At 49.0% G+C, this 72,089-nt stretch overlaps 1 protein-coding gene across 2 annotated transcripts; it reads right to left on the reverse strand.

The window, feature by feature from the left end:
- Nucleotides 1-3,073: 3,073 nt before the first annotated feature.
- Nucleotides 3,074-46,811, reverse strand: LOC135054833 (zinc finger protein OZF-like). 2 transcript variants are annotated; one of them, XM_063958218.1, is made up of 7 exons: nt 46,718-46,811; nt 45,148-45,271; nt 44,581-44,766; nt 44,130-44,193; nt 25,251-25,348; nt 25,043-25,151; nt 3,074-6,634 (listed from the first exon to the last, which is right to left on the reverse strand). In XM_063958218.1, the coding sequence occupies exons 2-7, from the start codon at nt 45,217-45,219 to the stop codon at nt 5,673-5,675; spliced, it is 1,491 nt and encodes a 496-aa protein (XP_063814288.1). In that variant the 5' UTR covers nt 45,220-45,271; nt 46,718-46,811; the 3' UTR covers nt 3,074-5,672. The 2 variants fall into 2 exon arrangements, with proteins under 2 accessions (XP_063814288.1, XP_063814289.1); XM_063958219.1 differs by lacking the exon at nt 46,718-46,811 and adding an exon at nt 46,616-46,696.
- Nucleotides 46,812-72,089: the final 25,278 nt, after the last annotated feature.

Here is a 72,089-nt window from a genome sequence, read left to right on the forward strand (position 1 = left end):
AGCAATGAGGATTGCCAGAACCTTTGTTCTTCTTACCAGCTGAAGAACCTTTGGAATCAGAGGAAGTGGAGGGAACACATACACTGACGGGAACACCCACGGAGTTACCAGTGCATCCACCGCCACTGCCTGAGGGTCTCTTGACCGGGAACAGTACCTCCCCAGCTTCTTGCTGAGGCCATCATGTCTACGTGAGGAACCCCCCCACCAACTGGTTACCTCCTCGAACACCTCCGGATGGAGGCCCCACTCCCCTGGATGGAGATCGTGTCTGCTGAGGGAGTCTGCTTCCCAGTTGTCTACTCCCGGAATGAAGATTGCTGACACCGCTACAGCGTGCCTTTCCGCCCAGAGGAGGATTCTTGACACCTCTGACATTGCAGCTCTGCCTTGTCGGTTTATGTAGGCTACAGTGGTCACGTTGTCCGACTGCACCTGAACAGCCCGATCCTGTAGAAGGTGTGCGTGCTGCTTGCAGAAGGGCGTTGTACACGACCCTTAGCTCCAGGATGTTTATTGGGAGAAGGGATTCTTGATTTGATCACCTTCCTTGAAAGGTTTCCCCCAGAGCGACTGCTCCCCAACCTCTTAGACTTGCATCTGTGGTTAAAAGGATCCAGTCCCGAATTCCGAACCTTCGGCCTTGCAGAAGGTGCAGAAGTTGTAGCCATCAGAGGAGTGAAATCCTGGCTTTCGGGAGACAGGCGTATCCTCTTGTGCATGTGTAGGTAAGAGCCCGACCACTGGTCCAATAGGTCCAGCTGAATAGGTCGAGCCTGAAACCTGCCGTACTGCAGAGCCTCGTAGGTGGCAACCATCTTCCCCAGAAGGCGGATGCATTGATGAACCGATACCCGGGTAGGCTTTAAGACATCCCGGGCCACTGTTTGAATCACCAATGCTTTCTCCACCGGGAGAAATACCCTCTGTACTTCCGTGTTGAGGATCATTCCCAGGAAAGACAGCCTCCTTGTCGACTCCAGATGAGACTTTGGAAAGTTCAGGATCCAACCGTGCTTCCTGAGCAGCTGTGTCGGGAGTGCGATGGATCGCAACAACCTCTCCCTGGACGACGCCTTGATCAGGAGATCGTCCAGATATGGAATTATGTTCACCCCATCATCTCCGCCGTCACCTTGGTGAAGATTCTTGGTGCTGTGGAGAGGCCAAACGGCAGCGCCTGGAACTGATAGTGATCGTCCAACAGTGCAAACCTGAGATATGCCTGAACTGGCGACCAAATGGGAATGTGGAGGTAAGCATCCTTGATGTCCAGCGACACCAGGAACTCCCCCTCTGTCAGTCTGAGATGACAGCTCTCAGAGATTCCATCTTGAATTTGAACTCCCTGAGATAAGGGTTCAACGACTTTAAGTTTAGAATAGGCCGTACCGAACCATCCGGTTTTGGTACCACAAAAAGGTTTGAATAATAACCCTTGTTCCACTGCTGAGGTGGAACTGGAACAATAACCTCTGACACCACCAATTTTCTGATGGCCTCCAGAAGAATTGTTCTGTCTGCCAGCAGAGCTGGCAAGCCTACCTTGAAGAAACGGTGAGGTGGGGGATCTTGAAACTCCAATCTGTACCCTCTGGACCCAGCGGTCCAGGCCAGATGACACCCAGACGTGGCTGAACTGCTGGAGTCTTGCCCCCACCTGACCTTCCTCCAGGCCTAGCTGTCCACCGTCATGCAGAGGACTTAGCGGTATCAGAAGCGGGCTTCTGGGTTTGGGAACCTGCGGGAGCAGGTTTCTTTCCTTTGGCACGACAACCTCTGAAGAAGGTGTTCGAAGGCTTGTTCTTTCTAGACCTCGCGGGCCGAAAGGACTGTGACGTGGCTGGTGTAAAAGCCTTCTTCGTAGCCGGTGCAGCTGAGGTGAGAAAAGGAGACTTGCCTGTGGTAGCTGTGGCAATCCACGCATCCAGCGCCTCCCAAAGAGAGCCTGACCTGTATAGGGTAGGCCGTCCATGCTCTTCCTGGATTCCGCATCTGCAGACCATTGGCGCAGCCAGAGACCCCTGCGAGCCAAGACGAAAATGGAGGAGATGCCCGCAGCCATGAAACCCAGGTCCTTCATGGAATCTACCAGGAACCCTGCAGAATACTGAATATGGCGTAAAACTAAATCAACGTCACCTCTATCCAGCGAAGCCGACTCCTCCTGCAGAGTGATTGACCACCTGGCAATAGCTTTCGCAATCCAAGCACAGGCTATAGAAGGCCGTAGTATAGCCACGGAAGCCGTGTAAATGGATTTTAGCGTAGTATCCACCTTGCGATTGGCCGGGTCCTTCAACGTGTTAGATCCCGGGACTGGCAACACCACCTGTTTGGACAGCCTGGAGACAGAGGCGTCGACTATCGGTGGTAACTCCCATTTCTTTCTATCTTCCTCTGGGAAAGGTAAAGCAACCAAGCAGCTCAGGAGCCGTGTCAGAAATATGTAAAACATCCCTTACAGCTTCAATCATTAACTGCACCCCCTTAGCAAGTGATGCCGTCCCCCTCGACACATCCCCGTCACCGTCTGCAGTGTCAGAGTCGGTGTCCGTGTCATCCTGCATAAGCATTGCAAGTGCACGTTTCTGAGAATGTACCGCAGGGGACCCCGAGGAAGTAGCATCAGACCATACAACCATAGAAGATTGTAGTGGCATGCTCAGTCCTAGCAACCCTATCAGAAATCTGAGAAATAGTCCCCCTCAGAGAGACTAACCATTCTGGCTCTCTAGCCGGGATCTGCGCTACAACAGTGCAATCCTGATTACATGGTATGGAGTCTTCCTGGGAAGACAAATCCTCTGCAGCATATGAAACAGTGTCCCTAGACATGTTGTCACACACAACAAAGACCCCACAAACACACAGGGTATTTACTAGACAGAGTTTCCCCCCAAGAATGGCAGAGAGACACAGAGATTGGAGCCAACACCCACACAGCGCTATTAGAGGTATAGGGAGACCCTAACCAGCGCTGTGTCCCTTAAGAGGTGACACATCCTAGATACAGCCTCGCCTAACCCCCCCCCCCCCCCCCCCCCCCCACCTCCCTTCTACAACCCCCTGGTACCGTACAGATAGCTGGAGTTGCTCTGGAGGGACCTGGACATCCACTGGCAGTGATTGCAGGCAGGAAATATGGTGCTGAACGCTGCTGGGTCCGCTCTGAGGAGAAGCTCCGCCCGTTCAATGGCGCTGTCTTCCCGCTCTTGAAGACTATACTGCCCTGAGGAAATTTGTGCTGGCTGAGATCAGCGGACCCCAACAGGCTGGAAATGGGCAGTGCAGGGTTCTGTGCTGGCTCAGGGCGCCCCTCACAGCGCCGCACCGCAGAGCCGTCCAGGAGCGCGGTTAATACCGCGCTCCCACCTTTAAGCCGCCCTTTTCACACTGACCCCCCCCGCTCGTAAGGGGGAACAGTGTCTTACTCTGTGAGGGGGTGGCGGCTGGCTGCCGGGGTGAGCGTTCCCCTGTGGCGGGGCGCGATCTGTCTTCTTTGGAGCTCAATGTCCAGTCAGCGGAGGCAGTGGCTCAAGACCCTGCAGGGCGAACACTGCTCTCCCCCGCAGTCCCTCGAAGCAGGGAGGCTGTTGCCAGCAGCCTCCCTGTAAAATAAAGTAACAAACTCTAAAAAAAAAACTTTTACTAGAGAAGCTCTGTAGAGCTCCCCTAGCTGTGACCAGCTCCTCCGGGCACATTTTCTAAACTGAGTCTGGTAGGAGGGGCCTAGAGGGAGGAGCCAGCCCACACTATTAAACTCTTAAGTGCCAATGGCTCCTGGTGGACCAGTCTATACCCCATGGTAATAATATGGACCCCAGCATCTTCTAGGACGTAAGAGGAAGTACTGATGCAACAATGTGGAAAGGCCGGTATGACGCCTCATCTCACCCCGCAGATTTTTGTACGCAGCCCTAAAATCAGTGAGTCTGGGGCTCCTGTAAGTGCTGCATATGTGCCCATTTATTCATGGAGCAAGCCTAGTGGAATCAACCCCTACAGTATGTGTTGATGGATATACTGTAAGCGATCTCAAGGGAATACACTTGGCATTTATTACACTTATCACTTAACCCAACAGTTCTACTGCTTGGTCCACACCCGCCTTCAGAGCTCCAGCGTATCCAATCACAACTAAGGAAAAATGTAACTGGCAGTTATTAAATAAGCTCCAAACTAATACTGATATGGAGGCACGTTTCATCAAGCAGAATACATGATTTCATCAGATTCCAATGGTGAATATAGGAGGATATTTTTCACTTCTCAACTTGCTCATCCAGCACATACCAAAATCTTCCCCATTAGATGCTTCAAACTAACATCGTTACTCTCTGGATGTACAGCAATGCATTGCGTTCAGCTCATTATAAACAATTATGGGAACACTGTCAGTCGGATGCAAAGAGTGGTGCTCTATATTTTGTTTTGCTACCAGATTCAACTTTTCTATGCAAGGAAATGAAGGAGGTGGGCCGATGGCTGGGGGTGATGCACAAATACTGATAATGACTGGAATTTTCTTCTGTGCCAGGTCTAAATGCAACACAGACGTCACATGTAACATCACTGCATGGTTTTGCTTCGTGGCAATAGATTATATGGGGTCGACTGACTAAAACGTACAAAAAAGTGTTGGTGTTGGCCCATAGGAACCAATCAGATTCTGTCTATAATTTTCTAGATAGACTGCAAAAGAGAAATGAGAGCTAGAATCGGATTGGTTGCTATAGGCAACATCTCCACTTTTAATTTTTAGAAGTTTTATTAAATCTACCCCCTATGGCTATGCCTTACATCTGGAGACGCCTGACAAGCGGGGCAGAGGGCAATTACTTTATTATACAGGCAGGCGAGCACTGAAAGGATCCTTCTCTGTTTATTGGTGGTCATTCAGAGTTGATCGCTAGCTGCTTTCGTTCGCAGCGCAGCATTTAGAAAAAAAAAGGCAGTTCTGCGCATGCGTATGCGGCGCAATGCGCATGTGCGTCGTACTCTAACAACGAACGATGTAGTTTCACACAAGGTCTAGCGAAGCTTTTCAGTCGCACTGCTGGCCGCAGAGCGATTGACATAAAGTGGGTGTTTCTGGGTGTCAACTGACCGTTTTCAGGGAGTGAGCGGAAAAACGCAGGCGTGCCAGATAAAAACGCAGGCGTGACTGGTGAAACGTAGGCATGGCTGGCCGAATGCAGGACGTGTTCGTGACGTCGAAACAGGAACTAAATAGTCTGCAGTGATCGCAAGCTAGAAGTAGGTCTGGAGCTACTCTGAAGCTACACAACATTATTTTGTAGCCGCTGTGCGATCCTTTCTTTCGCACTTCTGCCAAGCTAAGATACACTCCCAGAGGGCGGCGGCATAGCGTTTGCACTGCTGCTAAAAGCAGCTAGCGAGCGAACAACTCGGAATGAGGGCCAAAGAATGTAAGTTGATTGGCTCATTTAAAAAGTCACAGACCCATTGATTGGCTCATTTGACCGGTTATGCAGCAGAACACGCTTATACCGGAGGTCACAGCTGCTGAAGCATTATGACTTGTCATCTCGCCTTCAGATAAGAGCCCACAATGGTCCACATGTAGGAAGACCCTTGCATGGGGCAACAGCAATGCACCCATACCCTGGATAAGGAACCTGCTAAGGACACGTCCCATGTTTGGCCAGTTAGAGTGCAGTAGCTCCTGCGTGTGCCTTTAGATGTGCAGCAAGAACGGATTTACTGATGAAGCCCTTGCCACACTCCAAGCAGATGAACGGCTTGTCTCCGGTGTGAGTCTTTTGGTGCCGAAACAGGTCAGAGCTGGTGATAAACCCTTTTTTGCAGTAGGAACAGGAAAAGGGTTTCTCCCCCGTATGGATTCTCTCGTGTGAAGCGAGGTTGGACCGGCTGGCAAAGCACCTCCCACATTCGAGGCACGCAAAGGGCTTCTCCCCCGTGTGTATCCGCTGATGCTTGACCAGATTCGACTTCATGCCGAAACACTTCCCGCAGTCGGCGCAGGAGAACGGTTTTTCCCCTGTGTGTATCTTTTGATGTTTGACCAGGTTTGACTTCATCCCGAAACTTTTGCCGCACTGGAGGCAGGAGAACGGCTTCTCGCCTTTGTGGATTTTCATGTGCTTAACGAGGTTTGCCTTCATGGCGAAGCACTTTCCGCACTCGGAGCAGGGAAAAGGTCTGTCCCCCGTGTGGATGCTCTGGTGCGTTTCAAGGATGGACTTATTGGAGAAAGACATCCCACACTGGGAGCAGGGGAAGGACTTCTTCCCCGTGTGGATGCGCTGGTGCGCCATGAAGACAGTTCTGCTGGCGAAGCACTTGGCACATTTGGAGCAGGAGAACGGCTTGTCGCTGTGCGCTCCCTGCTGTGCGGCGAGCTGGGGCTTAGGCACAAAGTATCTCTCACAGTGGGAGCACAAATGTATGTTCTCATCTCTGTACGTCTGCCGAGTGATGTCAAGGTTGGCGCTGTAACCGAAGCATTTCCCGCACATGGAGCACACGTGCGTCTTCCCCTCTGCCGCACCCTGAGCATCGGCGGCCTGGTCGCAGAAGGCTGTTTGATCAGAGGGACCAGACATTGGCTCTGGACTCTCATTTACATTTGGACCATTTTCTTCATAATCTGGAGAGAAAAATAAGAATTTACTCACCGGTAATTCTATTTGTCGTAGTCCGTAGTGGATGCTGGGGACTCCGTAAGGACCATGGGGAATAGACGGGCTCCGCAGGAGACTGGGCACACTAAAAGAAAGATTTGGTACTACCTGGTGTGCACTGGCTCCTCCCTCTATGCCCCTCCTCCAGACCTCAGTTAGGATACTGTGCCCGGAAGAGCTGACACAATAAGGAAGGATTTTGAATCCCGGGTAAGACTCATACCAGCCACACCAATCACACCGTATAACTCGTGATATTAAACCCAGTTAACAGTATGAAATACAACTGAGCCTCTCAACAGATGGCTCAACAATAACCCTTTAGTTAGGCAATAACTATATACAAGTATTGCAGACAATCCGCACTTGGGATGGGCGCCCAGCATCCACTACGGACTACGAGAAATAGAATTACCGGTGAGTAAATTCTTATTTTCTCTGACGTCCTAGTGGATGCTGGGGACTCCGTAAGGACCATGGGGATTATACCAAAGCTCCCAAACGGGCGGGAGAGTGCGGATGACTCTGCAGCACCGAATGAGAGAACTCAAGGTCCTCCTCAGCCAGGGTATCAAATTTGTAGAATTTAGCAAACGTGTTTGCCCCTGACCAAGTAGCAGCTCGGCAAAGTTGTAAAGCCGAGACCCCTCGGGCAGCCGCCCAAGATGAGCCCACCTTCCTCGTGGAATGGGCTTTCACTGATTTAGGATGCGGCAATCCAGCCGCAGAATGCGCCAGCTGAATTGTGCTACAAATCCAGCGAGCAATAGTCTGCTTAGAAGCAGGAGCACCTATTTTGTTGGGTGCATACAGGATAAAAAGCGAGTCAGTTTTCCTGACTCCAGCCGTTCTGGAAACATAAATTTTCAAGGCCCTGACTACGTCCAGTAACTTGGAATCCTCCAAGTCCTTAGTAGCCGCAGGCACCACAATAGGTTGGTTCAAGTGAAAAGCTGATACCACCTTAGGGAGAAACTGGGGACGAGTCCTCAATTCTGCCCTATCCATATGGAAAATCAGATAAGGGCTTTTACATGACAAAGCCGCCAATTCTGACACACGCCTGGCCGAAGCCAAGGCCAATAACATGACCACTTTCCACGTGAGATATTTGAGATCCACGGTTTTAAGTGGTTCAAACCAATGTGATTTTAGGAAACTCAACACCACATTGAGATCCCAAGGTGCCACAGGAGGCACAAAAGGGGGCTGAATATGAAGCACTCCCTTTACAAAAGTCTGAACTTCAGGCAGTGAAGCCAGTTCTTTCTGGAAGAAAATCGACAGAGCCGAAATCTGGACCTTAATGGAACCCAATTTTAGGCCCATAGTCACTCCTGACTGTAGGAAGTGCAGAAAACGACCCAGCTGAAATTCCTCTGTAGGGGCCTTCCTGGCCTCACACCACGCAACATATTTTCGCCAAATGCGGTGATAATGGTTTGCAGTTACTTCTTTCCTGGCTTTTATCAGCGTAGGAATGACTTCCTCCGGAATGCCCTTTTCCTTTAGGATCCGGAATTCAACCGCCATGCCGTCAAACGCAGCCGCGGTAAGTCTTGGAACAGACAAGGCCCCTGCTGTAGCAGATCCTGTCTGAGCGGTAGAGGCCATGGGTCCTCTGATAACATTTCTTGAAGTTCCGGGTACCAAGCTCTTCTTGGCCATCCTGGAACCACGAGTATCGTTCTTACTCCTCGCCTTCTTATTATTCTCAGCACCTTTGGTATGAGGGGCAGAGGAGGGAACACATAGACCGACTGGTACACCCACGGTGTCACTAGAGCGTCCACAGCTATCGCCTGAGGGTCCCTTGACCTGGCGCAATATCTCTTTAGCTTCTTGTTGAGGCGGGACGCCATCATGTCCACCTGTGGCCTTTCCCAGCGGTTTACCAACAGTAGGAAGACTTCTGGATGAAGTCCCCACTCTCCCGGGTGTAGGTCGTGTCTGCTGAGGAAGTCTGCTTCCCAGTTGTCCACTCCCGGAATGAACACTGCTGACAGTGCTAGTACGTGATTTTCCGCCCATCGGAGAATCCTTGTGGCTTCTGCCATGGCCACCCTGCTTCTTGTGCCGCCCTGTCGGTTTACATGGGCGACTGCCGTGATGTTGTCTGATTGGATCAGAACCGGCTGGTTTTGAAGCAGGGGCCTTGCCTGACTTAGGGCATTGTAAATGGCCCTCAGTTCCAGAATGTTTATGTGTAGGGACGACTCCTGACTTGACCAAAGTCCCTGGAAATTTCTTCCCTGTGTGACTGCGCCCCAGCCCCGAAGGCTGGCATCCGTGGTCACCAGGACCCAGTCCTGTATGCCGAATCTGCGGCCCACTAGAAGATGAGCACTCTGCAGCCACCACAGTAGAGACACCCTGGTCCTTGGAGACAGGGTTATCAGTTGATGCATCTGAAGATGCGATCCCGACCACTTGTCCAAGAGGTCCCATTGGAAGGTCCTTGCATGGAACCTGCCGAATGGAATTGCTTCGTACGAAGCCACCATTTTTCCCAGGACTCGTGTGCAGTGATGCACCGATACCCATTTTGGTTTTAGGAGGTCTCTGACTAGAGATGACAGCTCCTTGGCTTTCTCCTGCGGGAGAAACACTTTTTTCTGTTCTGTGTCCAGAATCATCCCCAGGAACAGTAAGCGTGTGGAAGGAACTAGTTGTGACTTTGGAATGTTTAGAATCCAGCCATGCTGTTGTAGCACTTCCCGAGATAGTGCTACTCCGACCAGTAACTGCTCCCTGGACCTCGCCTTTATTAGGAGATCGTCCAAGTACGGGATAATTAAAACTCCCTTTTTTCGAAGGAGTATCATCATTTCTGCCATTACCTTGGTAAACACCCTCGGTGCCGTGGACAGTCCAAACGGTAGTGTCTGGAATTGGTAATGGCAATCCTGTACCACAAATCTGAGGTACTCCTGGTGAGGAAGGTAAATTGGGACATGCAGGTAAGCATCCTTGATGTCCAGGGATACCATGTAATCCCCCTCGTCCAGGCTTGCAATAACCGCCCTGAGCGATTCCATCTTGAACTTGAATCTTTTTATGTATATGTTCAAGGATTTCAAATTTAAAATGGGTCTCACCGAACCGTCCGGTTTCGGTACCACAAACAGTGTGGAATAGTAACCCCGTCCTTGTTGAAGTAGGGGTACTTTGACTATCACCTGCTGGGAATACAGCTTGTGAATTGCCTCTAGTACAGCCTCCCTGCCCGAGGGAGTTGTCGGTAAGGCCGATTTGAGGAAACGGCGGGGGGGAGGCGCCTCGAATTCCAGCTTGTACCCTTGAGATACTACTTGAAGGATCCAGGGATCCACCCGTGAGCGAACCCACTGATCGGTGAAATTTTTGAGGCGGCCCCCCACCGTACCTGGCTCCGCCTGTGGAGCCCCACCGTCATGCGGCGGACTTGGAAGAAGCGGGGGAGGACTTTTGTTCCTGGGAACCTGCTGCGTGGTGCAGCTTTTTTCCCCTTCCTCTGCCTCTAGACAGAAAGGACCCGCCTTTTCCCCGCCTGTTTTTCTGGGGTCGAAAGGACTGTACCTGATAATACGGCGCTTTCTTAGGCTGTGAGGGGACATGGGGTAAAAATGCTGACTTCCCAGCTGTTGCTGTGGAAACAAGGTCTGAGAGACCATCCCCGAATAACTCCTCACCCTTATAAGGCAAAACTTCCATGTGCCTTTTAGAATCTGCATCCCCTGTCCACTGCCGAGTCCATAAGCCTCTCCTAGCAGAAATGGACAATGCACTTATTCTAGATGCCAGCCGGCAGATCTCCCTCTGTGCATCTCTCATGTACAAGACTGAGTCTTTTATATGCTCTACGGTTAGCAATATAGTGTCCCTGTCCAGGGTGTCAATATTTTCTGACAGGGAATCTGACCAAGCAGCAGCAGCACTCCACGCTGAAGCAATAGCTGGTCTCAGTATAATACCAGTGTGTGTATATATAGACTTTAGAATAGCCTCCTGCTTTCTATCAGCAGGTTCCTTTAGGGCGGCCGTATCCGGAGACGGTAGTGCCACCTTTTTAGACAAACGTGTAAGCGCTTTATCCACCCTAGGGGGAGTTTCCCAACGTGACCTATCCTCTGGCGAGAAAGGGAACGCCATTAGTAATTTTTTTGAAATCACCAATTTCTTATCAGGGAAAGCCCACGCTTCTTCACACACTTCATTTAATTCTTCAGATGGGGGAAAAACTATTGGTAGTTTTTTCTCCCCAAACATAATACCCTTTTTTGAGGTACCTGGGTTTATATCAGAAAGGTGTAAAACCTCTTTCATTGCCTCAATCATGCCACGAATGGCCCTAGTGGACATTAAATTTGACTCATCGTCGTCGACACTGGTATCAGTATCCGTGTCGACATCTGTGTCTGCCATCTGAGGTAGTGGGCGTTTTAGAGCCCCTGATGGTCTTTGAATTGCCTGGGCAGGCACGAGCTGAGAAGCCGGCTGTCCTGCATTTGGCATGTCGTAAAAATGTTTATGTAAGGAGTCGACACTTGCACGTAATTCCTTCCATAAGTCCATCCACTCAGGTGTCTGCCCCGCAGGGGGTGACATCACATTTATAGGCATCTGCTCCGCCTCCACATAAGTCTCCTCATCAAACATGTCGACACAGCCGTACCGACACACCGCACACACACACACACACACACACACACACACACACACACAGGGAATGCTCTTAAAGGAGACAGGACCCCACAAAAGCCCTTTGGGGAGACAGAGAGAGAGTATGCCAGCACACACCAGAGCGCTATATAATGCAGGGACTAACTGAATTATGTCCCCTATAGCTGCTATAATATTTACTGCGCCTCAAATCTGTGCCCCCCCTCTCTTTTTTACCCTTTTCTGTAGTGTAGACTGCAGGGGAGAGTCAGGGAGCTTCCTTCCAGCGGAACTGTGAGGGAGAAATGGCGCCAGTGTGCTGAGGGAGTTGGCTCCGCCCCTTTTTCGGCGGACTTTTCTCCCGCTTTTTTCTGTATTCTGGCAGGGGTAATTACCACATATATAGCCTCTGGGGCTATATATTGTGGTTATTTTGCCAGCCAAGGTGATATTATTGCTGCTCAGGGCGCCCCCCCCCAGCGCCCTGCACCCTCAGTGACCGGAGTGTGAAGTGTGTGAGAGGAGCAATGGCGCACAGCTGCAGTGCTGTGCGCTACCTTGGTGAAGACTGATGTCTTCTGCCGCCGATTTTCCGGACCATCTTCTTGATTCTGGCTCTGTAGGGGGGACGGCGGCGCGGCTCCGGGAACGAACACCAAGGACGGGTCCTGCGGTCGATCCCTCTGGAGCTAATGGTGTCCAGTAGCCTAAGAAGCCCAAGCTAGCTGCAAGCAGGTAGGTTCGCTTCTTCTCCCCTTAGTCCCTCGGTGCAGTGAGCCTGTTGCCAGCAGGTCTCACTGTAAAATAAAAAACCTAATATATACTTTCTTTCTAGGAGCTCAGGAGAGCCCCTAGTGTGCATCCAGCTCGGCCGGGCACAGAAATCTAACTGAGGTCTGGAGGAGGGTCATAGTGGGAGGAGCCAGTGCACACCAGGTAGTACCAAATCTTTCTTTTAGTGTGCCCAGTCTCCTGCGGAGCCCGTCTATTCCCCATGGTCCTTACGGAGTCCCCAGCATCCACTAGGACGTCAGAGAAAGAGAGAATATGGAGATCAGTTAGAGTTACCACATTTGCCCCTGGACTAAATTACTATGAAAGTAGCCTCATTACAGTGCAATGATGTATTATATATAACCACAAAGTTCACGTTACACATACTAGGCCAGATTCAGCTGCAACCGCTACCATCTCTTGGCGCAACCGGTACTGCGTCTTTATGCTACTGTCAAAGCTAAATATGTTCCCACTGAGACGCCCCCCCCCCCCCTTCCCCACCGCTGTGGTGCTAATTCATGTGGGGTCACCTATTCTGCCTGAACATGGCCGCGGCGGCGTCCATACAACTGAGTCTTTACAAGCAGTTGCTGACCGCAAACATGCCCGTGTCTGGCTAGCCACCCCCATTACCACCCAGAAACGCCCAACGAAACTGCATTTCTATGCGTGCAATTTCCATTCGCGTCTTATGCGTTAACTATCTGGACACCTGCATAGTGTGACTTGGACCTATGCAGAGACTGAAAACACAGGACGATTGTGTCCAACATGGTGTCGACCTCTGTATCAGTCCCACTGACTCAATGGAAAGTAAAGTTGGGGTTCCCTGCAGGTATTGGAAAGTGTATGCAGAGGACAGGTACTGGAGCTTCTATTTGGTTATTCTAGCCGCCTGATCAAAACCAGGTTCTACACAAAAAAAGAATCGAAGGAGATAACAAATACAATAGTGATGGGTGATAATCAATAGCGCTATAACCCTAATATAATACCAAAACATAGCGAGAAATCTATCACTGTATATGCAAAGATATTAAAATAACACAAAGGAAAGAAAAAATAAGATTTTACTCACCGGTAAATCTATTTCTCGTAGTCTGTAGTGGATGCTGGGAACTCCGTAAGGACCATGGGGAATAGCGGCTCCGCAGGAGACTGGGCACAATTAAAGAAAGCTTTAAGTCACCTGGTGTGCACTGGCTCCTCCCACTATGACCCTCCTCCAAGCCTCAGTTAGGACACTGTGCCCGGACGAGCTAACACAATAAGGAAGGATTTTGAATCCCGGGTAAGACTCTTACCAGCCACACCAATCACACTGTATAACTCGTGATACAATACCCAGTTTAACAGTATGAAAACAACTGAGCCTCTCAACAGATGGCTCAACAATAACCCTTTAGTTAACAGTGACTATGTACAAGTATTGCAGACAATCCGCACTTGGGACGGGCGCCCAGCATCCACTACGGACTACGAGAAATAGATTTACCGGTGAGTAAAATCTTATTTTCTCTGACGTCCTAGTGGATGCTGGGAACTCCGTAAGGACCATGGGGATTATACCAAAGCTCCCAAACGGGCGGGAGAGTGCGGATGACTCTGCAGCACCGAATGAGAGAACTCCAGGTCCTCCTCAGCCAGGGTATCAAATCTGTAGAATTTTGCAAACGTGTTTGCCCCTGACCAAGTAGCAGCTCGGCAAAGTTGTAAAGCCGAGACCCCTCGGGCAGCCGCCCAAGATGAGCCCACCTTCCTTGTGGAATGGGCTTTTACTGATTTAGGATGCGGCAGTCCAGCCGCAGAATGCGCCTGCTGAATTGTGCTACAAATCCAGCGAGCAATAGTCTGCTTAGAAGCAGGAGCACCCAGCTTGTTGGGTGCATACAGGATAAATAGCGAGTCAGTTTTCCTGACTCCAGCTGTCCTGGAAACATAAATTTTCAAGGCCCTGACTACGTCCAGCAACTTGGAATCCTCCAAGTCCCTAGTAGCCGCAGGCACCACAATAGGTTGGTTCAAGTGAAAAGCTGATACCACCTTAGGGAGAAACTGAGGACGAGTCCTCAATTCTGCCCTATCCATATGGAAAATCAGATAAGGGCTTTTACATGACAAAGCCGCCAATTCTGACACACGCCTGGCCGAAGCCAAGGCCAATAACATGACCACTTTCCACGTGAGATATTTTAGATCCACGGTTTTAAGTGGCTCAAACCAATGTGATTTTAAGAAACTCAACACCACGTTGAGATCCCAAGGTGCCACTGGAGGCACAAACGGGGGCTGAATATGCAGCACTCCCTTCACAAACGTCTGAACTTCAGGCAATGAAGCCAGTTCTTTCTGGAAGAAAATCGACAGAGCCGAGATCTGTACCTTAATGGAGCCTAATTTCAGGCCCATAGTCACTCCTGTTTGTAGGAAATGCAGAAATCGACCTAGTTGAAATTCCTCTGTTGGGGCCTTTTCGGCCTCACACCAAGCAACATATTTCCGCCATATGCGGTGATAATGCTTTGCAGTTACATCTTTCCTGGCTTTAATCAGCGTAGGAATGACTTCCTCCGGAATGCCCTTTTCCTTCAGGATCCGGCGTTCAACCGCCATGCCGTCAAACGCAGCCGCGGTAAGTCTTGGAACAGACAGGGCCCCTGCTGCAGCAGGTCCTGTCTGAGCGGCAGAGGCCATGGGTCCTCTGAGATCATCTCTTGAAGTTCCGGGTACCACGCTCGTCTTGGCCAATCCGGAACCACGAGTATTGTTCTTACTCCTCGTTTTCTTATTATTCTCAGTACCCTTGGTATGAGAGGCAGAGGAGGGAACACATAAACTGACTGGTACACCCACGGTGTCACCAGAGCGTCCACAGCTATCGCCTGAGGGTCCCTTGACCTGGCGCAATATCTCTCTAGTTTTTTGTTTAGGCGGGACGCCATCATGTCCACTTGTGGACGTTCCCATCGATTTACAATCAGCGTGAAGACTTCTGGATGAAGTCCCCACTCTCCCGGGTGGAGGTCGTGCCTGCTGAGAAAGTCTGCTTCGAGAAAGTCTGCTTCCCAGTTGTCCACTCCCGGAATGAACACTGCTGACAGTGCTAGTACGTGATTTTCCGCCCATCGGAGAATCCTTGTGGCTTCTGCCATTGCCATCCTGCTTCTTGTGCCGCCCTGTCGATTTACATGGGCGACTGCCGTGATGTTGTCTGACTGGATCAGTACCGGCTGGTTTTGAAGCAGAGGCCTTGCCTGACTTAGGGCGTTGTAAATGGCCCTTAGTTCCAGAATATTTATGTGTAGGGAAGTCTCCTGACTCGACCATAGTCCTTGGAAGTTTCTTCCCTGTGTGACTGCCCCCCAGCCCCGAAGGCTGGCATCCGTGGTCACCAGGACCCAGTCCTGTATGCCGAATCTGCGGCCCTCTAGAAGATGGGCACTCTGCAGCCACCACAGCAGAGACACCCTGGTTCTTGGAGACAGGGTTATCAGGCGATGCATCTGAAGATGCGATCCGGACCACTGGTCCAACAGGTCCCACTGAAAGATTCTGGCATGGAACCTGCCGAAAGGAATTGCTTCGTAAGAAGCCACCATCTTTCCCAGGATACCTGTTTTGGTTTCAGGAGGTCTCTGACTAGAGATGACAGCTCCTTGGCTTTCTCCTCCGGGAGAAACACTTTTTTCTGGACTGTGTCCAGGATCATACCCAGGAACAGTAGACGTGTCGTCGGAACCAGCTGTGATTTTGGAATATTCAGAATCCAACCGTGCTGGTGTAGCACCTCCTGAGATAGTGCTACTCCCACCAACAACTGCTCCTTGGACCTCACCTTTATTAGGAGATCGTCCAAGTACGGGATAAATAAAACTCCCTTTCTTTGAAGGAGTATCATCATTTCCGCCATTACTTTGGTAAACACCCTCGGTGCCGTGGAGAGTCCAAACGGCAGCGTCTGGAATTGGTAATGGCAATCCTGTACCACAAATCTGAGGTACTCCTGGTGAGGATAGTAAATGGGGACATGCAGGTAAGCATCCTTGATGTCCAGGGATACCATGTAATCCCCCTCGTCCAGGCTTGCAATAACCGCCCTGAGCGATTCCATCTTGAACTTGAATCTTTTTATGTATGTGTTCAAGGATTTCAAATTTAAAATGGGTCTCACCGAACCGTCCGGTTTCGGTACCACAAACAGTGTGGAATAGTAACCCCGTCCTTGTTGAAGTAGGGGCACCTTGACTATCACCTGCTGGGAATACAGCTTGTGAATTGCCTCTAGCACAGCCTCCCTGCCTGAGGGAGTTGTCGGTAAGGCAGATTTTAGGAACCGGTGGGGTGGAGACGCCTCGAATTCCAGTTTGTACCCTTGAGATACTATTTGCAGGATCCAGGGATCCACCTGTGAGCGAGCCCACTGATCGCTGAAATTTTTGAGGCGGCCCCCCACCGTACCTGGCTCCGTCTGTGGAGCCCCACCGTCATGCGGCGGACTTGGAAGAAGCGGGGGAGGACTTTTGCTCCTGGGAACCTGCTGTTTGTTGCAGCCTTTTTCCCCTACCTCTGCCTCTGGACAGAAAGGACCCGCCTTTTCCACGCCTGTTTTTCTGAGTCCGAAAGGACTGTACCTGATAAAACGGCGCCTTTTTAGGCTGTGAGGGAACATGGGGTAAAAATGCTGACTTCCCAGCAGTTGCTGTGGAAACTAGGTCCGAGAGACCATCCCCGAATAACGCCTCACCCTTATAAGGCAAAACTTCCATGTGCCTTTTTGAATCTGCATCCCCTGTCCACTGGCGAGTCCATAAGCCTCTCCTAGCAGAAATGGACAGTGCACTTATTTTAGATGCCAGCCGGCAGATCTCCCTCTGTGCATCTCTCATGTATAAGACTGAGTCTTTTATATGCTCTATGGTTAGCAGAATAGTGTCCCTGTCTAGGGTGTCAATATTTTCTGACAGGGAATCTGACCACGCAGCGGCAGCACTGCACATCCATGCTGACACAATAGCAGGTCTTAGTATAATGCCTGAGTGTGTATATACAGACTTCAGGATAGCCTCCTGCTTTCTATCAGCAGGTTCCTTGAGGGCGGCCGTCTCCGGAGACGGTAGTGCCACCTTTTTAGACAAACGTGTGAGCGCTTTATCCACCCTAGGTGGTGTCTCCCAACGTGACCTATCCTCTGGCGGGAAAGAGAACGCCATTAGTAACTTCTTAGAGATTACCAATCTTTTATCAGGGAAAGCCCACGCTTCTTCACACACTTCATTTAATTCTTCTGATGGGGGAAAGACTACGGGTAGTTTTTTCTCCCCAAACATAATACCCTTTTTAGTGGTACCTGGGTTTATATCAGAAATGTGTAACACCTCTTTCATTGCTTCAATCATGCAACAAATGGCCTTAGTGGACATTAGACTAGACTCATCGTCGTCAACACTGGTGTCAGTATCCGTGTCGACATCCGCGTCTGCCATCTGAGGTAGCGGGCGTTTTAGAGCCCCCGAAGGCCTTTGAGACACCTGGACAGGCACGAGCTGAGAAGCCGGCTGTCCCGCATTCGGCATGTCGTCAAATTTTTTGTTTAAGGAGTCGACGCGTGCACGCAATTCCTTCCATAAGTCCATCCACTCAGGTGTCTGCCCCGCAGGGGGTGACATCCCTTCTATATGCAACTGCTCCGCCTCCACCTCCACCTCATTATCCTCATCAAACATGTCGACACAGCCGTACCGACACACCGCACACACACAGGGAATGCTCTAACAGAGGACAGGACCCACAAAAGCCCTTTGGGGAGACAGAGTGAGAGTATGCCAGCACACACCAGAGCGCTATATAATGCAGGGACTAACTGAATTATTTCCCCTATAGCTGCTGTTATATATACTGCGCCTAAATTTAGTGCCCCCCCTCTCTTTTTTACCCTTTTCTGTAGTGTAGACTACAGGGGAGAGCCAGGGAGCTTCCTTCCAGCGGAGCTGTGAGGGAGAAATGGCGCCAGTGTGCTGAAGGAGATAGCTCCGCCCCTTTTTCGCGGACTATTCTCCCGCTTTTTTCTGGATTCTGGCAGGGGTAATTATCACATATATAGCCTCTGGGGCTATATATTGTGGTATTTTTGCCAGCCAAGGTGTTTTTATTGCTGCTCAGGGCGCCCCTCCCTAGCGCCCTGCACCCTCAGTGACCGGAGTGTGAAGTGTGTATGAGGAGCAATGGCGCACAGCTGCAGTGCTGTGCGCTACCTTGGTGAAGACAGATGTCTTCTGCCGCCGATTTTCCGGACCTCTTCTTACTTCTGGCTCTGTAAGGGGGACGGCGGCGCGGCTCCGGGACCGAACACCAAGGCCAGTTCCATGCGGTCGGTCCCTCTGGAGCTAATGGTGTCCAGTAGCCTAAGAAGCCCAAGCTAGCTGCAAGCAGGTAGGTTCGCTTCTTCTCCCCTTAGTCCCTCGCTGCAGTGAGCCTGTTGCCAGCAGGTCTCACTGTAAAATAAAAAACCTAAATATATACTTTCTTTCTAGAAGCTCAGGAGAGCCCCTAGTGTGCATCCAACCTCGGCCGGGCACAAAATCTAACTGAGGCTTAGAGGAGGGTCATAGTGGGAGGAGCCAGTGCACACCAGGTGACCTAAAGCTTTCTTTAATTGTGCCCAGTCTCCTGCGGAGCCGCTATTCGCCATGGTCCTTACGGAGTTCCCAGCATCCACTAGGACGTCAGAGAAATGAGTAAAATACCATCCTTGCTTGGGTCATTCTTGTCAATAAAACATGCAGGTATCCAATACATAAAAAAATAAGAATTTACTCACCGGTAATTCTATTTCTCGTAGTCCGTAGTGGATGCTGGGAACTCCGTAAGGACCATGGGGAATAGCGGGCTCCGAAGGAGGCTGGGCACTCTAGAAAGATCTTAGACTACCTGGTGTGCACTGGCTCCTCCCACTATGACCCTCCTCCAAGCCTCAGTTAGGTACTGTGCCCGGACGAGCGTACACAATAAGGAAGGATTTTGAATCCCGGGTAAGACTCATACCAGCCACACCAATCACACCGTACAACTCGTGATATGAAACACAGTTAACAGTATGAAACAATAGAGCCTCTCAACAGATGGCTCAACAATAACCCGATTTAGTTAACAATAACTATGTACAAGTATTGCAGATAAACCGCACTTGGGATGGGCGCCCAGCATCCACTACGGACTACGAGAAATAGAATTACCGGTGAGTAAATTCTTATTTTCTCTAACGTCCTAGTGGATGCTGGGAACTCCGTAAGGACCATGGGGATTATACCAAAGCTCCCAAACGGGCGGGAGAGTGCGGATGACTTTGCAGCACTGAATGAGAGAACTCCAGGTCCTCCTCAGCCAGGGTATCAAATTTGTAGAATTTTGCAAACGTGTTTGCCCCTGACCAAGTAGCTGCTCGGCAAAGTTGTAAAGCCGAGACCTCTCGGGCAGCCGCCCAAGATGAGCCCACCTTCCTTGTGGAATGGGCATTGACAGATTTTGGCTGTGGCAGGCCTGCCACAGTATGTGCAAGCTGAATTGTACTACAAATCCAACGAGCAATAGTCTGCTTAGAAGCAGGAGCACCCAGCTTGTGAGGTGCATATAGGATAAACAGCGAGTCAGATTTTCTGACTCTAGCCGTTCTGGAAACATATATTTTCAGTGCCCTGACAACGTCTAGCAACTTGGAGTCCTCCAAGTCCCTAGTAGCCTAGGCACCACAATAGGCTGGTTCAGGTGAAACGCTGACACCACCTTTGGGAGAAACTGGGGACGAGTCCTCAATTCTGCCCTATCCATATGGAAAATCAAATAAGGGCTTTTACAAGACAAAGCCGCCAACTTTGATACTCGCCTGGCAGAAGCCAAGGCCAATAACATAACCACCTTCCACGTGAGATATTTCAGATCCACGGTTTTTAGTGGTTCAAACCAATGTGATTTTAAGAAACTCAACACCACGTTGAGATCCCAAGGTGCCACAGGAGGCACAAACGGGGGCTGACTCTGCAGCACTCCTTTTATAAATGTCTGAACTTCAGGTACTGAAGCTAGTTCTTTTTGAAAGAAAATCGACAGAGCCGAGATCTGTACCTTAATGGAACCCAATTTAAGGCCCATAGTCACTCCTGCTTGCAGGAAATGCAGAAATCGACCTAGTTGAAATTCCTCTGTTGGGGCCCTTTCGGCCTCACACCATGCAACATATTTTCGCCATATGCGGTGATAATGAGTTGCTGTAACCTCTTTCCTGGCTTTAGTAAGCGTAGGAATGACTTCCTCCGGAATGCCCTTTTCCTTCAGGATCCGGCGTTCAACCACCATGCCGACAAACGCAGCCGCGGTAAGTCTTGGAACAGACAGGGCCCCTGCTGCCGCAGGTCCTGTCTGAGTGGCAGAGGCCATGGGTCCTCTGATATAAATTCTTGAAGTTCTGGGTACCAAGCTCTTCTTGGCCATCCACGAGTATCGTTCTTACTCCTCGCCTTCTTATTATTCTCATTACCTTTGGTATGAGAGGCAGAGGGGAGAACACATAAACCGACTGGTACACCCACGGTGTTACCAGAGCGTCCATAGCTATCGCCTGAGGGTCCCTTGACCCGGTGCAATATCTTTTATAGCTTTTTGTTGAGGCGGGACGCCATCATGTCCACCTGTGGTCTTTCCCAATGGTGTACAATCCTATTGGAAGACTTCTGGAGGAAGTCCCCATTCTCCCGGGTGGAGGTCGTGTCTGTTGAGAAGATCTGCTTCCCAGTTGTCCACTCCGGGAATGAACACTGCTGACAGTGCTAACACATGATTTTCCGCCTATCGGAGAATCCTTGTGGCTTCTGCCATCGCCATCCTGCTTCTTGTGCCGCCCTGTTGGTTTACATGGGCGACTGCCGTGATGTTGTCTGATTGGATCAGTACCGGCTGGTTTTGAAGCAGAGGCCTTGCCGGCCTCAGGGCACTGTAAATGGCCCTCAGGTCCAGAATATTTATGTGTAGGGAAATAACCTGACTTGACCAAAGTCCCTGGAAATTTCTTCCCTGTGTGACTGCCTCCCAGCCTCAAAGGCTGGAATCCATGGTCACTAGGACCTAGTCCTGTATGCCGAACCTGCGGCCCTCTTGAAGATGGGCACTCTGCAGCCACCACAGTAGAGATACCCTGGTCCTTGGAGACAGGGTTATCAGCCTATGCATCGGAAGATGCGATCCGGACCACTTGTCCAACAGGTCCCTCTGAAAAGTTCTTGTATGGAACCTGCCTAATGGGATTGCTTCGTAGGAAGCTACCATTTTTCCCAGGACTCGCGTGCAATGATGCACCGCTACCTATTTTGGCTTCAGGAGGTCTCTGGCTAGAGATGACAACTCCTTGGCTTTCTCCTCCGGGAGAAACACTATTTCTGGTTTATGTCCAGAACCATCCCCAGGAACAGTAGACGTGTCATAGGAACCAGCTGTGACTTTGGACTGTTTAGAATCCAACCATGCTGTTGTAGCACTTTCCAAAATAGTGCTACCCCGACTACCAACTGCTCCTTGGACCTCGCCCTTATAACGAGATTGTCCAAGTACGGGATAATTACAACTCCCTTTTTTTGAAGGAGTATCAACATTTCGGCCATTACCTTGATAAAACACCCTCGGTGCCATGTACAGTCCAAACGGCAGTGTCTGGACTTGGTAATGGTAATCCTGTACCACAAATCTGAGGTACTCCTGGCGAGGATGGTAAATGGGGACATGCAGGTAAGCATCCTTGATGTCCCAGGATACCATGTAATTCCCCTCGTCCAGGCTTGGAATAACCGCCCTGAGCGATTCCATCTTGAACTTGAATTTTTGTGTTCAAGGATTTTAAATATAAAATGGGTCACACCGAACCATGCGGTTTCGGTACCCCAACCCGTGTGGAATAGTAACCCCGTCCTTGTTGAAGTAGGGGCACCTTGAGTATTACCTGCTGGGAATACCGCTTATTAATTGCCTCTAGCACAGCCTCCCTGCCTGAGGGAGTTGTCAGCAAGGCATATTTTAGGAAACGGCTGGGGGGAGACATCTCGAATTCCAGCTTGTACCCCTGAAATACTACTTGAAAGAAACAGGGATCCACCTGTGAGCGAGCCCACTAATTGCTGAAATTTTTGAGACGGCCCCCCACCGTACCTGGCTACACCTGTGGAGCACCCGCGTCATGGTGTGGCCTCACAGGAGGCGGGGGAAGAATCTTGATTCTGGGAACAGGCTGACTGGTGCAGCTTTTTTCCCTCTACCCTTGTCTCTGTACAGAAAGGAAGCGCCATTTGACCCGCTTGCTTTTCTGAAGCCGAAAGGACTGTACCTTTGTCTGTGAGGAAACCTGAGGTAAAATTATTTCTTCCCAGCAGTTGCTGTGGATACGAGGTCCCAGAGACCATCCCCAAATAATTCCTCACCCTTATAAGGCTCTCTATGCGCTTTTTAAGTCAGCATCACCTGTCCAGTGACAGGTCTCTAATACCCTCCTGACAGAATGGACATTACATTTATTTTGGATGCCAGCCGGCAAAATATCCCTCTGTGCATCCCCCATATATAAGACGACGTCTTTAATATGTTTTTATGTTTGCCAACTAGTATCCCTGTTTGACAGGGTCACCGACCACGCTGCAGCAGCACTATCTGCAGGTCTCAGTCTAGTACCTGAGTGTGTAAATACAGACTTCAGGATAGCCTCCTGTTTTTTATCAACAGGTACCTATTAAAGTGGCCGTATCCTAAGACGGCAGTGCCACCTTTTTTGACAAACGTGTGAGCGCCTTATCCACCCTAGGGGATATCTCCCAGCGTAACTTATCCACCTGGCAGGAAAGGGTACGCCATCAGTAACTTTTTATAAATTACCAGTTTCTTATCGGGGGAACCCACGCTTTCACACACTTCATTTATTCATCTGATGGGGGAACAAAACACTGCCTGTTTTTTCTCCCCAAACCTAAAACCCATTTTTAGAGGTGCTTGGGTTAAAGTCAGAAATGTATAACACATTTTTTATTGCCGGGATCACGTCACGGATGTTCCTAGTGGATTGTGTATATGTCTCCACCTTGTCGACACTGGAGTCAGACTCCGTGTCGACATCTGTGTCCGCCATCTGAGAGAGCGGGCGTTTTTGAGCCCCTGATGGCCTTTGAGACGCCTGGGCAGGCGCGGGCTGCGAAGCCGGCTGTCCCACAGCTGTTACGTCATCCACCCTTTTATGTAAGGAGTTGACACTGTCGGTTAATACCTTTCACCTATCCATCCACTCTGGTGTCGGCCCCACAGGGGGCGACATCACATATATCGGCCTCTGTTCTGTCACCATATAAGCCTCCTCATTCAACATGTCGACACAGCCGTACCGACACACCGCAGACACACAGGGAATGCTCTAAACGAGGACAGGACCCACAAAAGCCCTTTGGGGGGACAGAGTAAGAGTATGCCAGCACACACCAGAGCGCTATATATATACAGGGACTAACTGAGTTATGTCCCTAATAGCTTTTATATAATATACTGTATACAGTGCCAATTTTAATGCCCCCCCTCTCTTTTCCCTCTTATTGTACTGTAGAATTGCAGGGAAGAGCCAGGGAGCTTCCCTCCAGCCGAGCTGTGAGGGAAAAATGGCGCCAGTGTGCTGAGGAGATAGGCTCCGCCCCTTTTTCGCGGCCTATTCTCCCGTTTTTTATGGAATTCTGGCAGGGGTATTCACCTCATATATAGCCCCTGGGGCCATATATTGAGGTATTTTAGCCAGCCAAGGTGTTTTTATTGCTGCCTCAGGGCGCCCCCCCCAACGCCCTGCACCCTCAGTGACCGGAGTATGAAGTGTGTGAGAGGAGCAATGGCGCACAGCTGCAGTGCTGTGCGCTACCTTGGTGAAGACAGAGTCTTCATGCCGCCGATTTTCCGGACCATCTTCTTGCTTCTGGCTCTGTAAGGGGGACGGCGGCGCGGCTCCGGGACCGAACATCAAGGCTGGGCCTGCGGTCGATCCCTCTGGAACTAATGGTGTCCAGTAGCCTAAGAAGCCCAATCCGGCTGCAAGCAGGCGAGTTCGCTTCTTCTCCCCTTAGTCCCTCGCTGCAGTGAGCCTGTTGCCAGCAGGTCTCACTGAAAATAACAAATTCTAAGACTATAACTTTCTAAGAGCTCAGGAGAGCCCCTAGTGTGCATCCAACCTCGGCCGGGCACGAAATCTAACTGAGGCTTGGAGGAGGGTCATAGTGGGAGGAGCCAGTGCACACCAGGTAGTCTAAGATCTTTCTAGAGTGCCCAGCCTCCTTCGGAGCCCGCTATTCCCCATGGTCCTTACGGAGTTCCCAGCATCCACTAGGACGTTAGAGAAATAAGTGATATTGTAACAACAGACTCAATATAACTCAAATGGGGATATGGAGAATAAAAGTCTCTAATTTTCAGGGTACGCTCCAAACCCAAGAGTCTGTGGCTCGAAATGCGTCAATCACTGGACTACTCTGCTCACAGACCTCAAGCAGGAATAATCCCTACCGGCATTACTGCACTTTGAAGAACCTAAGCAAGGTGGATCTGGAACCTCCCAACTTTTACACGTCTACATTCGGAATGTCAACTTTTTATACCACCTCTGGCCACAGCATGTGCACTGCTGAGACCCAGGATGTAGCAAGCTAACTTAGCATCTGGTCTTAGCCCAGGAAGGTGGAAGACTGTGCAGGGCAGCAATGACCGGACATGCCTCCCAACTGCCCAGCAATCAGGACATTTCAGTCCCAGTCATGACAGAGAACAGGAGTGTAATAGGCTCCCGACTCCACCACTGGGACCATACAGTTACTTGTAATAACAGAGGAGGGTGCAGACTGTTGTAGTGACTAAAAAAAGTAGAATGTGTGACTCTTCTATATCTAGTGGTTATTGCTCACCTGTGCTGATATCTACAGGTATTTCCTCCTCCTTAATGTTGACATATAAGTCGGCTTCATCCTTCCGCGTTGGTACAACAATCACTTTTACATCCCCCAAAGTTTCAGCCTAAACGATAAATGGGAAAAGAACATAAATACTTCCCTGTTTGCCCTGTATAATACTACAGTATGATACGCAGGGATGGATAATCCTATCTACATGTACCTGGCAATTCTCTAAGGTACTCTGATCTTCCTCTGCAGAATCCAGGGAATAACGAGGACTGGGACCGCTCTCCGGTGTATTCCTGTTAGAGGATCCAACTGCAGGAAACACATAGTGACTGGATGAATAAAGGACCAGAGAAATGTGTAGATTATTATACACTAAGGGCCCGATTCAGTAAGGATTGCAAAAATAGGATTTTAATTACCTACCGGTAAATCCTTTTCTCGTAGTTCGTAGAGGATGCTGGGGTCCATATTAGTACCATGGGGTACAGATGGGTCCACCAGGAGCCATTAGCACTTTAAGAGTTAAACAGTGTGGTCTGGCTCCTCCCTCTATGCCCCTCCTACCAGACTCAGTCTAGAAACTGTGCCTGAGGAGACGACATACTTCGAGAGAAGGAAATAATAAGAATTTACTTACCGATAATTCTATTTCTCGGAGTCCGTAGTGGATGCTGGGGTTCCTGAAAGGACCATGGGGAATAGCGGCTCCGCAGGAGACAGGGCACAAAAAAGTAAAGCTTTACTAGGTCAGGTGGTGTGCACTGGCTCCTCCCCCTATGACCCTCCTCCAGACTCCAGTTAGGTACTGTGCCCGGACGAGCATACACAATAAGGGAGGCATTTTGAATCCCGGGTAAGACTCATACCAGCCACACCAATCACACCGTACAACTTGTGATCTAAACCCAGTTAACAGTATGACAACAGAAAGGGCCTCTTAAAGATGGCTCCTTAACAATAACCCGAATTAGTTAACAATAACTATGTACAAGTATTGCAGATAATCCGCACTTGGGATGGGCGCCCAGCATCCACTACGGACTCCGAGAAATAGAATTATCGGTAAGTAAATTCTTATTTTCTCTATCGTCCTAAGTGGATGCTGGGGTTCCTGAAAGGACCATGGGGATTATACCAAAGCTCCCAAACGGGCGGGAGAGTGCGGATGACTCTGCAGCACCGAATGAGAGAACTCCAGGTCCTCCTTTTCCAGGGTATCAAATTTGTAAAATTTTACAAACGTGTTCTCCCCCGACCACGTAGCTGCTCGGCAGAGTTGTAATGCCGAGACCCCTCGGGCAGCCGCCCAAGATGAGCCCACCTTCCTTGTGGAGTGGGCTTTTACAGTTTTAGGCTGTGGCAGGCCTGCCACAGAATGTGCAAGTTGAATTGTGTTACAAATCCAACGAGCAATCGACTGCTTAGAAGCAGGTGCGCCCAACTTGTTGGGTGCATACAATATAAACAGCGAGTCAGATTTTCTGACTCCAGCCGTCCTTGCAATGTATATTTTTAAGGCTCTGACAACGTCCAACAACTTGGAGTCCTCCAAGTCGCTAGTGGCCGCAGGCACCACAATAGGTTGGTTCAGATGAAATGCTGATACCACTTTAGGGAGAAAATGCGGACGAGTCCGCAGTTCTGCCCTATCCGAATGGAAGATTAGATAAGGACTTTTATAAGATAAAGCCGCCAATTCAGATACTCTCCTGGCAGAGGCCAGGGCTAGTAACATAGTCACTTTCAATGTGAGATATTTCAAATCCACCTTTTTCAATGGTTCAAACCAATGGGATTTGAGGAAATCTAAAACTACATTTAGATCCCACGGTGCCACCGGAGGCACCACAGGAGGCTGTATATGCAGTACTCCCTTGACAAAAGTCTGGACCTCAGGGACAGAGGCCAATTCTTTTTGGAAGAATATTGACAGGGCCGAAATTTGAACCTTAATGGATCCCAATTTGAGACCCATAGATAATCCTGATTGCAGGAAATGTAGGAAACGACCCAGTTGGAATTCCTCCGTCGGAACCCTCCGATCCTCGCACCACGCTACATATTTTCGCCAAATGCGGTGATAATGTTTCACGGTGACTTCCTTCCGTGCCTTAATCAAGGTAGGAATGACTTCTTCTGGAATGCCTTTCCCTTTTAGGATCTGGCGTTCAACCGCCATGCCGTCAAACGCAGCCGCGGTAAGTCTTGAAAAAGACAGGGACCCTGCTGTAGCAGGTCCCTTCTCAGAGGTAGAGGCCACGGTTCGTCCGTGAGCATCTCTTGAAGTTCCGGATACCAAGTCCTTCTCGGCCAATCCGGAACCACTAGTATTGTTCTTACTCTTCTTTGCCGTATGATCTTCAATACCTTTGGTATGAGCGGCAGAGGAGGAAACACATACACTGACTGGTACACCCAAGGAGTTACCAGTGCGTCCACAGCTATTGCCTGTGGATCTCTTGACCTGGCGCAATATTTGTCCAGTTTCTTGTTGAGGCGAGACGCCATCATGTCTACAATTGGTCTTTCCCAACGGTCTATTAACATGTTGAAGACTTCTGGATGTAGACCCCACTCTCCCGGATGAAGATCGTGTCTGCTGAGGAAGTCTGCTTCCCAGTTGTCCACGCCCGGGATGAACACTGCTGACAGTGCTATCACGTGATTCTCCGCCCAGCGAAGAATCTTGGCAGCTTCTGCCATTGCACTCCTGCTTCTTGTGCCGCCCTGCCTGTTTACATGGGCGACCGCCGTGATGTTGTCCGACTGAATCAACACCGGCTTTCCTTGCAGGAGAAGTTCCGCCTGGCTTAGAGCATTGTAGATTGCTCTTAGTTCCAGAATGTTTATGTGAAGAGACTTTTCCAGACTCGTCCATACTCCCTGGAAGTTTCTTCCTTGTGTGACTGCTCCCCAGCCTCTCAGGCTGGCGTCCGTGGTCACCAGGATCCAATCCTGAATGCCGAATCTGCGGCCTTCTAATAGGTGAGCCTTCTGCAACCACCACAGAAGTGACACCCTTGTCTTTGGTGACAGGGTTATTCGCAGGTGCATCTGCAGATGCGACCCTGACCATTTGTCCAACAGATCCCTTTGGAATATTCTTGCATGGAATCTGCCGAATGGAATTGCTTCGTAAGAAGCCACCATTTTTCCCAGGACTCTTGTGCATTGATGTACTGACACTTTTCCTGGTTTTAGGAGGTTCCTGACCAGATCGGATAACTCCTTGGCTTTTTCCTCTGGAAGGAAAACCTTTTTCTGAACCGTGTCCAGAATCATTCCTAGGAACAGCAGACGAGTTGTCGGGATTAAATGGGATTTTGGAATATTCAGAATCCACCCGTGTTGTCTTAGCACCTCTTGAGATAGTGCTAAAGCTGTCTCCAGCTGTTCTCTGGACCTTGCCCTTATTAGGAGATCGTCCAAGTATGGGATAACTAATACGCCTTTTCTTCGAAGAAGAATCATCATCTCGGCCATTACCTTGGTAAAGACCCGAGGCGCCGTGGACAATCCGAACGGCAGCGTCTGAAACTGATAGTGACAGTTTTGAACAATGAACCTGAGGTACCCCTGGTGTGCGGGGTAAATCGGAACGTGTAGATACGCATCCTTGATGTCCAAGGATACCATAAAGTCCCCTTCTTCCAGGTTCGCTATCACTGCTCTGAGTGACTCCATCTTGAACTTGAACTTTTTTATGTAGAGGTTCAAGGACTTCAGATTTAGAATAGGCCTTACCGAGCCATCCGGCTTCGGTACCACAAATAGAGTGGAATAATACCCCTTTCCTTGTTGTAATAGGGGTACTTTGACTATCACCTGCTGAGCGTACAGCTTGTGAATGGCTTCCAACACCCTCTCCCTTTCGGAAGAGACGGTTGGTAAGGCAGACTTCAGGAAACGATGAGGAGGATCCGTCTCTAATTCCAACCTGTACCCCTGAGATATTATCTGCAGGATCCAGGGGTCTACCTGCGAGTGAGCCCACTGCGCGCTGTAATTTTTGAGACGGCCCCCCACTGTCCCCGAGTCCGCTTGAGAGGCCCCAGCGTCATGCTGAGGTTTTTGCAGGAGCCGGGGAGGGCTTCTGTTCCTGGGAAGGAGCTGCCTGTTGGTGTCTCTTCCCTCTTCCTCTGCCTCGTGGCAGGTACGACAAGCCCTTTGCTCTCTTATTTTTGTAGGAGCGAAAAGGCTGCGGTTGAAAGGTCGGTGCCTTTCTCTGTTGGGGAGTGACTTGAGGTAAAAAAGTGGATTTCCCGGCAGTAGCCGTGGCCACCAAGTCTGATAGACCAACTCCAAATAACTCCTCCCCTTTATACGGCAAAACCTCCATGTGACGTTTTGAATCCGCATCGCCTGTCCACTGTCGTGTCCATAAGGCTCTTCTGGCTGAAATGGACATAGCACTCACCCGAGATGCCAGTGTGCAAATATCCCTCTGTGCATCACGCATATAGATAAATGCATCCTTTATTTGTTCTAACGACAGTAAAACATTGTCCCTATCTAGGGTATCAATATTTTCAATCAGGGATTCTGACCAAACTACTCCAGCACTGCACATCCAGGCAGTTGCTATAGCTGGTCGTAGTATAACACCTGCATGTGTGTATATATTCTTTTGAATAACTTCCATCTTTCTATCTGATGGATCCTTAAGTGCGGCCGTCTCAGGAGAGGGTAACGCCACTTGTTTGGATAAGCGTGTGAGCGCCTTGTCCACCTTAGGGGGTGTTTCCCAGCGCGCCCTAACCTCTGGCGGGAAAGGGTATAATGCCAATAACTTTTTTGAAATTATCAACTTTTTATCAGGAGCAACCCACGCTTCATCACACACGTCATTTAATTCTTCTGATTCAGGAAAAACTGTTTGTAGTTTTTTCACACCATACATAATACCCTGTTTTACGGTATCTGTAGTATCAGCTAAATGTAACGTCTCCTTCATTGCCAAAATCATATAACGTGTGGCCCTACTGGAAAATACGTTTGAATTTCTACCGTCGTCACTGGAATCAGTGCCCGTGTCTGGGTCTGTGTCGACCGACTGAGGCAAAGGGCGTTTTACAGCCCCTGACGGTGTTTGAGGCGCCTGGACAGGCATTAATTGATTGTCCGGCCGCCTCATGTCCTCAACTGACTGTTTAAGGGAAGATAAACCATCACGTAATTCCACAAATAAAGGCATCCATTCTGGTGTCGACCCCCTGGGGGGTGACATCTGCATATTTGGCAATTGCTCCGCCTCCACACCAATATCGTCCTCATACATGTCGACACCACGTACCGACACACACCGCAAACTCACAGGGAATGCTCTAATGAAGACAGGACCCACTAGCCCTTTTGGGGAGACAGAGGGAGAGTCTGCCAGCACACACCACAAAGCGCTATATATACAAGGGATATCCTTATATTAAGTGCTCCCTTATAGCTGCTTTAATATATATATATATAGCCATTAATGTGCCCCCCCTCTCTGTTTTACCCTGTTTCTGTAGTGCAGTGCAGGGGAGAGACCTGGGAGCCGTTCTGACCAGCGGAGCTGTGACAGAAAATGGCGCCGTGTGCTGAGGAGATAGGCCCCGCCCCTTTTTCGGCGGGTTCTTCTCCCGCTATTTTTCCAGTCAGGCAGGGGTTAAATATCTCCATATAGCCCCTATGGGCTATATGTGAGGTATTTTTAGCCTTGTATAAGGTTTATATTTGCCTCTCAGAGCGCCCCCCCCCAGCGCTCTGCACCCTCAGTGACTGCCCAGTGAAGTGTGCTGAGAGGAAAATGGCGCACAGCTGCAGTGCTGTGCGCTACCTTATGAAGACTGAGGAGTCTTCAGCCGCCGGTTTCCGGACCTCTTCACGCTTCAGCATCTGCAAGGGGGTCGGCGGCGCGGCTCCGGGACCGGACTCCACGGCTGGGCCTGTGTTCGATCCCTCTGGAGCTAATGGTGTCCAGTAGCCAAGCAGCAAATCCACTCTGCATGCAGGTGAGTTTACTACTTTCCCCCTAAGTCCCACGTTGCAGTGATCCTGTTGCCAGCAGGACTCACTGTAAAGAAAAAAACCTAAACTAAACTTTCTCTAAGCAGCTCTTTAGGAGAGCCACCTAGATTGCACCCTTCTCGTTCGGGCACAAAATCTAACTGGAGTCTGGAGGAGGGTCATAGGGGGAGGAGCCAGTGCACACCACCTGACCTAGTAAAGCTTTACTTTTTTGTGCCCTGTCTCCTGCGGAGCCGCTATTCCCCATGGTCCTTTCAGGAACCCCAGCATCCACTTAGGACGATAGAGAAACACAGATAGTGGGGAGATTCATACCAGCTCACACAACAGGCAAATCCGGCCAACATGACGGAAAACTCAGCAACAGCTGAAACAGTAAAGAACGCAGAACTTACCTAGGAAACAGGCCCTACTGAACTAATTAATCACTGCAGGAAAACGAAGCGCTGGGCGGGCGCCCAGCATCTTCTACGGACTACGAGAAAAGGATTTACCGGTAAGTAATTAAAATCCTATTTTCTCTTACGTCCTAGAGGATGCTGGGGTCCATATTAGTGTCATGGGGATGTACCAAAGCTCCCAGAACGGGAGGGAGAGCGCAGAGGCTCCTGCAAAACTGCTTGACCAAACTTGAGGTCATCAGAGGCCAAAGTATCGAACTTTTAAAACTTAGCAAACGTGTTCGACCCAGACCAAGTAGCTGCTCGGCAAAGCTGTATAGCCGAGACACCCCGGGCAGCCACCCAGGAAGAGCCCACCTTACGAATAAAGTGGCCCTTAACAGATTTTGGACACGGCAATCCTACTATAGAATATGCATGCTGGATGGTGAACCTGATCCAGCGTGAAATCGACTGATTAGAAGCATGACACCCAATTTTCTTTGGATCATAGAGGACAAAGAGTCAGATTTTCTATAACGAGCCGTCCTCTTCATATAAATCTTCATAGCCCTCACAACATCGAAGGCCTTTGAAGCAATTGAGGAGTCAGTAGCCACTGGCACCACAATAGGTTGGTTGATATGAAAAGCTGACACAACCTTAGGAAGGAACTTCGGGCGAATCCTGAGTTCCGCCCTATCTTCATGGAAGACCAGATAGGGACTTTTACAGGACAAAGCCCCCAATTCCGACACGCGTCGAGCAGAAGCTAAGGCCTCCTGTAGAGGCTCAAACCAATCCGATTGCAGGAACTGTAATACCACATCAAGATCCCAGGGTGCCGTTGGCACCACAAAGGGAGACTGGATGTGCAGAACCCCTTGGCCAGTCCGGAGCAATGAGGATTGCCAGAACCTTTGTTCTTTCTATAAGTTGTAGAACTTTTGGAATTAGAGGAAGTGGAGGGAACACATACACTGAAGTGAACACCCACGGTGCTACTAGTGCATCCACCGCCACTGCCTGTGGGTCTCTCGACCTCGAACAGTACCCACGCAGCTTCTTGTTGAGGCGGGAGGCCATCATGTCTATGTGAGGAACTCCCCACCAACCGCTTACCTCCTTGAACACCTCCGGGTGGAGGCCCCACTCTCCTGGATGGAGATCGTGTCTGCTGAGGAAGTCCGCTTCACAGTTGTCTACTCCCGGAATGAAGATTGCCGACATCGCCACCGCGTGCCTTTCTGCCCAGAGGAGGATTCTTGTCACCTCTAACATTGCAGCCCTGCTCTTCGTTCCGCCTTATTGGTTTATGTAGGCCACTGTGGTCACGTTGTCCGACTGCACCTGAACAGCCCGATCCTGCAGAAGGTGTGCTGCTTGAAGAAGGCCGTTGTATACGGCTCTTAGCTCCAGGATGTTTATCAGGAGAAGGGATTCTTGACTTGCTCACCTGAGCGACTGCTCCCCAACCTCTTAGACTTGCATCCGTGGTTAGAAGGATCCAGTCCTGAACTCCGAATCTTCGGACCTCCAGAAGGTGTGGTAGTTGTAGCCACCAGAGGAGTGAAATCCTGGCTTTTGGCGACAGACATATCCTCTGGTGCATATGTAGGTGTGATCCCGACCAATGGTCCAAGCGATCCAGCTGAAAGGATCGAGCATGAAACCTTCCGTACTGCAGAGCCTCGTAGGAGGCAACCAACTTCCCCAGAAGGCGGATGCACTGATGAACAGATACCCGGGCAGGATTCAAGACATCCCGGACCACTGTTTGAATCACCAACGCTTTCTCCACCGGTAGAAACACCCTCTGCACCTCCGTGTCGAGGATCATCCCCAGGAAAGACAGCCTCCTTGTCGGCTCCAGATGAGACTTTGGAAGGTTCAGGATCCAACCGTGCTCCTTGAGCAGATGTGTCGTGAGAGCAATGGATCTTAACAACTTCTCTCTGGTCGATGCCTTGATCAGCAGATCATCCAGATACGGAATTATGTTCACCCCCTGCTTGCGGAGGAGAACCATCATGTCTGCCATCACCCTGGTGAAGACCCTCGGTGCCATAGAGAGACACTGTTTCAGGCAGTGCCTGAAACTGATAGTGATCGTCTAACAGTGCAAACCTGTTAGACTGATGCGGTGACCAAATGGGAATGTGGAGGTAAGCATCCTTGATGTCCAGGGACACCTGGAACTCCGCCTCCGTCAGTCCTGAGATAACTGCTCTCAGAGACTCCATCTTGAATTTGAAGTCCCTGAGATAAGGGTTCAAAGATTTCAAATTCAGAATTGGTATTACCAAACCATCCGGCTTCGGTACCACAAAAAGGTTAGAATAGTAACCTTTGCTCAACTTATGAGGCGGAACTGGAACAATGACCTCGGACACTACCAATTTTCGGATAGCGTCCAGAAGAATCGCTCTGTCTGCCAGCAAAGCTGGCAAGCCTGATTTGAAGAAATGGTGAGGTGGGAGAGTTTGAAACTCCAGCCTGTACCCCCTGGACACTAAATCTTGTATCCAAGGCTCCAGGCCAGACGATACCCAGACGTGGCTGAAATGCCAGAGTCTTGCTCCAATCTGACCTACCTACGGGCTGTGCAGTCCACCGTCATGCTGAGGACTTCAAGGCACCAGAAGCAGGCTTCTGGTCCTGGGAACCTGCGGGAGCCGGCTTTTTGGCTTTGGCACGACCACCTCTAAAGAAGGTGTGATAAGGCTTGTTCTTTCTAGGCCTCGTGGGCCGAAAGGACTGTGACGTGGTGGGAGTAAAAGGCTTCTTCATAGCCGGTGTTGCTGAGGGGAGAAAAGGAGACTTACCCGCGGTAGCCTTGGCAATCCACGCATCCAGTGCTTTCCCAAACAGAGCCTGACCTGTATAGGGTAGGCTCTCCACTGTCACGTCTGAGGATTCTTGTGGATTTGGATTTGGGGAAGACGATTCTGGTGCACTTGGATCTCTGAATAACAAACGAGTGGGACGGATGAAGGTCTTGCGCATTTATTACTTGGAGTAGTTTAACAGAGTTCGCCAAAGACAGTTGAATAGAGATACTACTGTAGGTTAGCGGATAACTGAGGATACCGGAACCGTGACCCAGTACTTTAAGGAGGAATTCTGAAGGTTGGTTACTGAGGCATCCAGAACAGGTAGCTGGGTAGGACACGGGAACAGAGTCGGCAGTCTGCGTAAGGCTATATCAGGAGGCTTGGGTAGTTTGCTGTAACAAGAACCTGACACTGGAGATGCTGCGGGAGCACAGAGAACTAGCTTCACAGATACTGTGAAAGACATTGCACTGGCAAATTCCCTCCTCCAGGCCTTCCTGACTTCTAGCAGCTGCTCAGAGCTAATTGGCCATAGGGAAGTGATAAATTGGTGAAGTGTGGGCAAGACAGGCTTTTTGCCCACATCCAAGATGGCCACCGGGAACACAGCCCAGCCTGTTCACAGAAGCCCTGGCTCCACAGCAGCACTGCTAACCCCTGCCGGAGGAACATGCTGCCAGTCTGCTGAGCTGCCAACCAGTGCCCCTGCCTGTCCTCCCAGCACACCCTGCACGGCGCCAGCAGCCCGCACCTCCGAAAGCTGGACCTCTCCAAAGGGACCGGACAGGTAAGAGCCGGCTCCCCTGCACAGTCTCCCGCCAGACCGTGACATTACCCCCCCCCCCCCCCCCCTCTTTAGAGTGGCCCCTGGACACAATTTAGGCTTCTCTGGATGTTCAGAATGAAATTTGCGAACTAATGCTGGGGCATGAACATCTGTTGCGTACTCCCAGGACCGTTCCTCCGGACCATATCCTTTCCAGTCCAATAGGTGCTGTAACCGACCATAACAAATTCGGGAGTCAAGTACCTTTTTAACCTCAACCTCTATTCCACTCTGGGCGAGTACTTTGGGTGGTCGTGGTAACAGTCTCCGAAATCGTTTCAAAACTAAAGGTTTTAGCAAGGAAACATGGAAAGAAGAAGGAATTTTGAGGTAAGGGGGTAGTTTGAGTTTATAAGCCACTGGATTAATTATTCCCACAATTGGAAAAGGACCTATAAAGCGAGGGCAAACTTCATTGAAGGTACTCGTAAGCGCAAGTTCCTTGTAGAAACTAGGAATTGTTCTTCGTTTTCTATCAGCCCATTTCTTGTAACGAAGAGAAGCCTTTTGAAGATTGGTATGAACCTGATTCCAAATGTTCAAAAAACGCTTTAGGGAAGTTTCCACTGCTGGTAAGTCGAGTGCCGGTAGACTTTGAAATGCTGGAACTTTAGGATGGGCTCCGTAAACAATGAGGAAGGGCGTAAGCCCAGTAGAAGAATGGTAAGTATTGTTGTGGGCGAACTCAGCTCAAGGTAAATGTTCTACCCAATCATCCTTAGAAGAGGAAAGGTGAATGCGTAGAAAGGTCTCCAAATCTTGATTAACTCGTTCCATGGAACCGTTGGACTGTGGATGATAGGCTGTAGAATACTGCAATTTGATTTGTAAGGCTGTGCAAAGGGATTTCCAGAAGTTTGCTACAAATTGCAACCCTCGATCAGACACTATTTCTGTGTGAAGACCGTGAAGCCTGAAAATCTCAGAATTGAAATGATGGGCCAATTCAGACGCTGTTAATAATTTCTTCAATGGTACAAAGTGGGCCATTTTGGAGAATCGGTCTATCACCACCCAGATTGTAGTGTAGCCTCTAGAAGATGGTAAATCTGTTATGAAGTCCATTGATAAATGGGACCACGGTTGAAAGGGTACTGAAAGAGGCAGTAACTTCCCAGCTGGAGGTTGCCGAGAGACCTTGTGTTGGGCGCACTTAATGCAGGAGGAAATGAAGACTGTCACATCTGCTTTCAACGTGGGCCAACAATAGGACCTTTGCAGAAATTCCATTGTCTTGTGAACACCTGGATGACCTGAAAATCGGGAAGTGTGAGCCCAAGATAGGAGTTTCTTCCGTAGTTGGGGAGTGACAAAAGTTTTCCCTGCAGGAGGTTGTAGACGAGTGGAGGCAAAAACTTTTGCATCTAGGACGGGGTGTGTTTGAGGAGGTTCTTCAGATTCAATGGAGGTAGTGGACCGTGACAGAGCATCTGCTTTTAGATTCTGTGAACCGGGCCGATAAGTCAGGATGAACGAAAAGCAGGAGAAGAACATGGTCCAACGAGCAAGACATGGACTCAGACATTGTAGATCTTTCAGGAAGGTTAAGTTCCGATGATCTGTATAAATGGTAATAGGGAAGTTAGCTCCTTCCAGGAGGTATCGCCATTCCTCTAGGGCTAGCTTGACTGCCAACAACTCCTGCTCCCCGATAGTGTAGTTCTTCTCGGCGGGGAGAAACTTGTTCGAGAAGTAACCACAAGGATGGAACTTATGATCTTCGTACCTTTGAGAGAGTACCGCTCCTACCGCTTCCGAGGAGGCGTCCACTTCGAGGAAAAAGGGTTAATTTATATCTGGTTGCCTTAATACTGGTGCTGATATGAATGCTTGTTTAAGCAGATGGAAAGCGGGCTCTGCTTCTGGGGACCAATGAGACGGGTCTGCTCCATTGCGAGTAAGAGCGGTGATGGGGGCTACCAAGGCGGAGAATCTTCTAATAAATTTCCGATAGTAGTTAGAGAACCCTAGAAAACGCTGCACCACTTTAAGAGAGGAAGGTCTTGACCAATTCAATTATGGCTTATACTTTCTCCGGATCCATCTGTAATCCGGAGCCTGAAATTATATACCCTAGAAAGGGAACTGAAACCTGCTCGAAGATGCATTTCTCTAGCTTGCAATACAGATGATTCTCCCGTAGTCTACGTAGAACCTCTAGGACGTGTCGTCGATGTGTGCCAAGGTCTGGGGAAAAGATTAAGATGTCGTCCAGATAGACCACGACGGATTGATACAGAAGGTCTCGGAAAATTTCATTGACAAAATTTTGGAATACGGCAGGGGCGTTACTCAGCCCAAATGGCATGAAGAGATATTCAAAATGACCATCCCTGGTATTGAACGCGGTTTTCCATTCGTCGCCTGCTCGTATCCTGATCAGATTGTAGGCTCCTCTTAGGTCTAGTTTGGAGAAGATGGTCGCTCCCTTGACTCGATCAAATAATTCTGAAATGAGAGGTAGAGGGTAACGATATTTTACCGTGATGTTATTCAGGCCCTGGTTATCTATACAAGGTCTTAACCCCCCATCTTTTTTCTGGACAAAGAAGAACCCAGCTCTGGCTGTTGAGGTAGATGACCGAATGAACCCCTTGGCCAAGTTTTCTCGGATATACTCGGACATAGCCTTAGTTTCTGGAATTGATAAAGGGTAGGTCCGACCTCTGGGTGGATCTTTCCCTGGTTCGAGGTCTATAGGACAGTCCCATTTCCTATGGGGTGGCAAAATATCTGCTCCCTGTTTACTGAAGACGTCGGAGAAGGAAGCGTACTGAGACGGAATCTGCGGGGGTGATGTGACAAGGGTTTTATTGAGTGGTTTGATACACGGCAAACAAGAGGTCAAACAAGTCTTCCCCCAGGATAAGATTTGCATGGAGTGCCAATCGATATGCGGGTTATGCCTACTAAACCAAGGGTAACCCAGCACAATTTCATGTGATGCCTTGGGTATAACTAAAAGTTCCAATTGCTCTTTATCAAGAGCACCGATACCAACTGAAATAGGAATAGTCTGTTGAGAATTTACTCCACCAGGAATACGGCTTCCATCAACCGCAGATAACAAAATGGAACGGGGCAAATCTCGCACAGGGATCTGAAGCTGCTGAACCAGATGAACTGTGATGAAATTCTCTGCTGCTCCTGTATCTAAAAGAGAGAGAATGGACTTAGTACCTTGCGAGAGTTCAATAGTGACTGGTAGAGTAGGCTCAGAGGATTTTGGAGACCGAGACAAGACTCCTAACCTGGTGTCTCCTAGCCCAGTTAGGAGCGGGAGTTTCCCGGACGCTGTGGGCATGATGCCACCATGTGTCCCGGTGCCCCACAGTAAAGACACAAATTTTCTCGCCGCCGTTTCTGGCGCTCCTCAGGAGTAAGTCGGGCCCGGTTCAGCTGCATGGGTTTGTCAGGAGAATCTACTGCTAGCGGAGGGGGTGCCAGAGGTACAGGGCGGAAACGATAGCGATCGCCCTTACTTTTTTCAGTCTGCCTCTCCCGGAATCGTAGATCGACTTTGTTACATAATGAAATGAGGTCATCCAGTTTTGGTGGCAAGTCTCGAGTCGCTAGATCATCCTTCAAATGGTCAGAAAGGCCACTCCAAAACGCTGCAACCAAAGCTTCCTCATTCCATTGTAGTTCAGACGCGTAGGTTTGAAACTGAATGATATACTGGCCGACTGGCCTATTCCCTTGGCGTAGATGCATAATCTCAATGGATGCTGATGTCGAGCGTCCCGGTTCATCAAAGATCTTCCTAAAAGTGGCTAGGAATTTTGGAAAGTCACTCAGCAGAGCATCATCTCTTTCCCAGAGCGGTGAGACCCATTCCAGGGCTGCCCCTGAGAGTAAGGAGAATATGAAAGCCACCTTCGCCTTTTGCGTTGGGAAATTGGCTAACTGTAACGTTAAGTGCACATCGCACTGATTAAGGAATCCACGACAGAGTTTAGAGTTCCCGTCGAACTTGTTGGAGGTTGGCAAAGGGAGAGAGGACGGTGATGACCCCAATGACGCCAGGACGGGCTGAGAAACTTGTGACTCCAGTCGACGGGCAGGAGTAGTATTCGCTAGAGAGGCTTGGATGGAATCCTGCCGAGTGGATATCTCTTGGAGGCACTGCGCCAAATGTCGCTGTGAATTTTCGAATCCCTCCAGACGCCTCGCTATGCTGTGTAGGAGATCCGAGCCAGAATCCTGTCCAGTTCCTGGGTCCATGTGGCCAGTGCAAACTGTCACATCTGAGGATTCTTGTGGATCCGGATTTGGGGGAAGATGATTCTGGTGCACTTGGATCTCTGAAAAACAAACTAGCGGGACGGATGTAGGTCTTGCGCATTTATTACTTGAAGTAGTTTAACAGAGTTCACCAAAGACAGTTGAATAGAGATACTACTGTAGGTTAGCGGGTGGCTGAGGATACCGGAACCGTGACCCAGTACTTTAAAGGAGGAATTCCGTAGGCTGGTTACTGAGGCGTACGGAACAGGTAGCTAGGCAGGACACGGGAACAGAGTCGGCAGTCTGCATAAGGCTATATCAGGAGGCTTGGGTACTTTGCTGTAACAAGAACCTGACACTGGAGATGCTGCGGGAGCACAGAGAACTAGCTTCACAGATACTGTGAAAGACATTGCACTGGCAAATTCCCTCCTCCAGGCCTTCCTGATTTATAACAGCTGCTCAGAGCTAATTGGCCATAGGGAAGTGATAAATTGGTGTGGGCAAGACAGGCTTTTTGCCCACATCCAAGATGGCCACCGGGAACACAGCCCAGCCTGATCACAGAAGCCCTGGCTCCACAGCAGCACTGCTAACCCCTGCCGGAGGAACATGCTGCCAGTCTGCTGAGTTGCCAACCAGTGCCCCTGCCTGCCCTCCCAGCACACCCTGCCCGGCGCCAGCAGCTCCACCAGCTGGACCTCTCCAAAGGGACCGACAGGTAAGAGCTGGCTCCCCTGCACAGTCTCCCGCCAGACCGTGACATACACACTTTTCCTGGATTCCACGTCCGCAGACCATTGGCACAGCCAGAGACCCCTGCGAGCCGAGACGGACATGGAGGAGATCCCAGCAGCCATGGAACCCAGATCCTGCATGGATTCTACCAGAAACCCTGCAGAATCCTGTATGTTACTTAAAAACAAATCTACGTGACCTTTATCCATTGTAGCCAAGTCCTCCTGCAGAGTGACTGACCACCAGGCTATAGCTTTAGAAATCCATGCACAGGCAATAGTAGGCCGCAGTATAGCCCCTGAAGCTGTGTATATGGATTTGAGCGTAGAATCCACTTCGCGGTCTGCCGGGTCCTTCAACGTGGTAGATCCCGGGACTGGTAAAAATACCTGTTTTGACAGCCTGGAGACAGAGGCGTCAACTAAAGGCGGGGACTCACATTTTTTTTCTATTGTCTTCCGGGAAGGGAAAAGCAACCAGGACCCTTTTAGGGATCTGGAATTTTTTCTCCGGGTTTTCCCAGGCTTTTTCGAATATAGCATTTAATTCCTTAGATGCCGGGAAGGTGAGAAGGGCTTTCTTACTGTCCATGAAAAAGGCCTCCTCAACCTGCTCAGGAAATGTGTCAGAAATATGTAACACATCCCGCATGGCCTCTATCATCAACTGCGCCCCCTTAGCAAGTGATGCCGTCCCCCTTGACACATCCCCATCACAGTCTGCTCTGTCAGAATTGGTATCCGTGTCATCCTGCATAATTTGGGCAAGAGCACGTTTGTGAGAATGTACCGCAGGGGGCCCCAAGGGAGCAGTATCAGACCATACTGCCATAGAGGATTGCAATACCTGAGTTGCATGCTCAGTCCTTGCAACCCTTTCAGAAATCTGAGAAATAGCCCCCCTAAGAGAGGCTAACCACTCCGGTTCTCTAGCTGGGATCTGAGCTACAACAGTGCAATCCTGATTACATGGGATGGGATCTTCCTGAGAAGATAAATCCTCTGCAGCATATGAGACAGAGTCTCTAGACATGTTTGCTTGTACACCCCACATACACACAGGGTACAGGGCAAACCCCCCCAAGAATGGCAGAGAGACACAGAGATTGGAGCCAACCCACACACAGCACTATATAGGTATAGGGAGACCCTTAACCAGCGCTTACTGTGACCCTTAATAGGTGACAGTGTCTTACACAGCCTTCCCTTCCCTTCTACAACCCCTTGGTACCGTACAGATAGCTGGAGGTGCTCTGGAGGGACTGCTCTTCCACTGGCAGAGTGTCTGCAGGCAGGAAAATAGCGCTGAACGCTGCTGGGTCCGCTCTGAGGAGAAGCTCCCCCCCTTAATGGCGCTGTCTTCCCGCTCTTCAAGATTATACTGGCCTGAGCATTTTTTGCTGGCTGAGATCCGCAGACCCCGACAGGCTTTCTGGTCAGTGTAGGGTTAAGGCACCGGCTCGGGGCGCCCCTCACACAGCTGCACCTAAGTACCACTAAGCCCCCGGAGCGCAGTTAGTACTGCGACCCTACCCTGATGCCGCCATATTAACACCGACCCCCCCGCTTGCTATGGGGGTCGGTGACTCACTCGCCACAAACTTCAGCTCTGCAAGGGAATGGCGGCATGCTGCTGGGGTGAGCTATCCCCTGCGGCGGGAAGCGATCTATCCCCTCAGGAGCTCAGTGTCCTGTCAGCGGAGATAGTGGCTCAGACCCCACAGGGCGGACACTGCTTTCTCCCTCAGTCCCACAAAGCAGGGAGGCTGTTGCCAGCAGCCGCCCTGTAAAATAAAAAACTCTAAAATAACTTTTACTAAGAGAACTCTGTAGAGCTCCCCTAGCTGTGACCGGCTCCTCCGGGCACAGTTTCTAGACTGAGTCTGGTAGGAGGGGCATAGAGGGAGGAGCCAGCCCACACTGTTAAACTCTTAAAGTGCCAATGGCTCCTGGTGGACCCATCTATATCCCATGGTACTAATATGGACCCCAGCATCCTCTAGGACGTAAGAGAAATTTGCAATTCGCAATCTGGCCGATTATCGAACGACTGCGCATGCGCTAGCAAAACCAGTGACAGAAAATGCGTAGACATCGTGATCGCAATGCAGCCGCTGTTTAAGTACCATGAAGCCGGCGTTTCATGGCGGAAAAACGCGCAGGCATGCCCAGACATTTTTAAGGAGGGCCTCTGATGTCAGCGATGACCACTTCCAGCCTCTTGTTTAGCAAAAATTGTGGCCGACCTTGCCTGGTGCAGATAGGAAAAATCTTCCATGTGCGTTTTTTGCTGTCCTGCAATCAGATAGTCGCTGCCCCCAGGGAGAGTGTAAATTCACCGTGCAAGTGCGTGATCCTATGTGTACGCTGGGCTGCTATAATCCACTTTGTGCAGTCTGTGCGCAGCCCAGGACTTACTCCTCCAGTGCGATCACATCAGGGTGATCGGGGCCGGAGCTGACGTCAGAGACACTCCATGTAAACGCTTGGGAACGCCTGCATTTTTCCAGACACTCTCACTAAACGGTCAGTTACCACCCACAAATGGCCTCCTCCTGTCAATCACCTCGTGAACGCCCGCACTAACAGATTTTCCGCACCATCCCGTCGCTGACTGGCGATCCCCGTTGTTGGTGGCCGACGCGCGTGTGCATTGTGGTGCATAGGTATGCGCAATTAATACCTGATCGCCCGCTGTGCGAAAACGCACAGCAGTGATCAGATCTCGGATGACCCCCTCTGTTGGGCCACCTTTTGCCCTTAATACGGCTTGAATTACTCTAGGCGCAGATTCTACTAATTATCAGTGTGTTTCATGGGGAATATTAGTCCAAAACGTGTTGACCTACATCTTCTAGTTCCTGAAGGTTTGATGGTAGCAGGTCCAGAAGGATCCACGCTATTGTGCTGTGGTCTCCATATTCACACCCTACCATCTGTACTGTGTAACTGAGAACATGATTCATCAGACCACATGACCCGTTTCCAGACATCTACTATCAAATCCCTGTGCTAAAGAGCAAGCTGGAGGCGTTCTAGTGTGTTTGCAGCAGAGAGCAATGGTGTAAGGACAGGCCCTCTGCTTTTCTAGCCCACACAATGTAAAGTGTGAAGTACTGTCCGCTGAGAGACCATATGAATTGGTCACTGATTCAGACTATCCATAATTTGATGTACTGTTGCCCATCTGTGGGGACTGAACACGTCTGCCCACCCTCCGTTCTGCTCCAGCATCCAGTAACCGTTTACAACCACAGGCCCTGCGCTCAGACCCAGTTTTCTGCCAGCTGGCCACTGTGTGTGTACTGTAAGTGCTGCCGCCCTCGAACACCTCACCAGTGCAGCCAGTTTGGTAATGTTCACATCTCAGCTGTAACAGTCATTTCATGTTCATTAGTCTCTGCATACCTTCACCTTCCTGTTCTTATACAGGTTCAGGCTTCCTATATCACCACTATGGAGTTAATGGTTGGAGTAGCTATTACTGCTGCTTCCTTGGAAGCAGCAGTAATAACTCTGTAATACAAGTAGACGCCTCCTGCTGCAGCAGTGATCCGAGCTCCATACTAGGATGCAGCACCGGATCACTGCGACTCCATTGGGCGGCTGGCGGCACAAACTGGGTTGTGCAATCCGCCCATCACATGTCCTCGTAAGAGTCCAGGAAATCTCCGTCCAATGATGGGGATCCAGGTCTCTTCCCTTCCGCTAAACGGCAACGACACGTATCCGTTTTAACAAACGTAGGCCATCGCGCGTACGCAGAACGGATCCTGCGCATACGCAAAATACTGAACATTAGTACTTTGCGCATCCAGACGCAGATCCTTTGCGATCTGAATTTGACCCTATCTGCGGAATCGCTACTGTGCATAAAATAGTCTGGTGGTCATAATAATACAGTTATGTAAACTCTTCGCCTCGCTGTGCCTTCAAACATTGCCCTAAAGCGCTGCGGAATATGTGTGCGCTATATAAATAACATTAATAATTAATAATACAGAGTTTGGACACAAAGCCAATACCCACACCAGGGCCTGGCATAATGTAATATAGTATCACCGAATACTGTGCTCTTACCTTGTAGCTCATTCTTGATTGTCACATCTTTGGTACAATCTTTGTGTCGTACAAACTTCCACACCTGCATGGAGAGACAGACAGTGACATCCTGACACCTTATAGGAACCTGACACACACAATGACACAGTCATCACCCAGACACCTCCCTGGTGTTACTGTATAATGCCCCATTCCCAGCAGTCACCTCTCCAGTCATCACCCAGACACCTCCCCTGGTGTTACTGTATAATGTCCCATTCCCAGCAGTCACCTCTCCTGTCATTACCCAGACACCTCCCCTGGTGTTACTGTATAATGCCCCATTCCCAGCAGTCACCTCTCCAGTCATCACCCAGACACCTCCCCTGGTGTTACTGTATAATGCCCCATTCCCAGCAGTCACCTCTCCAGTCATCACCCAGACACCTCCCCTGGTGTTACTGTATAATGCCCCATTCCCAGCAGTCACCTCTCCAGTCAGAAGGTGAATGATTTTATTGCTAAGCTTCAGAATCTTCCTGTCGCTGTCTTCAGGCACCACCGAGTCACACACAGTCACCGTACTGCTGCCTCGACTCTCCCTGGTTCCTTCTGATACGCTGGGACTGGTCCTGTAAGCAACCGGTTCACCGGATTTCTTAACGACTATGAGATCCTGTATGTCAAAGACACAATTTGTTATGCAACGTACAAGTAAATACTGTGTTCCTAAACCAACAGCCAATCGCTCGCTGGATCAGTTACACAAAGGTTGAGCATCATTCTTCAAACACTGGACTTATATTCCTCAATATCTAGTACATAAGAGATTCAGATCTACCAATAAAGGAATACCATCACTGGCCTCTCCATAACAACATACCAACACTGCACCTATAGCATTGCTTGTATAAGCAGTCTATGATTTGTTGTTGTGTCTACAGGTAACAGAGATACTTTGGTGATATTCCCAGAATCCCTCACTTCACCAGTCAGGGCATAGCTTTATTAGCAGAGATAAGAGTGATGTCACCTGGACATTCCCGGGATCCCTCACCTCTCCAGTCAGCAGGTAGATAATCTCCAGGGTGAGACCGAATATTGTTTTAGTCATGTTGGCGTTCTCCATCCTGATGACCGCAAATTTGCTATGGGCGAAGCAGAAGGCACTGACCGGTGACCTGCCGACAAAATAAATACATTTTATATATATATGTATATTATATATTTATATATATATATAGCCATTTCAGCCTACTGAGGGCACCGGGCACAGTAACATCAGGAGGAGTGCCAGGCTATTTCTACTTCATATATATTATATATATATATATATACACATATACATATACATACACACATACATATACATACACACATACATATACATTTGCAAATAGTTAAAAATAATAAGCAGAAGCTATACATGATTAACAAAGTACAAAAATGAGCAAAGAATTTGATTCATTTTTTTGTACAACATATTTCTGAAAAAAGGCTCTGGGGGTTATTCAGTACGGATTGCAAATTCTGCTAAAAAGCTCCTATCTACCTGGTCTCCCAGTGGTATCCCCACTACTTCTTACCTGCACTCTCCCCTGACTCCCCTCTGCCTGGTCTCTCAGCACTATCCCCACTACTCTTTCTCTGCACTCTCCCCTGACTTCAGTCTGCCTGGTCTCCCAGCACTGTCCACATTACTTCTTCCCTGTGCTCTCCCTCTGCCTGGTCTCCCAGCACTGTCCCCACTACTCCTTCCTTGCACTCTCCCCTGACTCCCCTCTGCCTGGTCTCCCAGCACTGTCCCCACTACTCCTTCCTTGCACTCTCCCCTGACTCCCCTCTGCCTGGTCTCCCAGCACTGTCACCACTACCCCTTCCCTGTGCTCTCCCAGCACTGTCCCCATGTCTCCTTCATTACACTCTCCCTTGCTTCCCTTCTGCCTGGTCTTCCAGCACTGTCCCCACTACTCCTTCCCTGCACTCTCCCCTGACTTCCCTCTGCCTGGTCTCTCAGCACTATCCCCACTACTAACTTTCCTGCGCTCTTCCCTGACTCCCCTCTGCCTGGTCTCCCAGCACTGTCCCCACTACCTCTTCCCTGTGCTCTCCCTCTGCCTGCTCTCTCAGCACTGTCCCCAATACTCCTTTCCTGCACTCTCCCCTGACTTCCCTCTGCCTAGTTTCCCAGCACTGTCTCCACTACTCCTTCCCTGCACTCTCTCCTGAGTCCCGTCTGCCTGGTCTCCCAGCACTGTCCCCACTACTCCTTCACTGCGCTCTCCTCAGACTCCCTTCCTTCCCTGCACTCTCCCCTGACACCCCTCTGCCTGGTCTCCCAGCACTGTCCCCACTACTCCTTCCCTGTGCTCTCCCTCTGCCTGGTCTCCCAGCACAGTCCCCACTACTCCTTCCCTGCACTCTCCCAGCACTGTCACCACTACTCCTTCCCTGCGCTCTCCCCTGACTTCCCTCTGCCTAGTCTCCCAGCACTGCCCCCCACTACTCCTTCCCTGCACTCTCACCTGAGTCCCCTCTGCCTGGTCTCCTAGTACTGTCCACACTACTCTTTTTAATCCCCTATAGTGAGTATAGGGAAAGCATGACATGCCAGTGAAGCACTGTACCTCTCAGTCTCCTATACAAAGCCAGCAGCAGGCTTAGTTGTGGCGTCATCAACAGTGGCCGAGTGCAATGTAGAAGGGAAACGTAGTTTACACGGATAGACACTAGAGCTGAAACTCTTTCTGACGTTTCATGCCAAGTAAGCGGCCATTTTGTTGAAGACCAAAGAGGTTACCTGCATTAAAAAATTTCAATAGGAATGGCTCCGAGTCTATAGACATTGTTTTACAAACGTGGTTATATCCTTCTTGTAACATGTCTCCCTGCAGATTTGCAGGGGCTGATGTGCTGCTTAGGTACTATGACTATAAGAGATTGCAGGGAGGGAGTAGTGGGGACAGTGCTAGGAGACCAGGCAGAGGGGAGTCAGGGTTGAGTGCAGGGAAGGAGTAGTGAGGACAGTGCTGGGAGACCAGGCAGAGGGGAGTCAGGGTTGAGTGCAGAGAAGGAGTAGTGGGAACATTGTTGGGAGACCAGGTAGAGGGGAGTCAGGGTTGAGTGCAGGGAAGGAGTAGTGGGGACAGTGCTGGGAGACCAGGCAGAGGGAAGTCAGGGGAGAGTCCAGGGAAGGAGTAGTGGGAACAGTGCTGAGAGACCAGGCAGAGACAAGTCAGGGGAGAGTCCAGGGAAGGAGTAGTGGGGACAGTGCTGGGAGACCAGGCAGAGGGGAGAGCCCAGGGAAGGAGTAGTGGTGACAGTGCTGGGAGACCAGGCAGAGAGGAGTCAGGGGAGAGTCCAGGGAAGGAGTAGTGGTGACAGTGCTGGGAGACCAGGCAGAGGGGAGTCAAGGGAAAGTCCAAGGAAGGAGTAGTGGGGACATCGCATCAGTGGGCAGGTGGAAAAGTGCCCGTAGCTGTGCCCCTTATAGTGCACAAGCTTATATACTGCACCTCTATACTAGTGTTTCCAGTGTCCTTAGTCTGTGTTATCTGGCTTTCTGCAGCGGGGTACACTGGGATTCCTCAGGGAATAACATCGGGGTGTAGAGTTGGATCTTGATCCGAGGCACCAACTGGCTAAAAGCTTTGGCTGTTCCCAGGATGCACCGCACCGCCTCTGTGCATAGGAGCTCAGTTTTAAAGTTGGTGCCTGCAGTGCAGGTCACTAACAGGAGGGCTTCACTAGGCAGCCCTGAAAAGATCTTTTATGAAGACTTCAAGGGCCGTAGCACTTCTTATGTCCTGGGGACATGCTGTGCTGCGGCTCCATCACCTCCCTCCTGCGGCGCTATTTACTCCGGCGGCCTAGTTCCCGGGTACTTACAGCAGGGATGCACCGGTTCATCGGCACACTATCGCTGCTGCTCTCCAGGGTTGCGTGGCTGCAAAACATCAGGGAGGAGGTAAGAGGGTCCCCCAGGTGGGAGCCACTGGGTAAATTGCGGACCGGCAAGATCCTTGGGAGACGGATCGCGCGGCTTGCGTGGACACTGTTTTTCGCACAGGGACCCCACTATGGGGGTCATTCCGAGATGATTGTAGCTGTGCTAAATTTAGCACAGCTATGATCATTCACACTGACATGCGGGGGGACGCCCAGCACAGGGCTATCCCGCCCCGCATGTCAGTGCCGTTCCCCCTGCAGAAGTGCAAAGGCATCGTACAGCGGCTATGCCTTTGGACTTCAAGAGCAGCTCCCGATCAGCGCAGCCTTAGCACGCTGGCCGGGAGCTACTCATCACTCCCTGGCCCGTAGCGGCTGTGTGTGACGTCATGCAGCCGCTGCGACCCGCCCCCCGTTCGGTCCGGCCACGCCTGCATTGGCCGGACCGCGCCCACGAAAAGGCGGCCCCCGCCTTCCCCGCCCAGCGACCACTTCTGCCTGTCAATGACCGCCTATATCACCTAGGGCAAGGAGCTCAGGTTGGTTTTACTAAAAATTGTTTGTCACAGGCTCCATAGTACCCGGTGGTGAAGTCCAGCAGAGGGGATAAGGCGCTGACCTGTAGCCCCTCCCCCAGCTCTGGGCGCCATCTCCTGCAGGTGTTCCCGCCGAAGAGATCTGGCACCATATCCTTAGCTGGGCTGCTCTCAACAGGACTGCAGGGCTCTGTCTCCTCTGTAAAGCCGCCTGTCACAGCACCGTGCTCTTACAGACACTTAAGTATTCTACATGTCATTTTAGATAGCGTTAGTTAAGAACAAGTGTGTTCATTCATTTCAGTATAGGTTGTACAAATATTCTGTGATATACACAGTGCTGCAAGTATGGCGGTACGGCGTACCGGTAAGAAATTCCCAGCCGGTACGCCGAGCCGTCCACCATACTGCATCCCGCTGAGGTTTGAGGGGCAATGTATATCTGGCACTGTGGGGGCATTATATATCTGGCACTGTGGGGGCAATGTATATCTGCCACTGTGAGGGCAATACTGTAGTTATCTGGCACCGTGGGGGCATTGTATATCTGGCACAGTGGGGGCATTTCTGTATCTGGCACAGTGGGGGCATTTGTGTATCTGGCACTGTGGGGCAATGTGTATCTGGCACTATTGGTGTCATATGTGTATCTGGCCTCCCCATATGTGTATCACGCCCCCATTTTCATTGGCCACACCCATGTGGCATTTGGTCACGCCCATTTTTTTGCACACGCGCCTTAGACGCGCGCTCACAGTACCTATAAAACATTTTTTCTACTTGCACCACTGGATATACATCCAGTAACTACTGCGCATTGTTATATCTCTCTACATATACATAAATATTGTTATATGTAAATTTGCTGGTCCAGTGCAGTATTATTGTTCTGACGTATTATTGTCATGACGTCTCTCCCATAGAGAGGAGCGGCAGCAGCGGTTCGGAAGCAGGAGCGAGGCTGGTAAGTATTGTTTTTTGTTGTTTGTTTGTTTGTTTTTTTAGGGTTTCAAAGCGGCGCTACTACAGGGGGCACTACTACACAGGGCACTAGTACAGGGGGCACAGCTACTGGGGCAAATCTACAGGGGGTACAACTACAGGGGCACATACTGGGGGCACTGCTACTAGGGGCACAGCTACTGGGGTCACAACTACTAGGGGCACTACTAAAGTGGGCACTGCTACAGGGGGAACAGCTACTGGTGGCAAATTAACTGGGGGCACAACTACTGGGGGCAAATCTACAGGGGGCACATACTTGGGGCACTACTACAGGGGGCACTGCTACAGGGTGCAAATCAACTGGGGGCACTGCTACTGGGGGGCACAGCTACAGGGGGCACTATTAAAGGGAGCACTGCTACAGGGGGAACAGCTACTGAGGGAAAAAATTAACTGGGGGCACAACTACTGGGGGCACTGCTACAGGGGGGCACAAGTACAGGGGGATACCTGTGGGCATGCCCCTTCCCTATGAAGAAGCCACGCCCCTTCCCTATGAAGAAGGCACGCCGCTGTTTTGGGGCGCGCGCAATCAGCGTGCACCAACTGTCGTGGGGGGAGGGGGGGCACAGGAAACTTTCGCCCTAGGCGCCACAAGGTCTAGAACCGACCTCAATATATAAATGTGTGTATGTGTATATATATATATATATATATATCCTGGTGTGGTGCCCGGCACTCCTGGTCCTTAAAGCTCATTGGCCTGGGTGCCCTCCGGAACAATACAATAGCAGCAAACAAAAAAAGGCATCACTCCAGGGCTTGTAAAGTGCAATAATTGCAGTGTATTTAAACAAATCACATGTCCCTGGACATGTGACGCCTTTTTTTGTCTGCTATATATATATATATATATATATATTTCTCTTACGTCCTAGAGGATGCTGGTGACTCCGTAAGGACCATGGAGATAGACGGGCTCCGCAGGAGACATGGGCACTTTAAGAAAGTCTTTAGACCTGGGTGTGCACTGGCTCCTCCCTCTATGCCCCTCCTCCAGACCTCAGTTTAATACTGTGCCCAGTGGAGACTGAGTGCTTTTTAGTGAGCTCTCCTGAGCTTGCTGACAGAAAGTATTTTGTTAGGTTTTTTATTTTCAGGGAGCCTGCTGGCAACAGACTCCCTGCATCGAGGGACTGAAGGGAGAGAAGCAGCCCTACTCTCTGCAGATAGGTCCTGCTTCTTAGGCTACTGGACACCATTAGCTCCAGAGGTATCGGTACGCAGGATCTCACCCTCGCCGTCCGTCCCAGAGCCGCGCCACCGTCCCCCTCGCAGAGCCGGGTGAGTATGAGAAGAAAAGAAGACTTCAGAGGCGGCAGAAGACTTCATGATCTTCACTGAGGTAACGCACAGCACTGCAGCTGTGCGCCATTGCTCCCATACACCTCACATACTCCGGTCACTGTAAGGGTGCAGGGCGCAGGGGGGGGCGCCCTGGGCAGCAATATAAACCTCTTATTTGGCAAAAGAGAGCATATATACAGCTGGACACTGCATATATGCATGAGCCCCCGCCAATTTTACACTTTTAGCGGGACTGAAGCCCGCTGCCGAAGGGGCGGGGCTTCTCCCTCAGCACTCACCAGCGCCATGTTTTTCTCCACAGCACCGCTGAGAGGAAGCTCCCCGGACTCTCCCCTGCTTATACCACGGTAGAAGAGAGGGTTTTAAAGAAGAGGGGGTGCACATAATTCGGCGCAGATAATAATAACAGCGCTACTGGGTAAACATTAAATTGCTGTGTTTTTTCCTGGGTCATATAGCGCTGGGGTGTGTGCTGGCATACTCTCTCTCTGTCTCTCCAAAGGGCCTTGTGGGGGAACTGTCTTCAGAAAGAGCATTCCCTGAGTGTGTGGTGTGTCGGTACGTGTGTGTCGACATGTCTGAGGTAAAAGGGTCTCCTAAGGAGGAGATGGAGCAAATGTGTGTGTGTGTGTGTGTGTGGTGTATCTCCGTCGACAACGCCGACACCTGAATGGATATGTGAAATTAAGTGCTAAGGTAAATTTATTGCACAAAAGATTAGAGAACAGACAGGGAATCTACCCATGTCTGTCCCTATGTCGCAGAGACCTTCAGAGTCTCACAAAGCTCACTATCCAAAATAATAGACACTGATATCGACACGGAGTCTGACTCCAGTGTCGACTACAATAATGCAAAGTACAGCCAAAACTGGTAGCAAAGTATTCAATATATGATTATTGTCATAAAAGATGTTTTGCATATCACTGATGACTCATCTGTCCCTGACACGAGGGTACACATGTTTAAGGGGAAGAAAGCTGAGGTAAATTTCCCTCCTCTCATGAAGAAAAAGAGCGGGAATCTCCAGACAAGAAACTGCAGATTCCCACAAAGAATTCTCGGGGAGTATCCTTTCCCTACTAGGGCAAGGATACGATGGGAATCTTCCCCTAGGGTGGTTTGACACGTTTACATAAAAAGATAGAGCTGACTTAACAGCTATCCTCAGGGATCCTGCAGATAGCATGCAGCAAAAGTACTATGAAGTCCATTTACACACATTATGGTACACTACTCAGACCGGCAATGGCGTCGGCCTGGGTGTGTAGTGCTGTAGCAGCATGGACGGATACCTTATCAGAGGAGCTTGATACCCTAGATAAGGATACTATTTTATTGACCTTAGGGCATATAAAAGATGCTGTCCTGTATATGAGAGATGCTCAAAGAGACATTAGTCTTCTGTGTTCTAGACTAAACGCTATGTCGATTTCTGCCAGAAGAGTCCTGTGACTCGGTGATGCCGACTCAAAAAGGAATATGGAGGTTTTACCTTACAGGGGTGAGGAATTGTTTGGCGAAGGTCTCTCGGACCTAGTCTCCACAGTTACTGCTGGAAAATCAAATTTTTTGCCTTATATTCCCTCACAGCCTAAGAGAGCACCGCATTATCAAATGCAGTCCTTTCAATCACAAAGAAACAAGAAAGTGCGAGGTGCGTCCTTTCTGGCCAGGGGTAGGGGCAGAGGGAAGAAGCTGCACAACACAGCTAGTTCCCAGGAACAGAAGTCCTCCCCGGCCTCTACAAAATCCACCGCATGACGCTGGGGCTCCACTGGTGGAGTCCGCCCCAGTGGGGGCATGTCTTCGGGGTTTCAGCCACATCTGGGTTCACTCCCAGGTGGATCCCTTGGCGATAGAAATTGTTTCTCAGGGTTACAAGCTGGAATTCGAGGACGTGCCTCCTCGCCGATTTTTCAAATCGGCCTTACCAACTTCTCCCGAGGAAAGGGAGATAGTATTACAGGCAATACAAAAATTGTATCTTCAACAGGTGGTGGTCAAGGTTCCCCTCCTTCAACAAGGAAGGGGATATTACTCGACCCTGTTTGTAGTCCCGAAACCGGATGGTTCGGTCAGACCCATATTAAACTTAAAATTCCTAAACCTATACTTGAAAAGGTTCAAGTTCAAGATGGAATCGCTAAGAGCGGTCATCGCAAGCCTGGAAGGGGGGGATTTTATGGTGTCTCTGGACATAAAGGATGCATACCTTCATGTCCCCATTTATCCACCTCTTCAGGCCTACCTCAGATTTGAGGTACAGGATTGTCATTACCAATTTCAGACGTTGCCGTTTGGTCTCTCCACGGCCCGAGGGTTTTCACCAAGGTAATGGCGGAAATGATGGTGCTCCTGCGGAAGCAAGGTGTCACAATTATCCCGTACTTGGACGATCTCCTCATAAAAGAGAGATCAAGAGAGCAGTTGCTGAACAATGTATCACTTTCACTGGAAGTGTTACAGCAACACGGCTGGATTCTCAATATTCCAAAGTCGCAGTTGGTTCCTACGACTCGTCTGCCTTTCTTGGGCATGATTCTGGACACGGCCCAGAAGAGGGTTTATCTCCCGATAGAAAAGGCCCAGGAACTCATGACTCTGGTCAGGAACCTATTGAAACCAAAACAGGTGTCAGTGCATCACTGCACTCGAGTCCTGGGAAGGATGGTGGCATCATACGAGGCCATTCCCTTCGGCAGGTTCCATGCGAGGACATTCCTAATGGGACCTACTGGACAAGTGGTCCGGGTCACATCTACAGATGCATCCGTTGATCACCCTGTGCCCCAGGGCCAGGGTGTCACTCCTGTGGTGGCTGCAGAGTGCTCACCTTCTCGAGGGTCGCAGATTCGGCATTCAGGACTGGATCCTGGTGACCACAGATGCAAGCCTCCGAGGTTGGGGAGCAGTCACACAGGGAAGAAATTTCCAATGTCATTGGTCAAGTCAAGAGACTTGTCTTCACATCAACATCCTGGAACTAAGGGCCATATACAACGCCCTACGTCAAGCGGAGACCTTACTTCGCAACCAACCGGTTCTGATTCAGTCAGACAACGTCACCGCAGTGGCTCATGTAAACCGCCAAGGCGGCACAAGGAGCAGAGTGGCGATGGCGGAAGCCACCAGAATTCTTCGCTGGGCCGAGAATCATGTAAGCGCACTGTCAGCAGTGTTCATTCCGGGAGTAGACAATTGGGAAGCAGACTTCCTAAGCAGACACGACCTACATCCGGGAGAGTGGGGACTTCATCAAGAAGTCTTAGCACAGATTGCGAGTCGGTGGGAACTGCCACAGATAGACATGATGGCGTCCCGCCTGAACAAAAAGCTACAGAGGTATTGCGCCAGGTCAAGATACCCTCAGGCAGTAGCTGTAGACGCCCTAGTGACACCGTGGGTGTTCCAGTTGGTCTATGTATTTCCTCCTCTTCCTCTCATACCCAAGGTGTTGAGGTTAATAAGAAAAAGAGGTGTGAGAACAATCCTCATTGTTCCAGATTGGCCACGAAGGACCTTGTACCCGGATCTGCAGGAAATGCTCACAGAAGATCCGTGGCCTCTGCCTCTAAGGCAAGACCTGTTGCAACAGGGGCCCTGTCTGTTCCAAGACTAACCGCGGCTACGTGTGTCGGCATGGCGGTTGAACACCGGATCCTAGCAGAGAAAGGCATTCCGGTGGAGGTCATCCCTACGCTAATAAAGGCTAGGAAGGATGTAACGTCAAAACATTATCACCGCATATGGCGAAAGTATGTTTCTTGGTGTGAGGCCAGGAATGCTCCTACGGAAGAATTCCATCTGGGCCGTTTCCTTTCTTCCAGCAAACTGGAGTGCATTTGGGCCTAAAATTAGGCTCCATTAAGGTCCAGATTTCGGCCCTATCCATTTTCTTTCAAAAAGAATTGGCTACTCTCCGAGAAGTTCAGACTTTTGTGAATGGAATTCTGCATATTCAGCCTCCTTTTGTACCTCCGGTGGCACCTTGGGATCTTAACGTGGTGTTAAGTTTCTTAAAGTCGCACTGGTTTGAACCACTGAAAATGGTGGAGTTGAAATATCTCACGTGGAAGGTGGTCATGTTATTAGCCTTGGCTTTCGGTTAGGCGAGTGTCGGAATTAGCGGCTTTGTCACATAAAAGCCCCTATCTGGTTTTCCATATGGATAGAGCGGAATTGCGGACCCGTCCTCAATTCCTGCCAAAAGTGGTATCATCATTTCATATGAACCAACCTATTGTGGTGCCTGTGGCTACGCGTGACTTGGAGGATTTCGAGTTGCTTGATGTGGTCAGGGCTTTGAAAATTTACGTGGCCAGAATGGCTAGGGTCAGAAAAACAGAAGCACTGTTTGTCCTGTATGCAACCAACAAGATTGGTGCCCCTGCTTCAAAGCAGTCTATTGCTCGCTGGATCTGTAACACGATTCAGCAGGCGCATTCTACGGCTGGATTGCCGTTACCGAAATCGGTCAAAGCCCATTCCACTAGGAAAGTGGGCTCTTCTTAGGCGGCTGCCCGAGGGGTCTTGGCACTACAGCTGTGTCGAGCTGCTACTTGGTCGGGGTCAAACACCTTTGCAAATTTCTATAAGTTTGATACCCTGGCTGAGGAGGACCTCATGTTTGCTCAATCGGTGCTGCAGAGTCATCCGCACTCTCCCGTCCGTTTGGGAGCTTTGGTATAATCCCCATAGTCCTTACGGAGTCCCCAGCATCCTCTAGGACGTAAGAGAAAATAAGATTTTAAACCTACCGGTAAATCTTTTTCTCGTTGTCCGTAGAGGATGCTGGGCGCCCGTCCCAAGTGCGGACTACTTCTGCAATACTTGTATATAGTTATTGCTTCAATAAGGGTTATGTTATAGTTGCATCGGTCCTGAACTGATGATATGTTGGTTTCATACTGTTAACTGGGTAGTTATCACAAGTTATACGGTGTGATTGGTGTGGCTGGTATGAATCTTGCCCTTGGATTAACAAAATCCTTTCCTCGTACTGTCCGTCTTGTCAAAGTCGAAAAATATCATGATGCATACCCCTTGTACTAACCCCTCATGCACATGCACGCTGCTCGTGCACCTGTTCCCCCGTGCGTGCACATACTCGCAAGTTGCGTAGGATCGCTCCGGCGATCGTGCGCATGAGATGTGTATTTACGGCGGAGTTTGTGAGCGTGTAGCGTGCGATTCGATCGTAGCATATTTAACCCAAATAGTGCATTTTGTAGTTAATATTCCCCTAGACCATGTCAGCGAGTATGATTAGTTTAAACTGTTCCTGGACAGAGAGATTCCTCTTTGCATGATAGGAAGGGTCAGATAAAGGTTGAAAGGTGGTGTCTAGTATCCAGCTGTAGGGTATTTTAAGAGTAACATTCCGATGTTAGTTAGGAAAGGATCGCTCGCTCCTGCGTATAGTTATGTACAGAAGTAGATTATGAACATTAACTGTATTTGCTGTAAATTACACATGCGGCGGGAATCCTGAGGATACCTCCCACCAGAGCAGTTGGGGAAAGACACAGCCCACCTGTTCAAATCCACCTATGGCCTTTGCTGTAATGTAGAGACACATCCCTGTGTCCAATAAACAATGAGATTACAGGTACCATTGTATTGTGAATGTATGTTGTGTATATAAAGACCACTGTTGCCTGACCAGCCTGATGTCTCTGAAGGCTTTCTACCTGATAGCTGAGGACTGGATTCCAGGTCGCGCATGCGAAAGATTCCCCACGTATGTATATTCTCTGTAGCCATTGTTCGTCTTATTCTCTGTTATTCTGTTAGATTTCTGTGTTAGCTTGTAGTGTATAACTTGTATTGTTTTCCCCTTTTTCTCTGAATAATCCACGGCAGTGTTAGAGCTGCTGTGGTTTTAACCAAACCCGGTATTGTGTTTTCACTTTCCTGCAAAGGGCTCTCTTAGCGTCTCAATCGCTCAAACAGCATACACATTGTTAAGGTTTTTAAGCGTTCCATCATTACAGTATTTGACTACTAAGGTTTAGAGTATAAGTATATTCTTACTGTGTTTTATTAACAAGGTTTAAAAGTTATCAACTGTGTGTGCGCCTGCTGTGTGTATTCCGTACACTCAGCGCAGCGTGTGTATGCCAAGTGCGTACCACGTGCGGGACTCTGTACGCAAATAGCGTACAAAGTGCGTAGCACGTGCACGTGGTCTAGCGGCCATAGCGGCTCAACGGTAATAGTGTATAGCTTTATGTTTAAAGATAATAATTGACATTATCAATTGGGAGCTCGTCCGGTTCTCCTCATATCCGCAGCCTAGCAGGACAAGGCAGACTTTTATCTATCAGCAAAGGGCGGGAAGGTAGTATCCCCTATTAGCCGTTTTGTGGTCGGGGATACATTAGTGCTGATTAGATAAGCGTCTGCTCCGCTTGGTTTGAAGGGATGCTGGTGGGATCCGGAAGGTAAGAACGTAAAGCTATTGTTTGGTTTTAAATCTGCTAAATTTCTGTTTGGTGCCAACTGCGCACGCAACACACGTAACACACGCACACACCTGTATTTCATTTGTGTATTTTCGCATATCTACCCTCTGCTGAGAAATGTGTTGCTATTTTAGTTAAAAGTAAAGAGCAATATTTAAGGGAGTAATTGTAAAACACACACGCAGCCTGACCCAGTTATAAAGGTTTATACAGGAGATACTGTGTGGTGTTTGGTAAGCGATTATAGTTGAATATCGTTTACATTTATAGAAACGTGTTATTTGTGTTACTGCGGGCGTATCCGGCCTTTGTACACGTGTCTCGGACAGCGTACGGGACTGCGTACGCAACGCAAAGGCCTACACACGTGGCGTGTTTACGCTACATGCGTACAGATACGCCCACTTAATACAAATCGCACGTTAGCATTGTTTTAGTTTAGGCGATACGGTAGCACAAATTTGTTCAGATTCCAATATTTTAGTTTAAAAGATCCTTCTCTTATTGCATCACCTCTGGGATTAGCCTGTTTTACCTGAATGAAAGTAATTTTCTGTACAGAAAAAATCGAAGTGTATATGAGTGAGCAAGAGTGAGTGTGCAAACAATAAAGGTTTTGGATCCAAGGGAATTCGGGATCCCGTAGGAGACTACACCAGTGGAGTGGACACTTGGTGGCGTGAGATTGGCTTGCTCACGTTAACATTGATAAGAGTACAAAGGAGCAAGGTAGCAAGTTTACCACAGACCAGCAGGTCAGTGAAGCTCTGAATGCTGCGGCCTGAGAGGTCAGCAGAGAGATACCGCAGCCCCGGGGGTTGGCGAGATACCCATATAGGCCCGTTTTGAGAATACGCTCCGGCTGAGTTTTCGCAGCCTAAACAATCGATTCCGCTGGTCGTTCGGCGGATAAGTAATAGTTACTTATACGCAGTGCGACTATCCCGCACGTTACTGTGTGCATTAGTTAGTTCACCTTGATACCCACACAATTTGCGGGATCATAGACGCTAATTGTACACTTAACGTGATTTGTGTAACAGTTTTTTTATTGTAAGGGAGTTTCGCTGGTCACTCAGGAAATCTCCAACAACTGATATTTACTGGGAGGGGTAGCATACTCCCACACGCTCTCAGTAAATAACGGTTACACAGGAGCCCGAGGTTGGGTACAACCGGCACTGGGCACAGTGTTCGGTGTATTGGCCAGCAGGGGCGTGGGTGGGTGAGAGCACTCGGAGAACTTTCACCGTTGCCTTATATTGAGTAATTTGGTTTTTGTAGGAATTTGCTGAGAAGGCAATACCTGCAAAGAATGGGGGCCAGTTGCTCAAGTAAGGGACGATCAACCAGGGTTCAGGTTGATATTCCGCGGCCCAAAGGGTCGGCGAGGTACATAATGTGTGAGAAATATGGATCACACGCAGAGGTCTTATGCAATGAGTGGGAACGTATGACTGTGGATGATAGGGAACCGTTCCCTAGGGTAGGCAGTTTTAATCCTGAGGTATTGCAAAATCTAAGGAGAAGGATATGTCTGATAAAATCCAAGAAACAAAGGATTAGACATTATGATTATCTACAGTTATGGCAACAGGAGGGTGAGTTACAACAGGGATTAGCTCAAGCAGCTGGTTCCAACCCTGGCAGGAAACTGATAGCAACAGCACCACCACCACCATACATAACAGGAGAGAAAATGGCTACAGAGAATGGCATACTAGTATACGATAAAAGTGCACTTAATAAATGTATTAATGGTAATAAGAGTAAAGTAGATAAGTATATTGATGCTAATGCTAACCCGTGCAAGTTGTATCCCATCTTAAACTTCCCTCAGGACTGCGACCAGGAAGATGAGCCCACCACAATATCGGCACTCTCTCTAGCAGCCACCATACAAGATACTACAGTGGGCACGGCCCAACCAGTAAGAGCAGTAGCGAAGGCCCCTAGTGGAGGGACAGGTGAGGTCGTGTCCACAGGTAAGTACGGAACTGTACATTATGCAGAAACAATCACACCTCACATTGTAGAATCAACCCAGAGTGATGTAATTGAACTTAATCCTGTCAGGGTGATCGCAGTCCCCAATGGAAAGACTGACGCACAGGGAGTCACTCCCGTCAGGAACATTGCAATGCATTGTCCCTGGTCCCGGACAGAATTAAGGACAATTATGTCTGAATTTCCCGATCCCAGGAAAGATCTAGCCGCATGTCAAAGGTTTATTAAAGAACTAGGTAACGCCGCCGAACCCAATAACAAAGATTGGCGGACAGTGCTGCGGGCATGTTTGCCCTCTACCATTGACCCTGTGAAATTCATTACTGATTGTAAATTAGATGAAGAGGTACCTCTCACTGATGAATACAATCAGGAGAATGTTAAACAGATCAATCTGCAGTTAGGAGTATATTTCCCAACTGTTGTCAAGTGGAACAAAATTTTCTCCATTAGACAAAAAGAAGGTGAAACTGCTTCTGACTATTTCCACCGAGCACTAGAGGAAATGGCTAAATACATTGGGGTCGTGGACATTGAGGAAAATATGCATCATAGGGAGGTAGCGGTGTCCGTATTAATGGACGGTTTAAAGGAAGTGTTGAGAACAAGGGCACAGACCACTCAACCCAACTGGAGAGGTATCTCGGTGGCTGCATTAAGAGAGTCCGCTGTTGGGCATGATCAGAACATCGTTAGACACAGGAAGGCACAGGGGGATAAGCTGATGGCAGTAAGTATACAGGCCCTTACAACAAGGCCACTCAGCCTAAGCCCCAGACCCCTGATGGTAAGTCGTATGTGGTAAAATGTTATAACTGCCATAAGGAAGGACATATTGCACGGAATTGCAGATTTAGAGACCCACATAAGGTATATCGACCCCCTAGACCAGAACATGACACACAGTATGGCGCACGCAAATGGGATCAGGGACCGCAGAGGAGGAGTTATGAGCCACATGCAGGGGAAACAAAGAGGTACCCACCAAAGAGAGACTGGCAGGTCTCTGAAAATTCTCAGTTACCCCCCTCACATATCGTAGCTGCGAACGCGCTGCGGGAGGGTCACAACTTACAATAGGGGTCAGGCCACACCTGTAGTCTGCAGCCAGTAAAATTAATTGCGAGTCTTGGAAGTGAACCTGAGGTCACAATTGATGTAGCTGGTAGATCACTACCTTTCCTTGTAGATACGGGGGCGGCCAAGTCAGTGTTAAATTCAACGGTGGGTATGAAAACCACGGGTAAAACAATTCCAGCAATGGGAGTAATAGGAGTAGTACAACACTACCCTTTAAGTAAACCAGCAGAGATTACGATAGGGCCTTTGCAGACCAAGCACTCCTTTTTGCTAGCTGCATTGGCTCCGACTAATCTACTTGGGAGAGATTACTGTGTAAAATGGGGTGTGTCATATATTGTACTCCTGAAGGTGTTTTCTTAGATATACCCGAGAATCACGCTCAGGAAGTGCAGGATATGCTAGACTCCCCTCAAAGGTTAATGTCACACACTGCTGTTACAGACAGGTGTCCATCCAAGGTAGAGGAAATGATCTCCCAGATACCGGAGTCACTTTGGACCAAAGATGGACAAGACACTGGATTGATGGCAAATGTAGCTCCTGTAGTAGTTCAAGTAAAAGATGGTAGGATAGCTCCAAAAATCCCACAGTATCCTCTGAAGCCAGAGGTGGAGTTAGGAGTGTACCCAGTCATAGAGCGCTTGCTGCAACAGGGCATCCTAGTCAGGACGTCCAGCACTGCCAATAGTCCCATCTTCCCTGTGAAAAAGAGTGGGGGGAGGGGTTACAGGCTAGTGCAGGATCTAAGGGGGATCAACAAAATAGTCGAGAGCCAATTCCCCGTAGTGCCAAATCCAGCTGTCATCCTTATGCAAATCCCTCCCACTGCAAAATGTTTCACTGTTATTGACCTCTGCTCCGCCTTCTTCTCGGTACCTCTGCACCCTGACAGCCAATACTTGTTTGCATTCACATACAGAGGAGTACAGTACACCTGGACTTGTTTACCACAAGGTTTCATTGACAGCCCAAGTATTTTCTCACAGGCTTTGCACGACTGTTTACAATCCTTTCAACCTGAGAGCGTATCAGTATTAATACAGTATGTAGATGACTTACTGTTGTGTTCTGATTCACTCGAATCGTCCTTGAGAGACACGAAACAGCTTCTGTTTCATCTTTCTGATATGGGACACAAGGTTTCAAAGGATAAGTTGCAGTTATGCCAGACCAAGGTAAAATATTTGGGACATTGCTTGACACAAGGACTGAGACACCTCACCGCTGATAGAATACAGGCGATTCGCAACATGACTCTGCCACAAACCCAGCAACAGATCCACACTTTCCTAGGAATGTGTGGGTATTGCCGAAACTGGATCCCAGGGTTTTCCATGCTAGCCTTACCTTTGCAAGAGATGGTCTCATCAAACAAACCAGATCGGATTTCGCACACAGACGAGTCCGAACTGGCATTTGAGAGACTCAAACAGTGCCTATCGCAGGCACCAGCATTAGGTATGCCAGATTATGGGAAACCCTTTGAATTGTACGGTACGGAGAGTGCTGGGTGTGCGGCAGGTGTTTTAACCCAGAAACACGGTAATGCCAGCAGGCCGGTAGCCTACTACAGCGCTCAGCTAGACACCGTAGCGCGATCCCTCCCCACATGCTTGCGAAGTGTTGCAGCGATAGCATTGCTAGTGAGTAAAAGCGAAGATGTAGTGTTGGGTCACAACCTGACCACCCATACACCTCATGCAGTGTCAGCCTTACTGAATTCTGCCCAAACCAGACACGTCTCATCTGCACGGTTTACAAGGTGGGAATTAGCACTAATGGCCCCTGTAAACATCACCATAAGGAGATGCAGCGCACTAAATCCTGCAACGTATCTCCCAGGTGTGCCTGGACAGGCACAAAGGGTTGGGGATGAGAGTGATGGTGAAGAAGGATTTAGTACAGACACTGACACACATGATTGTATGGAATATTTGACCCAAAATTTCACTGCAAGGCCCGACATCAGTGACAACCCACTGGAAGGTGTAGATTTTACTTTTTACACTGACGGTAGTTGCCACAGACAGACGGACTCGGGAGACTTGTGTATTGGATACGCAGTCGTAGATGACAAAGGTACCATAGAAGCGGAACCCCTGGGTCCACCACACTCAGCACAAGTTGCTGAGCTGGTCGCCCTAACCAGAGCGTGTGAATTGGCTAAGGGTAAGTCAGCCAATATCTACACGGATTCTAGGTATGCCTTTGGAGTAGTGCATGATTTCGGGGCCCTATGGCGCCTCAGAAATTTCATGACGGCAGCTGGCACACCCGTGGCGCATGCGACCCACATCAAAAGACTTCTAGCAGCGATACAGGAACCTGACAGAGTGGCTGTTATCAAGTGTAAAGCCCACACGTACAGCCAAGACCCAGTGTCACTTGGTAACAGCCGGGCAGACGAAGCTGCTAAATCAGCAGCCAGCACCCCCATACAGACAGACATCACACAACTGATGGTATTCAATACTGTCAACACACAGAAATTGAGTGAAATGCAAAATTTGTGTTCCCCACAGGATAAGGCAGTCTGGAGGTCAAAAGGATATGGCCAGGAGTCCTCAGGACTCTGGACAGATGGACAGGGTAAGCCAGTGGCACCCAGAGCATACCTTCCAAGTTTAGCTGAGGCGGCACATGGTCTGACTCATCTGGGCAAAGAAGGTATGTGCAAGTTGGTAAGAGCCTACTGGTGCACGCCAGGATTCTCTTCTCATGCGGGTAAGAGAGCAATGACATGCCTCACCTGCTTGAGGAAGAATATTGGAAAGGCAATACCAACAGAAACATCCCAACGGACGGCCCTTTTCAGGTGATACAAATTGATTTCATACAATTGCCACCTTGTAGAAACTTAAAGTATGTATTGGTTTGTATTGATGTGTTTTCAAATTGGGTAGAAGCGTTCCCCACTGCCACAAATACTGCTGTGATTACTGCAAAGAAAATTGTGCAAGAATTTGTGTGCAGGTATGGTATCCCTAGGATAATTGAAAGTGATAGGGGTACCCATTTTACAGGTGAAGTCTTTCAGGTAATGTGCAAATTAATGGGAATTAATAGTAAGCTGCATACTCCGTACCGCCCACAGGCGAGTGCGAAAGTGGAAAGAGTAAACAGCACTATTAAGAACAAGTTGAGCAAAGTGATGGCTGAAACTGGATTGTTGTGGCCAGAAGCTTTGCCACTTGTATTGTACAGCATCAGAACCACTCCCAGGTCCCCTCTTAACCTGTCACCCTTTGAGATTCTTTTTGGTCGACAACCCCATGTAATGATTGACCTCCAGGATGATTTGAAATGCAACAATGAAGTAACTGTAAAGTATTTGGTTAAGATGAGCAAGCAGTTGAGGAATCAAAACAGCAATCTAAAGCTAGTGATTCCTGATCTGCCAGACAGTAATTGTCATGACATTGAACCTGGGGATTATGTAATGATTCGAAATTTTCTACGCTCAGGTTGCCTGATTGACCGGTGGGAAGGACCGTACCAAGTCTTACTGACCACACGACAGCATTGAAGGTTGCCGAAATAGAGACTTGGGTCCACTCGTCCCACTGTAAGAAGGTCGCTGACCCAGAGAAAGCCCGTGATAAAGAGCAGAGTATAGAGGAAACCATATCACTGGAGTGCCTGTTCCGGGAAAGTTGAGAGGCAGGACTGTTGTCACGGCACCTGAGCACAGAGAACTACAGGATCAGAGGCGGTTGTCGCGCCAGTTTTCTTTCCCTTCTAATTATTTTCTTTACCTCCCATTACCACTTTTTCTTTCTCCTCCTGCAAGATGGACTTACCCCAAGAGACTGCGTTCCGGGTTTTCCTGTTGACCCTGTTGTTGACCAGAACAGTCTGTTTCGGTGAGCGTACCAGAGAGGTCGAGAAAGGATCTGGAATGGGTTCTGATGACAAGGACGGATTCGTAGAATTCCAAGAGCAACACAATCACCGAGCAAAGGCGAGTATCAGAAAACGATCTGGTAGTCATGACACTAGAAGACATTGTGAAGGATTGTTAGCTGAGGAAAATTGTATCTGCAGGAATTGTGAAAACATAGTTGAGGACGGGTGCATCCAGAGATGTCAGTCCAGCCTTAATATCAACATGGACCGTCATCCATTGAGTGACTATCACTCATTAGTGGGTAAGGTTTTAAACCAAACAGAATGCTGGGTGTGCTCACAAGTACCTCAAGGTCAGAGCAAGTCAGGACTAGTGCGATACTCTTTAACAATAGGTGAGGTACTTGAATTAAGGGGTGGGAGACTGGTGGACAAGAAATTTAATATTTCTAGGCCTCCTAGTTTGAAGCTCCACCAATATCATGTGGATAGGTCCTTAGTATGTTTTAATATTTCCAATCCCCGAAAGCCGGGAAATTGGGAAGTGACATCGAACAACCAAACCATGGCATTTTCACACAGAGCCGATAGAATGCCCGTAGACTCAGAACTTATACGCCAAATAGCCAACGGTGGGAGATATTTTCAGTATAGGTACACTCTAGGAAGTAGGACCATGCGGGTTGGAGAAGTATCACCAGGATACTGTGCGCATATCATACAGCCTGATACGTGTACTGAACAGATGAGAGAGTTAGGGATAGGATTTTTCACCTGGAAGGTTTGCAATATGGTGATGTCATATTCTGTCCCATATGTCCTCCCTGATGATGCATATTTCATATGTGGGAGGAAGGCGTATAAGTGGCTTGCCCCAAACTCAGAGGGATTGTGTTACATTGGAAGAGTGTTGCCAGAAGTAATGACCATTACCCATGATAAGATGAAAGACGTTCACCGCAATGCTCAAGCTCCTTACACTCACACTCACTACGAACACATTGTTAAGAGACACCTTATAGATAGGACAGAGCATGCAGCCTCTGATTTGATCCACAAATCCACGGGGATTCAATTCCTACTCGCGTTAGATATCACCCGTACCGCCAGAGGAATTATAAATTTTAGGTATATTACTGCGCTAGCGAACCTGATAGACAATATCACCGAGATGTATGATGACACCTTCAGGTATACTGGGAGGGAATTGCAAGCTTACAAAACGGAACTGATCCAGCACAGGATGGTTCTCAATTACCTCACAGCGGTGACAGGCGGGTATTGTGTCACCCTAGCAACTCAGTATGGCGTGAAGTGCTGTACATATATCACAAACAGCACCGATGACCCAACCGAGGTCATAGATCAAAAGATGGACAATATCTTGCAATTGAAGTGGGAGTTCCGAAGGAGACACAACCTTACCCTTACTGCTGTGGGTAATGAACTGACCGGCTGGGTTTCATGGTTGAACCCACGCATTTGGTTCTCAGGTTTAGGGAGTTGTCATAATGATTGGATTGATATTCAGATGTGTTCGGATTTTATGCATTGCAAGCGCAGTACCAAATTGATGAGTTTAAGGAGCGAGGGCATTGTTGCAACAACTGGTTTAATTTATGACCCATCAATCGAGACAATGTTGTGATAAGACGTGATTTCCACGGTCCGTTTCTTTCACCCGTTTCTCCTTTGTTTTCTCCAAGGTAAAAAGACATCCACTCGGAAGAAGATTTTGATGCACACTTCTACAGACCTTTTGATGAACAGTTCTACAGACCTTTGATGAACATTTTCACAGACTTTGCGAGACACTTTAGAGACTTTAACTTTCTTTTTTTTTTTTTGAAAGAATATTTTATTGGGTGAAATAGAATTTGGTTACAACTCGTGAGAGAAAAATAGCAGGCTTATTACAAAATCTTAGTCAAACATCATTATACTGTAACAAGCGTCTGCGGTCTGATATATATCATCAAAAATCAATAGGAGTGTAACTCATTATAACATTGAGATAGAATTTAACATTTTATATATGTGGAGAAGAATATACTGGTCAAAAAACTGATAGAAAAAATATGTGTAGTAGATTGTAGGAAAGATGGAGAAAGAAAATAGTATAGAACTTTAGTGATTATGCATGGGGAGAGACAGGAAGGTAGTAAGGGTGCAGATAAAGAGAATAAGAGAAAGAAAGGGGGAGAGAGAAGGTGATAAAGTGGGTAGGGGAAGGTAGGATTGGGTATAGGAATTACAAATTCGGAGATGCAGTCATAAGATACAAGTAGTGGGGGGGGGGTTGCCAGTCGGGGTGCAGCATCATGCCAGGTGTATTCAGATGGATTTTAGATGGTTGACAATGGAGGTTCGGCGTTGTAGTAATCGGTCCAAAGTGACCAAACGCGGATAAATTGAGTCGGGGTGTCATGGAGGACTGAGGAGATTCGTTCCAGTCTGTAAGTTGACCATATGGCATTGATAGTAGCAGGGACGGGAGGGGGGGTTGTGGATTTCCAGTGCGATACTATCTGACACTTCGCTGTGTTAAGTATGTGGTTGATTAGTTTGAGCGTGGGACGTGGAAGGTTGGGGATCGGTCTAGCTAAGAGAGAATAAAAGGGTGAGGAGGGCATATCAAAGTCAGTGATATTTTTAATTAGTTTGTGTATTTCCTTCCAGTATTGACTTATAACAGGACACGTCCACCAAACGTGTAATAAGGATCCTCTCTGGCCACATTGTCGCCAGCAAAGATCTGAGGCATCAGGGAAAATTGCACGGAGTCGGGTCGGCACCAAATACCATCTGGTATATAATTTATAAGCATTCTCTTTAATGCCCACTGAAATTGAGCATTTTGATATGGCCAGTTTAATTAGGGACCAGTCTTCGGGGGTGAGAACCTCCCCCGTGTCATTCTCCCATGCCAATTCGTGGGATTCCTTAGTAGGTTGATTGTGTGATAGCAAAATCTGATAGATTGACGAGATAAGACCTCTAGATAAGTGATGTGAGCGACATAGGGATTCGATAGCTGAGGTGGGTGTGAGGGGAGTGCCTGGGGAGGAACGGTGGAGCGAGTGGTGGAAATGTCGGATTTGTAAAAATTGGTAAAAAACTCTGTGGGGGAGGTTAAAGCGTGATTGTAGATTAGCAAAGTCCGGGAAGGTATGTAGGGGAGCTAAATCCAAGGGAAACAAAATATTGTGGGCAGTCCAATGTGGGAAATGACAGTGATCTATACCAGGAGTGAAGATAGGATTGTTCCATAAGGGGACCAGGAGGGGGTGAAATGAGCGGAGTTTGTATAATCGTGTGCAGTAGTCCCATATGGATAGCGTGAATCGTATTGTGGGGAGCATAGTTGAGGTTGGTGGGCGTTGTGTACGCGGGCACCATAAGAGAGTGGAAGGGGAGTATACCGATAATGTGTGGGCTTCTATATGTGTCCATACTTTCTGATTGGGCGGAGCATGCCAGTGAATGCATGATGCTAGTTGGGTGGCTCGGTAGTATTTGATTAGATCAGGTATGCCTGTACCTCCTGTGGATTGATGTTTGTGTAATATTCGCATCTTAACTCTTGGTTTTTTGGTTGCCCATATAAAGTTTGAAATGTCTCGCTGTAGGTTTTTAAGGACTGACGTAGGGATGTGGATTGGGAGCGTCTGCCATAAATATAATAAGCGGGGTAGAACGTTCATTTTGACCGCCGCAGTACGTCCAAACCATGAAATATATTGTTTATTCCACGCTAATAGGTCCGTTTTGATAGAGGCAAGTAGTCTTGGGAAGTTGGCTGCGTATAATCGGGGATACGATTTTGTTAGATAGACTCCCAAGTATTTAAGCTTCTCAGGTTGCCAGCGGAAAGGGAAGTTCATTTGAAGTAGTGTTAAGTCTGAGTTTGGGATGTTGATGTCTAAGAATTCTGTTTTATCTGTGTTGATGTTATAATTTGAGTGTGAACCATAAATGTGGGTCTCAGCAAATAAGGTTGGGAGGGAGACAGTGGGGTTGGTCAGTGTCAATATTACATCGTCCGCATACATTGCTATCTTGTGGTCCGAATGACCTACTCCTATACCTGTGATGTTGCTATTAAGCCTTATTCTGGCTGCGAGAGGTTCCATGACAAGGGCAAACAACAAGGGAGAGAGGGGGCAGCCCTGTCGGGTGCCGTTTTTTATTTGGAAGGGCTCGGAGGCGAGGCCATTTACTAGCACGGAAGCGGAAGGGTTGTGATAGAGGGAGTTAATACCATTGAGAAAAGCACCTCGAAATCCCATATGGTGTAGGGTTTGAGTCAGGAATGGCCAAGCCACCCTGTCAAAGGCTTTCTCAGCGTCGAGCGCCACCACCAGGGTCGACAGCGAGCGGGTTGTTGCTATTTGAATAAGGTTGATCAGACGCCTCGTATTGTCGGAAGCCTGCCTGTTGGGAATAAAGCCCACCTGGTCTGGGTGAACCAAGGACGTCAATATAGGGGATAGACGCATGGCAAGAATCTTAGCGAAAAGTTTTAAATCAACATTTAAAAGAGAGATAGGCCTATAATTGCCCATCTCTAGTGGGTCTCTCTGCGGTTTAGGGATAATTATGATGTTGGCCCTGGTGGTGGCGTCATCGAGTGTGCCTCCCTCCAGTAGTGAGTTGAAAAGGGGGCGAAGCATAGGTAGTAGTGATTCTGCAAATCTTTTGTAGTATAGGGCGGTGAAGCCATCAGGCCCTGGCGCTGCAGAGCGGCGTAGCGATTTGATGGCTAATCTAATCTCTTCATCAGTGATCGTTGCATTAAGGCTTTGGAGCTGTGCCACGGATAGCGTGGGTAGAGAGCATGAATTCAAATATTGGGTAAGAGAGGTGATATCTGATGGTACGGTAGAGGGGCTGTGTGAGAGATTGTAGAGTGATTCGTAGAATTGGCGGAATTGTTTGGTCATAACTTGAGGGTCATGGGTAATAGTGCCGTCTGTGCATTTTAGCTTAAGAATACGGTTGCGTGTGCGTTTAGCTCTCAGCTTGCGAGCCAGGATGGTGTCTGCTTTATCTGACTTTTCATAAAAAGTTTGTCGAACCCACAAAAGAGTTTGTGCTGCTTTTTTAGATAAGATTTGCGATAGTTGTCCCTTAACAGCGAGTATTTTTAGATAAGTGCGTCTTTTAGGATGATTGTGGTGTAGGTCTGTCAGGGATGTTAGTGTCTTTTCTAGCTCTAGTATGCGTGACATCTCTGACTTCCTAGATGCAGCTGACAAATTGATAAGGGTGCCTCGGAGGGTAGCCTTATGAGCTTCCCACAGGATGGATGTGGGGATATCAGGGGTAGTGTTGAGGGTAATAAAATCCGTGAGAGCTGTAGTGATAGTCTCAACATTTGATTGTTTCAAGAAGAGGGATTCATTCAATCGCCAGTGGCGGGTAGGTCGGGGGCCTGTATGAGAAGAAATTTCTAGTTCGATTGCTAGGTGATCTGACCATGGTATAGGGAGGGTCTGAGCGCCTACAAGAGATTGAGATGTGGCACGGTCTACAAAAAAGTAGTCAATGCGAGTGTGTAGGTCATGGGGGGGGAGAGTAGTGTGTGAAACCTCTCGCATTGGGGTATTGTACTCTCCATGCGTCATATAGATCGTGAAGGGCCAATTGTGACATGAGCGCCTTAGATGTCTTGGCGTGTTTGGGGGGAGTGTTAGAGGAGCGTGATCTATCTAGTTTGGGGTCTGTGATAGTATTAAAATCCCCTCCTATAATGGTGAGTCCTCGGGGCATCTGGGTAAGTTGATTAAAGAATGTGGCATAAAGGGATCCCTGTTGGTCATTAGGGGCATAAACTGAGGCCAATATGATTGGGGCGTTGTTATACGTACCCTTAAGGATAAGAAAACGACCCAAAGGGTCGGAGATAGAGTCATGTATGGTGATAGGTGTGTTGTGGTGGATGAGAATCGCAGTACCTCGACGTTTAGCGTTCATGGAGGAGTGAAAGGCCGTGGGATATTGTTTGGTCGTGAGGGAAGAATGGGGAGTCTTGAGATGTGTCTCTTGTAGCATTACAATGCTAGATTTACGCCTGTGGAGATATTGAATGGCCATAGCCCTTTTGGTTGGAGAGTTAAGACCGTTTACATTAAGAGTTAAAACTGTCAACTTCATGGTGGGTCAAAAGAGAAAGAGCACAGTAGCAGATGGGGTTCACACCCCGACTGGCGGGAAGGGCAGGGAGGGAGAACATGGAGAAGGTTAAAGATAGTGAGAGAGGGGTTAAGGAACGAGGGGAAGAGAAGGATACCTACTCCTATAGTGGAGCTAGGTCCATTGTAGACAGAGGGAGTGTCGTTCTGACACATCCATCTGAGTGTGAGGGTGTGGAGAAACAGTAAAATTCGTTGAACGTGAAGCTTAGAGAACATATCAAATTAGCAACTAAAAAGAACGGGGTGGCCTAAGGGGGGAACAGGGGCCAACATGTTAACATATTAATGCCTGAGACAAGAAGATATAGAGAAGAGGAAAGAAAAAGGGCGCCAGGATTGTCTATAGAATAATTATCAAACTTATTGTTAAAGAGTATCAAGAAATATATGGAGAATCAACATTAATAGAGTGTGGAGCGGTGTTTTCTATATTAGTATGACTAATGCAATTAATGTAGTTAAGCCGGAGTCCATTCCTTCGATGGTGCCACGAGTCTAGAGGGTGAAGTAGGTTGTCGGCATATTTCTGGAACATCTTCTAGAATACCAAACGACTTCAGTAAATCGTATCCTTGATTTGGGGTCTTGACAGCGTGGGTCGTGCCATTTCTGTTGACCAATAATTGGAAGGGGAAGCCCCACTTGTATTTAATAGAGTGGGTTCTCAAAGTCTTGGTGACATTCAATAGATCTCTTCTTTTCTTTAGGGTCGATGGTGCTAAGTCCTGAAAGAGTTGAAGCTGAGACCCAGAATGGGAGACCGTTGAGAGCCCTCTAACAGCAGTCATGATTTGCTCTTTCGCTTTAAAATAGTGAAAGCGGAGGATAACGTCCCGTGGTGGTTGGGTCGAGGGCGGTTTTGGGCGAAGGGCCCTATGGGCTCGGTCTAAGTGAAGAAGGTCCACTGAGATGTCAGGGCTTATGTGGAGAAAAAGGTCCTTTAGGTAGGCTGGTAGTGCGTCGGCAGTTATTGTTTCCGGGATGTTGCGTACGCGGATGTTATTTCGCCTATTTCGGTTTTCAATATCTTCGAGCTGGTCTTTATATGTTTCCATCTCTGCCCGTAGATCCGTAAATTCTTGATCCATGATGCTTTGGTATTGGCAGATTTCATCTACCTTCTGTTCGAGAGTGCCCGTTCTGGAACCTAGGTCTTCCAATTCCGATTTAAAATCTGCTAGGGCTGATCTCATCTCTGACTGTATCGTTTTAGTGACTATAGCGATCACATCCTGAGCCGACAAAGGGGGGTCGGTACGAGAGGCACCAGCCATGTTCAGAACGCTTTCAGCTCCAGGTGATTGTTTCGGGAGAGAACCTGCTTTTTCCCACGCCCTGATAATACTGGGTTTGGATGGAGCAGGGGCCTTTCGGCGCTTCTGTGGCATTCCGTGAGAAAAATAAAAGTGAAAATGGAAAGTTCTGCAATACGGAATGAGTGTTATGGGGCTTCCCGTGAAAAAATGGCAGTTAAGGTCTCATTGAAGTAGATGCATTAGAGGTAGATGGTGTTAATAATAGCGGCGTGCAGTTGAGCCCCCGTTCAGGTCAGGCCACCCCATAATTCAGAGGTGGATCTTCATCAGGCGAATTAGAAAAAGC

The sequence above is a fragment of the Pseudophryne corroboree genome, chromosome 3 (assembly GCF_028390025.1).
Source record: "Pseudophryne corroboree isolate aPseCor3 chromosome 3, aPseCor3.hap2, whole genome shotgun sequence".
Classification (NCBI taxonomy): domain Eukaryota; kingdom Metazoa; phylum Chordata; class Amphibia; order Anura; family Myobatrachidae; genus Pseudophryne; species Pseudophryne corroboree.

Coding starts and splice junctions, on each gene's coding strand:
- LOC135054833 (XM_063958218.1), bottom strand. CDS start 45,219: ATGGAGAACGCCAACATGACTAAAACAATATTCGGTCTCACCCTGGAG. Junction 44,194..44,580: donor TTCACCTTCTGACTGGAGAG/GTGACTGCTGGG, acceptor CTCTCCATGCAG/GTGTGGAAGTTTGTACGACA. Junction 6,635..25,042: donor ACCTGTAGATATCAGCACAG/GTGAGCAATAAC, acceptor TTTTCTCTCCAG/ATTATGAAGAAAATGGTCCA.